Below are 72,089 nucleotides of genomic sequence, written 5' to 3'. Positions count from 1 at the left end.
AATAAATAAATAATATTTTAAGAGTATAGAAATATTAAATTGTCATTTCAATTTACTTTTTTAATCAACGATAATAAATATCTTAAATTAATAATTTTTTACAAAAATTATACACCTAAAACTATTTTATTTTTTCAAAAAATTTTTGAAAATACAATAGTTCAATGAGAGGTTGACTATTGAGAATTGAATATAATCTTTTTAAATTCGTATTTTCAATAAAAAGATGTACTTTGTTCTATCCATCGTAAATAATTCTATATTCACTATTACTTATTCATCTAAATAATTCTAACATTGATAGAATATTATTTTTAAATGCAAAAAATTTAAAATATATTTATTCTATTTCAAAAATTAATATTCATATTTAACTTAGAATTCCAACAAATATGACAAAAAATATTATATCTTTTTAGTTAAAAAATTAAAGTAAAATATCTATAAATATATTTTTATGCTTTAGCTTTAGATTTTTCAAAAAAATTTGGCAAGTTAATGGAATCAAATCATATTTCTATAACATATATAAGAATGTATATTACACATAAATAAAAAAATTAGGTATAGTAAGAACAAATACATAAATTAAAATAAAATTTACAAAAATAAGAACCAATAAAATATAGAAGAAAAGAAATATAAATAGAAGAGAAATAAAATTATTAGATGAAAGAGAAATAATTTAATAAATTATATGTGTATATAAAAGAAGAATAAAAAGAAGATATACAGTACTTTATTTAATTTAGCAAGATTTATGGGAATGAACACATAGAATAAGAGAATAAAAAATGATAATAAAAAAAAACTAAACATCTAAATTAATATCAAAAAATAAAAAATGATGATAATCTATCATAATCTTAATCTTTTAATATAATTAATTAATAATAATATAATTAGTTTACCATAATTTTAATATAATTTTTTAATATAATTAATTTTAATTAAATAATTAAATAAATTAAATATAAATATGTCTAATCTAATCGTATAAAAAATAGTAAATTTTTTACAATTAGACATATTATATATATATATATATATATATATATATATATATATATATATATATATATTGAGAATAAAATATCACTTTAAAATGAGATTATTATTATTAATGACATATAAATATTAAAATTATATTAATACATTAATAGAAATACATTATTATAATAAAAATTGCAAGAATTAAAATAAATGAAATTTATTAACCTTAATTAGTTAAATTAGCATAAAATAAGAAAGAGATGATTAATCAGATTAAATAAATTAAAAAAATATTACTGAACAAAGTAAATATCACAATTTATAATTTTTTATTTTGTGATTAATCAATATTTTTAAAATTTTTTGGTTAAGTCTTTTGTATTTTATGATTGATAAATTTTTTTTACAAAACACAAATTTATGATAAATTATTACAATCATAATTAATTAAAAAAATAAAAAAATGATAAAAAATTAAATAAAAGATAAAAAATAGAGTAAACATTTATTTTGAAACTAAAAATTTGTTAATTGTGCTAGAAATTCTAAAAATTGTATCTTATTATATAATTAATTTTGTTTACTCACTTCAATTTTATTATTCATTTATTGTATCTAAAAAAGTATATAATGTCACACTTAAAATTTACTTTTATCTTTTTTTTTCTAATATAAATTATTTTTGACAAAAAATAGAGAAAAAAATTTATTAGACTAAAAAAATATCCGATCAAAAAATTATTATAAGGAGATTTATAATTAGAGAATAAAAGAATAAAAGTATTAATAATAATTAAGAAAAAGAAACAAAGCTTGTATTAAAGAATGATAGAAAAGAAATAATAAAGTTCATATTAATAATAATAATACTGAGGAATGATGTTGCTGCTTTAGGCTTCTAACCTTCGTCTTTGGCCATTTTTTTTTCTATTCTTTGCTTTTTTTTAAAAAAAAAAATTATCAAGTCATAAAAAAATAAAGAACAATTCAAGAAAATGAAAACAGCAAGATCGAAAACAGTAAGATCAATAGTAACTATACAAATCAAAATACATAGGAGAAAAATAAACTATTATATGATAGAATTAACATGAGTATATTTTATCATTAAATAAACAAAGTTAATGCACAACAAAATTATATGTAAAGAGAAAAAAAAGAGTTAAAATATCCAAAGTGATAAAAAGATTATTTTATAGAAGACTATAAAATAATGAACTTCTAACTAAATTAAACTGTACTTATTATTTTTAGAAAGGGTAAGAGAGAGCAATAGAGAAAAGGTTTATGTGTATTCAAGTTGTGTAAAATGATACAATATATAAGGGTATTTATAGGTGCTAAGAGAATCGAAATAATAAAGACGTAATATCTTATAATAAATATTTAGATATGTTAAATAATGCTAATTGATCTAATTGATCCTAATTATACTCCAACAATTGTATTCAATTAATTGATATACATAATATTAAATTGTGTGACACTTAAATATCTCAATTAGTTAATATAATTAATCCATCATAATGAATTGTATTTAATGAGTTAAAAGAAATAAATCAAAAAATATTCTAAGAAACATGTCACGTCAACTTTATCATTAAGTGAAAAAATCTAATTTTTTTATATAATAGAATAAATAGAATAGATAGATATCTCATTATTCGTTATTTTAACTTATCTATTATATATTTTTTTATATTTACCACTCAATATATTAAAATACAATTTATATATTTAGATAAGAATTACATAGATATTTAATTAAAAGAGAATTTAATTTTTTAAAATATAATAACGTTTTAATTTCTTTGATTTTTCTTTTTACATTTTTTTGTGTGTTTTTTTTAAATAAAAGACAAATCTATAGCAAAAATAGGAAGAGATTGTAGTATTTATTGAAGAGGGAAAAAACAAATATAATTAAAATTCATACATTTAAAATGTATTTGAACTTTGAAAAATGAGATGAGACATGAGAACACACAGACATTTGGCTTCAATGAATCTGTTTACACCATTCAACTCAGTGTTCTTTAGCTTTATGTTTTCTTCTCTTCTATTTCATATGAATTTATCAGTGCCAAACATGCATCACATAGAGTATTTTTTAACTCCATACTAATCTATATATTATCTTTGCTGAATAAAATATAAAAGAAAAAAAAAAGACAGTAAATAAATTAAAGTTATTATTATTTAAAGAAACACTAAATATATTAGTATTTTTGTATTTTAAATTAATTAAGATCTAAACGAAAGATAACGTTAAATTAAAAAAGTTAAATTAAAATTAACTCAAACATTGATGTTTAAATTATAAAAAAAATTGATTTTCATATTTTATAAAATATCATACTGGCGGTAATTGTAAATATGACGCTACTTAAAATTAAATTAAGTAACACAGACAAAACAAATAAAAAAATAAAAAATAACTTAATCTTGTATAAAATTTACCTATAAAATTCTGTACCGAAAAATGAATTTAATTTTAGTATATTAATAATATAAAATATTTTATATAATCATTCAATTCAATTAGATTTATCTATTTAGGTCATTATTGAAAAATAAATTTAAAATACCAACATACAATTACTTTAAATTAAGCAATAATTATCAATACTATATAAGGGATACACTTTTCCACTAAGAATGATTGTCATAAAGAATAATTTTTTAATTTTCTATACTAATATTAGAAAGTTTATATAATACTATATAATAATATTATCATTATCAATACTTTATGATATCAAAACAAAACAAAAAAAATTACCATGCCAATATAATATTATCAATATTATATAAATTATCTTTGTATTTATTTTTTTGTGCGTATATAATATTTACTTAACACATTAAGACATATATAATATTTTGTTAATACATATATAATATAAAATGATTTACAAATTATTTTATTGAATATTATAAATTAGAGTGATTTATAAATTATTATTAATTCGTATATAATGTATAATTAAATTTAATGAATTCAATTAGAATAAACAACAAATTATTTATTTTATTTCAGACTTTATAAATGAATAAATTAATTAACTAATATAACAAATTACAATTAATGTAGTAAAATTAATTAAGTGATATATATTATAATAAATTATATTAATATTTAAATATCTAATCAAATCAATTAGCTGATATAATTAAGTTATAGTAATAAATTGTATTGAATGAGTCAAAATAATTAAATCGAGAAACACTCTCCAGAGCATGCCACGTCAGCTCTATCATTAAGTGCAGACATCCGATTTTTATATAATAGAATAGATAGATGATAAAAATTCAATTAAAAAAATAAAAATTTACAAAATTATAAAAATTATTAGAATAATTAAATTTATTTTTTATTTATTTAATTTTGTTCCTAAAATATTTTAGATAGAGTTAATATCTCACGGTAATTCTTAAGGCAAATAAATAGAATCATGATGATTTTTAAGGTATAAAATTGTTATTTCAGTAAGGGAATGAAAAAATGCTATAAAAGAAACATAAACAATAAAAAGATTAAATTTATTTGTCATAAATACGTTATACACAAACTATTAGACACCAGAATATATTTTTTAAGTACCCTATCCAATATAGTTTGTAGCAGATTGAGTTGGTAATTTTTTTTTTCAACAAGGTCCAAAAATACTTCGAACAATTATCATACTTTATTACTATTAATTGATGAGAGAGGCTAATTAAGAGACTAGTACGATTCTATTTATAAAATTGAAACCTAAAATCAAGAATTTAAGGAAAAACAAGTAACTATTGTAGCGAGGATAGAATAAGAATGAATGTCTATTTATGAGAAATTTATTTTTTTATGTTGAGAAAAACAAATTTTTAAAATAAGTAAAATAAATGAGGTTTAAAAAGTAAATTTTGTACGTTTATAAAAATATGAACTGAGGCACGAAAATATATACAGCAAAAACAATTTTTTTTATGTTGCAACTATTTTAAATATTCTTCTCTCACTCTTTATATATTAGTAAATATATTAATGATATATATTCTATGGAGATAATAATTGTGGTGAATATAACTATTAAAGTTATTTATTTATGTTTCTTTATTTTATATTTATGACCTCTTCCTTATTTATTTACTTATTTTACAACACGTTATTAACATGAGATTCGGATCAAATTTTAGGAAGACTCAGGTAATAAATTTTCATTATGTCGAAACTCTCTCATCTTGAATTTAATGCTCTTGATATATCTGGAAACAATTATTTATCATAGATATTAGATGCTGAAATCCATCTTGATTCAATAAATCTTGGAGATACCATTAAAATTGAAAATAATGCATCCCGGAAGGATAAAGCCAAAGCCATGATCTTCCTTCATCGTCATCTTGACGAGGGATTGAAAAATGAATATCTCACATTAAAAGATCTTACAGATATGTGGAAAGACTTTGATACTTCCTCAAACCCGATATGAATGGACACACTTGCATCTACAGGATTTTAAATCCATAAATGAATATAATTAAGTTTCAAATCACCTCACGAATAAAATTATGTGGAAAAAAGATAACTGATAATGATATGTTAGAGAAAACTGTCTTGACCTTCCATACCTTGAATGTACTCCTGCAGCAGCAGTATCGAGAAAAAAAAATTTAAAAATATTTTGAGTTAATTTCTTACTTTCTTGTTACTGAACGCAATAACAAGTTGCTTTTAAAAAATCATGAAGCGCGTCCAGTTGGTGCCGCCCTATTTTCTAAAGCAAATGTGGCAAATCATTACCTCAGAAGAGGTAAATGGCAAGGTTGTAGTAAAAAAAATTATAAAAAAAGAAGAATTATGTTCATAAGAAAGGATCTCACTAGAAGTGGGATAAAGAAAGAAATATTGGACAAAATAAATCAATAGAGGATAAATATTTTCGTTGTGGTGGAAAGGGCCATTGGTCGCATACCTGTCGTACCCCAAGGCACCTAGTCGATCTTTATCAAGTATTTTTAAAAAAAGACGACAAAAAAAGGAAACAAAGTTTGTTTCAAATAATACTGAAAATTACACTACTCATTATGATGTATCTAATTTCTTTGAGGATCCTATGAAAGAAATATTGGTCATTTGATCAATGATGGAATAGTTTAATATGTGTGTTTGTTAAGTATTCATATAAATAAATAATGTAAAAAACTTCTTGTTAAGTTTTATTTTCTATGCATTTGAATTTCAAATACGATGAATATAAAATATTTATGAATTTCAAAATTATTGAATGTGCCAAGGTAATAATAATAAAATTTTTAATATATACAATACTTCTTAGAAAAATATTTTCAATTAAGAAAATAATTTTACTGCACAAATATTTCTACTCATTTTATTATTATTATTTGTCTTTGAAGAAAATGACAAGGATATATAATGAAGATGTATGCCTTGCGGATATTGTAAGTTCGCATACCATTCTCAAAAGTAATATATACTTTACTCATCTTGTGCCAAAAAAGAATATGTTAATACTATTATTAGCTCAGACAATGTGATAGAAAGCTCCAGAAGAGTTATAATTTTGTTTTCCGGAGAAACAAAATTTATAATAAATAATGCACTATTGTCTAGTAAGTCTCTAAGGAACTTATTGAGTTTCAAAGATATTTGTCAAAATGGATATCATATTGAAACAATGAACGAGGGAAATCATGAGTATTTATGTATCATACAACTCATGATTCAAATAAAAAAGTTATATTAGAAAAGTTATCCTCACTCTCATCTGGGTTATATTGTACCAAGATTAGTGCAATTGAATCACATGCCATTGTAAACCAGAAGTTACTAACCCAAATAAATTTATAACTTGGCACGACTAATTGGGTCATCTGGGAACAACCATGATGTGGAGAATTATTGAAAACTCCCATGAACATTCACTAAAGAACCAAAAGATTCTTAATCTAATGAATTTCGTTGTGCTGCATGTTCTTAAGGAAAGCTAATTTTAAAGTCATCACCAGTAAAGATTGGATTTGAGTCTTCCGAATTCCTAGAAAGGATTCAAGACGATATATGTGGACCTATCCATCCACCATGTGGATCTTTTAGATATTTTATGGTCCTAATAGACGCATTTTCGAAATGGTCACATGTGTGCTTGTTGTCTTCTCATAATCTGGTGTTTGCGAGATTATTTGCTCAAATTATTCGGTTAAAAGTACAGTTTCTAGAAAATCCAATAAAAATAGTTCGTCTTGATAATGCTGGTGAATTTACTTCCCAAGCCTTTGATGCTTATTGTATGGCTAATGGAATAAGTGTTGAACATCCAGTAGCTCATGTTTACACACAAAATGGGTTAGCAAAATCACTTATTAAATACCTCCAATTAATTGCTAGACCCTTACTTATGAGAACAAATCTCGCAACCTCGGCTTGGGGGCATGCTATTTTACATGCCGCAACACTTATTCATTTGAGGCCAACAAGTTACCATCAGTTCTCTCCTATACAATTAGCTTTTGACTAGCAGGCAAATATTTTCTATTTAAGAATATTTGGGTGTGCAATATATGTTCCCATTATACCACCTTTTCACACCAAAATGGGACCCCAAAAAAATTGGAGATATATGTTGGATATGATTCTCCCTCTATAGTAAGGTATTTTGAGATACAAATTGGGTATGTGTTTAAAGCCCGATTTGCGGATTATCATTTTGATGAATTAAAAGTTTCAACATTAGGGGTAGAGAATAAACTTCCTGAACAGGAACTTAATTGGAATGCATCATCTTTGATGCATTTAGATTTTCGATCATGGTAATGTGAACTAGAAGTTCAAAAGATTATACATTTACAAAGAATAGCAAATGAATTGCCTGATGCATTTTCCAATACAAAGAGGATAATCAAATCTTATATACCAGCGAAAAATACCCCAATTCGAATTGATGTCCCCGTTGGACAAATAGTCATTGAAATAAATTCACGCTAAAAGCGTGGCAGGCCTGTCGGTTCCAAAGACGAAAATTTTCGAAAAAGAAAAGAGGTAAATACTATTCCTATTGAAAAAAATATAGTAAAGATACCTACAATTGTCCAAAATTCTGATATAGTTTTAACACCAAAAGGCGTTCAGGTACTTGAAAATTGTGAAAATGACGAGATCTCGATAAATTATGTCTTTACAGGAGAAAAATGGGACTGAAATAAGACAATTGTCGATAAAATATTTGCATATAATGTGGCATTAAATATAATGCATGAAAGTGAGGACCTTGAGTAAAAAACAGTCGAAGAATGTTGACAAAGAAATGATTGGCCAAAATGGGAAGAAGTCATGAAGGCTGAATGAGACTCACTTGCAAAACATGAAGTCTTTGGACCTGTAGTCCATACACTAGAAGATGTAAAACCTGTTGGATACAGGTGTATATTTTTGAGAAAATGAAATGAGAAAAATGAAGTTGTACGCTATAAAGTTCGACTTTTGGCACAAGGTTTTTCACAAAAGCCCAGTATAGATTATGAAGAAACATATTTCCCTATAGTGGATGCAATAACATTGTGTTATTTGGTCAGTTTATCTACATATCATAAACTACATATGCATTTAATGGATATGGTAACAGCCTATTTATACGGTCATTAGATCGTGATATCTATATGAAAGTCCTTGAAAGACTAAAGATATTTAAACCATCCAATGAATATTTGCATGGATTATATTTAATCAAATTGCAAAGATCCTTATATGGTCTAAAGCAATCTGAACGAATGTGGTATAATCGTCTTACTGAGTATCTGGCCAAAAATAGATTCAAGAATGATGATATCTATCCGTGTTTTCATAAAGAAATTTGCATATGGATTTATTATAATTGTTATGTACGTTGATGATTTAAATATCATTGGAACTCTTGAAGAGATTCTAACAATTATAAAAACTTTGAAAGAAGAGTTTGAGATGAAAAATCTTGGAAAGACTAAATTTTGTCTCAACCTGCAGATCGAGCATAGAAAAAATGGGATCTTTATTCATCAAATGACATACACAGAAAAGATCTTGAAGAGACTTTATATGGATAAATCATAAGTCACATCCATTAAGTACCTCAATGATCGTAAGGCCTTTAGATGTGGAAAAGGATCAATTTCATCCTAAAGAAGAAAATGAAGATATCATTGGTCCTGAAGTATCATATCTTAGTGTCATTGGAGCGCTAATATATCTTGCTAATAATACACGACCCGATATATCATTTGCTGTGAATTTACTAGCAAGGTATAGTTCCTCTCCAACCAGAAGACATTGGAATAGAATTAAACAAATTTTTCGATATCTTCATGAAACGGTTGATATGAGATTGTTTTATCCATATGGATCCAAGTCATAATTAGTTGGTTATACTGATACTGGATACTCGTTTGATCCACATAAAAGGAGATCTCAAACAAGATACCTATTCACATATGGTGATACAACTATATCATGGAGATCCACGAAATAGGCGATAGCGGCATCCTCCTCTAATCATGCTGAAATACTAGTGATACATGAAGCAAGTTGTGAGTGTTTTTGGCCCAGGAGTTTGATCAAATATATTTTGTCATCATGTGGACTAATTGATCATAAGATAGCTCCAACTGTCCTGTTTGAAGATAATACAGTATGCATTGCTCAACTTAAGGGTGGATACATCAAAGGTGACAGAACAAAGTATATTTTTTCTAAATTCTTCTTCACTCATGATCTCCAAAATCAAGAAAAATTGATATCCAACAGATCTGCTCAAGTGATAATCTAGTAGATTTATTTACAAAGTCACTCCCGAAATTCTCCTTTGAAAAATAGGTACATCATATTAGGATACGCCGATTTCGAGATATTAAATGATGTCGACAAAAAGAGGAGACTGTACTCTTTTTCCCTTGGTCAGGTTTTTTCCATTGGATTTTTCTTGACAAGGCTTTTAATGAGACAGTCCTCATCACAAAGGATTTTGTACTCTTTTTCCTTCACTAAAGTTTTTTTCTCATTGGGTTTTTCTTTAGTAAGGTTTTAACAAGGCATAATCCTAAATGGACATTTAAGGGGAAATGTTATGACGATGATAGGATAAGAATGGATGTCCATTTATGGGCAACTCATTTTTCTATATTGAGAGGAACAAGTCTTTAGGATGAAGCAAAATAAATGAGGTTTGAAAAGCAAACTTTGTACGCCTATAAAAACATGAACTGAGACAAAGGATAATACACACGGGAAAAATAATCTCTCTCTTTCTTTATGTTCCAACTATTCTAAATACTCTTCTCTCACTCTTTATATATTAGTAAATATATTAATCATCTCTATTATATTGAGATAGTAATTATGATGAATATTACTACTAAAATTATCTATTTATGTTTCTTTATTTTATTTTTTTGTGGCTTCTTTATTTTATATTTATTACCTCTTCTTTATTTATTTATTTACTAGTGTATGTTCCCGTACACTGTACGGAATAATTAATAAAAATTTATAAATTTTTTTATTAAAATAGATTAAACAAAAAGTATATATAATAATTATTACTATAAATATTTTATAAAATTATAATTAAAATCAAAGTTTAATTATTTTTAATGTTAAAAATATTAAAAATAATTAGTATTTGTCTTAACTGATTTGAATTGGTTGAATGGTCATCTCGCTCGTCTACTTAAGTAAGTATTAGAGTTTCGAATCCCGCCTTGTGTATGTAACAACTCATTGGCTAGCGGCACACTCTTAATAAATGGAGCTTCAATACGTGGATGATTAGTTCTCGACATGCTGAGTTGGAAAATAAAGTGAAAGAAAATAGTATTTGTCATGAAAGTAGAACAATTCTCATTGATGATAGCAATATTTATGAAGAATTGCCTTTGTTAAAATTTAACTGTGGCAGTTTTATTTATTGGTATCATATTCATTCCAGAAGTCAAACAATATAACATTAAAATTTTATATTTTATGACATGATTTTCAAACTTTTAAACTTATAAACTTATGTCATTAAAAAAGCTATTAGATTGATTAATATTTTTTGGTAATATTACCAAAATACCGTCGTTGAGTATTAGTTTTGTAAAAAGAAACTATAATAACTTTTGTTATTCAATATATAATTTATTATATTGAAAAAAAATTATTATTCCTAGATTGATAAATATATTTTTCTCTATTTTTATATCATTTTATTTGATAATAATTGCCATTAAAAAAATAAATGATTACACTATTTTATAATACGATGTACAAAATAATTTTTTATTTCAAAATTAATTCCGATTAGTGAAAAAATTTCAAAATATTTTCTTACAGAAATTTGAATTTAAATTTAAATTTATAATTAATCAACAACTCATCTTTTTTAAAATTTTAATAACAAAAACAAAATTAGTTAGATACAAAATATTCAACATTTAATAATTTCAATCATTTAAATTTCAATTACCAAAAATTGAGTTAAAAATTAATTATAACTTAATAATCGATATATATATATATATAATTTAATTTTTTTTAACAGAGCTAATATATAATTTATTGAGAATTGATTTATTGTCTAAATTTTTTTTATAAATTTTGTAGTATGTAAAAATAATGATCTTATTTTTTATTATTATTTAAAAAATTATTTATAATTTTTTATTATGTAATTAATTTAATTAATAACCTTTATTATTACTTTGCTACCAAAAAAATTATGTTTATATTATTTGTATATTTTTTTAATACTAATAAATATGTAGGTATTTGTACTATTATATTTATTGTCTTAGATAATGGCTTAAGTTACTTATTTTGTATGTTCAATAATATAAATTATATTTTGTATATTAAATTCATAAATTTATCCATATTAAGAGGAGAAAAATTATGCAATAGATCGTATGTTATAAAGATTAGTTGATTTACATCTAAATTATCTTTAAAAAAATAAAAAAAATAATTTATAGCATATAATAATCTTTGATATATGTAGTGTCATGTATATATTAGGATGACCTATTTTAATTATGTGAGTGATTATTATTATTCACTTTTTCATTAAGATAGTAAATAATATTTAAAATTAAAAAAAGATAATTAAAATTTTTTTAGTTTGATTATAAAATCTATTGTTAGAATACCTAACTTTTATATATACTAAATATAATTATATTTAATAGTATAGTATTTATTATAGCAATGACTCAAAATATTAACTCAAGTGAGTAAGATCAACCTAGGTCTATTGTTAGGATCCTAAATTCGAATTAGGTTCATTGTCTTAAAACCCAATGCAGATAGTCACAAAAAAAAATCCAATGCAGATAAAGTTCCCGTCCTTCACTCCCGTTTAAAAAAAAAAAATTTCCATCCGCTCTCCATCTTCATCGCAAGTCCCCTTATTTAATTATTCCCTTATCGAATGCAGATACCCACAATTATCTATGGATATTCTTTGAAAAGTTTTTAAAAAATTAACAAAATAATTATAATATAATAATAATAAAATAATCAGTTCAATATATATAATTCAACACAACTCATAATATATTCGTTATAAAAAATAACATTTCAAAAACAAATATAAAAACATCTTTCAACATAATAACATAATATAATATTTTAGGGCGAGATTGAACGATATAATAACGAACTTAAAAGACAGAGAAAATGAGTTAGAGGAAAAGTAGATACAAAATCAAGGTTAAGAATGAGTTTAAAAAGAAAAAAAGAGTTTAAATTGGAGATAAGAATTAAAATTACTAAATTTAAAAAAAAAAAAAATATATATATATATATATATATATAAGGATAAATCAGTAATTTTATATTTGCGTGGATTTAACGGGTCCCTTGAAGAGGGTATCTATGTCCCCATTCCAGTCTATTTCACGTGGACAGGTCTCTACCAGTAAAAATTTTACAAATCTCCATTTAGTCCCAAATTACAAATAATCCGGCGAATATTCATTTGGATGGTCTTTTTTATCATTCTAATTGCTAGCATTTGTTGGTTCATGACCTGAAACTATTCTAGCCACTTAGTAAATTTCTAGATAACTAAAGTTCAAGTTATATCATTCTCATAAAGTTACATGTATCCTTGTTATAACAATATTAATCGAAAATAAGTGGTTAAACATTAAATAAGTCACATTTTTCATATATATAATAATGGATAATATCACATTAAATTCAAAGATATCACATTGTTATAATATCGATCACATTAATATCACATTTTTATATATATAATAATATTAATCAAAAATAAGTGGTTAAACACTAAATGAATCACTTAAATTCAAAAAGAGCATACATGTGATGAATTATAATAAATTTATCTATGAGGAGTAAAAATAAAATAAAAAATTAAAAATAAAATAAAGAGAATAATTAAAAGAAGTAAAAGAAGGTAAAATAAATAATGTGTAGAATAAATAAAAAATATATTGTAATGGAAGATTGATATAATCGATGAATATAAAAGATAAAAGAAAAAAAATTAAAATAAGATGTCAATAAACAAATTTCAAGAAATTTTTTTTTGAAGAAAAACCTATTAATCAACTTTTATAAAAATACTATAAAAAATTTAAAATGTCTTTAAATAAAATAATTCTATTAATCAAAATACATAAAAAAATAATTGATATAAAACAAAATTATAAAAAATTTTAGCAAAATTAAGATAGAAAAAACAAAAATAAAAAATTACAAACATTACATCCGAAGTACAAAATAGAAAAGAAAAAGGGATAGAAAACACATTCTAATTATATATAATTAAAATGTATTGTTGAATTATTAAATTAAAGAAATCGAATTGATAACTATAAACAACAAATTCTGATGACTAAAAATAATAAGTTAAAATAAAAAATTTTAAAAATATTATCTGAGAATATAGGAATCTTAAAATATATAATATAGGAGTATTATACATTAATATCAAAATAAAATTGTAGCGTATAGAATTGGAATCCTTCGATATTTTTAGATGAATTTAATGAATTTATTTAAAAATAATAAATATTCATTCACTACAATTATTAATACACGTTTTATTTTCTAAACCATACTAATAAGAGAATAATTAAAAAATATATGTGACCAACTTAAATAATTTATTTAAGTATCAATTAATTAATATGTAGTATAAACTCGTTACTTTCTCAATAATTAATACTCATTTTATTTAAGTATCAATTATTTAATACTCGTTTTATTTTAGGTTTAATTACTCTATTGATCTTAATAGTTTCGCAAAATTTTCAATTAGGTCCCTATACCTTTTTTTCTTTTAATTTGGTCCCTGCACAAAATTTTTTTTCAATTAGGTTTCTTTTGGTAATAATTGGTTTAATTGTATAGGGACCCAATTAAAAAAAATTGGTGCAGGGACCAAAATAAAAGAAGAAAAAAAGTATAGAAACCGAATTATAAAAAATTTGGTACAAGGACTCAATTAAAAGGAAAAAGAATATAGGAAACTAATTAAAAGTTTTGTGAAATTATAGGGACAATAGAATAATTAAACCTTTATTTTATATATATAAAATAATAAGATGATAAATTGAATTAAATGAATGTTTAATTATTCAGTTGGTCCCTATAGTTTCGCAAAATTTTTAATTAGGTCCCTATATTTTTTCCTTTTAATTGGGTCCTTGCACCAATTTTTTTTTTCAATTAGGTCCCTCTTGGTAGTAATTAGCTTAATTTTATAAGGACCTAACTAAAAAAAATTAGTGCAAGGACCCAAATAAAAAGAAAAAAAATGTAGAAACCCAATTAAAAAAATTTTGGCTCAAGAACTCAATTAAAAAGAAAAAGAGTACAATGACCTAACTAAAAATTTTGCAAAACTATAGAGACAACAGAGTAATTAAACCTTAAATGAATTCATTTATTTCATTGCTTTATATATTATTTATTAAATCACTTAATATTTATGTGGTTTAATGAATCAAACAAAATTTTAAATAATTTAATATATATTCTAATTAAATTAAATATTTAATTAGTTATCATTGATGTAATTTAATGAATCAAATAAAATATTAAATGATGGAATATTATTTATTCTAATAAAATTAAATTAAATATAATTAATTAGTTATAATTAATACAGTTGAATGAATCAAACACATTAAATTAAAAAATAATTTAGCTAACTTATCTCTTATGGACACATTTTAAAATATTTATTTTTTAATAATTTTTATAAAATATTTTTTTTATAATATTTCTAGCTTATATTCTAAGGACACCGTTAGCAGAACTCATTAAAAAATACTTAATTAGTTAATACAAATAATTAGTAAATTTGATTTGGTTCAATAAATTAAAAGAAATAAATGTAAAAAAAAAAATGAATGAATAAAAATGTGTAGCTATCAAAAGACAATAAAAAAAAGTCTTTTTAGTTTTTTTATTTATTAATTTTTAACTTATTATAATTAATTTCACACCATTTATTATGTGTTATTTATCTTACAAATTAACACAATCAATTAGTTTAATCATAGATAATTAATTATAATTGATATAACTCATTTCACTATATTTTTTTAAAAAATAATTAAAAAGACACGTTTTAATTTTTTGTTAAAGTAAAATAAAATAAAATACATAAATTGAATAGATATAAATCTAAAAATTATAAAATTTTATTAACAATTCAAATAAATTAGTACCATAAAACTAAATTTAATGTCTATTTAAAACAATTACTTGACCTTCTATTCTTCTAATTATTAATAATTTAAATAAAATAATACCCTATAACTTATTTTTTTTATTTAGTTTAAGTAATTACTAACATTTTATTTTTCTAATTATTTTCTTGTCTTATTTATCATTCATGCTTTCGATCAAATATATTAATAAACAAATAAACTAAATTAACTACCTTAATTATACTTGGACTATTCAACAATTTAACATAATTTTTTCAATTTAGAATTAACTACTAACTATAGAAAAAAGAAAATTTAGAGTAATTTAGTATTATGAACATTAATTATGTTTTGTGAAATAACCTAAAACCATAATGTAATTTATTTTTAAAGAAATAATCAAGCATTATTGTTAATTGTGAAATAACCTATAATGCATTTTATTTTAAAACACCGTAAAAAAGACATATCTCTTTTGTTAATCAAAAGTTAGAAAGAAAAAAATATGCGCCTAATAATGAGCAACTAAAATAGATAAAAATATTTAAAAAATATATAAAAAAATGAAATGTATAAGTAAAGATAAAAGAAATAAATTAAATAAATTACAAAAATTGTATCCTAAACACAAGAGAGATAGAAAGAGAAAAAAGAGAACAAATGAGTAAAAAATACATTATAATTTCGTATAAATAAATGACATTAAAAAAATAAACTAATTAAATTAATTAATGTATTCCATTATCATATTTATTATTTACTAAAATAATATGATATTTATTCCAATAAAATCAAATCAAATAATTAATATAATTAATCAGTTTATATAAATGATAATAAATTGTGAAATTTGAATGTATAATTAAATTAATTAATTGATATCATTAATTAGTTATAATTGATTTGTTTTACTAAATTAAAAAAAATAAATCAAAAAATATTCTCAAAAGTATGTCACATCAACTCCATCATTAAATGTAAAAATCCAATTTTTATAGAATAGAATAGATTTTAGAACAATAACATATCGAAAATTTATAGCATGCGACAATAGCAACTAAAATTGATTAATAGCAAGTGTTGAGGTTTATATTTCGTTTTGCGTATGTAATAATTTATTGATTAATAATAAATTTTTAAATAAAATTTAAATTTATAATAAATTAATTCTTAATTTATTAAATTAAAAATTATTATAAAAAACAAAAAAAAATTATAAAAATAATCAAATAAATAAATCCGTGATAATTGACTAATAAATTGAAGGAGGACGTGGCTAGCATAAAGGCTTAAAATACGAAAAGTCTGCATTTTGGACAGCCTGGTAGAGTGATACATATTTATGTAAGGTATATATAGTTGTCCAATTTATTAAAAAGAGATATAAATTAATATTTAAATTAAAAAATATAAAAATAAATAATTTTTTAATATTTAAAATTTATCATAAAAAATAAATTTAAAAATTTTAATTTATAGATATTAAAAAATTTGTCTTTCTATAAACTACCAAAAGAGTAAGAAGATGTGTCTATTATCTATTATCGTATATTTTAAAATTATTTAATCATTAATTTTATAATTTTAGATATGTTAAAAAATAATTTATATTAAACAAAAGTATAACAACAAATTAGAACAAAATTTGGATGTTTATTAAAAGTATTTTCTGTGTAATTATACTATTTTTAATGTGTTAAAAATTATTCATGTTACGTACAAAAAACACAAATTTAAACAAATTTTTTGTGTGCCAAAAATATTTTATGTACTGTTTTATTATTTTCGATATGTTATGAATATATGTAAAATAATAAAAAAAATCTTGTCTCCTTTAAAATTGGAAATATGCTTAATGCAAATATAATAATAATAATAATAAAACGTTTGATTTTAACAGTAAGTAAAAAATGATATTTAAAGCATAAATAGCAATTTTGTTAACCAATATACTATATCTCGCCAATTATATAACCCTAACAAGTTAACATGATTTTTTTTAACAAAATACTCTAAAACTTCAATCTTAAACTCTAAATTTAAAATCTTAAACCTTAACCGCTAAACCCTAACTGTAAATCCTAAATCCCAAATCTTACAGTATAAACCCTAAGTTTTTTACTCCAAGCCTTAAGCACTAAGCCCTACAACTTAAATTCTGAACCCTAAAACCTAAACCATGAATCCTAAATACTAAATTGTTGTTCCTAACCAGTACCTCTCTGTCCTTCTTGTTAACAATGAAGCATGATATAGGAATTTATTGTCCAGAATGTTTATGTTTATGCTTGACTTGCCAAACTTGATTCTCTGTCTATACCCATGTCTCAAACTCACGTCCTCCTATACATGGCCGACCTAAGTAACACAAGTTTACTGCCTTGATTTACTACACTTACAGCCGCAACCCCAAATTATAATCCCAAACTATAATACAGGGCAGAATACCTTTACAAAACCACACACAAACCAACGCAACACTAAACAGACCATGATAAAAAAAAAAAAAAAAAATAATAATAATAATAATAATAATAATTTATTATTATTATTATTATTATTATTATTATTATTATTATTATTATTATTATTATTATTATCTGCAAAAAATAATTTTTTTATTAGCATCACCAATAACAATAATATCAAATTAACATCTTAATATATTTATTAATAACACCAACTATGAATATTTTAATTTAAAAAGTACAAAAAAATTCGATTACCTTCAACAATAACAAGAGAATATTCTTACAAACAATTTAAAGATTATATTCTTAAAAGATTTAGATCTTCTAAATTTGAATTTTACTTTAGAGAGTAAATTGTAATCTCTCACTAAGTCACTATTTATTTCATAAATAAAATCAAAAGAAAATATAAAAGAGAAAATATTCAAGAGTGAGAGATCATACTTTACCCTTTAAAATAAAAATCTAAAATTTAGAAGATCCAAATTCATTTTTAAAAAATATATAACTTGTAATAACTTCCAGTAATATACAATTTAAGTAACACTTACAAAATGTTACAAAAATTAATAAGACCACACTATTTTATATTTTAACAATATTTTTTATGTTTATTTTTCAAAATTAAAAGCATTCTCAAATACTAAAACAGATAGATTTTAAATTCAACAAAAAAATTTAAGCATTGCCAGAGTTTCATGATATATATAATGAGTTTCTGAATGTATCAAGCTTGATGATTAATCCATCATCGTGATTTCCTTCTCTAAATCCTAAATTGCTATTTCTAAACACTCAACACAAATCTCACAAACCCTTGATCATTCACCCTAAACCCTAAACCCAAATTCCAATCATATATCCCAACCTCTAATTCTTATACCGTAAACCCTAAGTAATGAATTTAACCCAAAACCTTAAACCACTAAACAACTCAAGCCTATACCCTAAACCTTACACCACTAAATTCATCCACCCTAATTTAATTTTATTACTCTAAACACGACGTAATAATTTTAAACCGAAAACCGTAATTTGAATCGTAATTCATCATTGATTTTATCAATTGCCTAATTTCCATCTTTTTTTCTTTTTGGAGACAAAGCATATTTTTTTTTTTCAGAAGCAACAGAATTTTCTTTGCTTTATTTTTTGCTATTCACAATCCTCTTTTTTGGATTACAAAAAACATTCCGTAACACTTCTATTTTTGGATTTAAAAGGAAAAAATGAAACCCATAATCACATTGAACAAAAAACTTAAGCCCACCAAAAATGGCCCACGAATCACAATTATAAACATTAGCATTAACTTCTGCTAATTATATCACCCGAAACGACAAGCTGATCGTCTTGGATTCAGTAATTATCCCCAATTCTCCCAGCATATATGCCCCGCATCTACAAGCAGTTTCAGCCACGTACTTTCATCAAGCATAGAAAAAAATGCCTTCAACACAGTAGTACACACCTAGCTAGTATTGATCTTTTCAAAGAGACATTTTTTGGGCGGTTTGTAAGAACTATTATTTCATATTTGTTCCGAGTTTTATTAATTAAAAATGAAGTCCCAATACATGTTTGTTACCCTCAAGCAGCATTTTACATAAACTAAACATACACTTCTAATTAATAATTAACAAAAGCCCAGTACACAACTTGTATCTTTTGAACAAGATGAATTTTTACCTACTACCCTTGAGAAAATATCTAGATGTTTAAACTCTCTTCCCATGAAGGACTAATTTAAAAGCTGAACTTAATTAAACACGTTTATGTGAATCTACGAGAAGCCCATGATTATAAAGACGAGTATTAATTAGGGAAATGTACCACATGAGCCAATAGGAACCCAAATCACAAGTATTTTAATTCTTTAATACAAGGTCAACAATCAAGAGTTTGAGTATTAGGATTAGAGAGAGTTCTCCCTGAAATATCCCTTTCTCCCTTAATTAGATTTCAGTAATCTGATTACTAATTATACACCAATGACCTATGTACCTGTTTCTTTATTCTTTTCCTTCTGTATCTCTGAAACTAAAATCCAGTTCAGCAGAGAGCACGTCATGTGAAGAAAACAACGAGACACAACCACCATAAAACTATCACATTTGAGTATTAATTGAAAGAAAAAAAGAAGAAAAAGGCTAATTATAATTTAGAATATATTCAGCTTTGCCAATTGCTGCCTCTTTCTTTCCCCTTTTTTTGTCATCAGTACAACTTGGGGGTAATTTTATTTTATCTTTTTTCAACAGCTGATGATAAATATCCAGCTCACAAATCCTTCAAACTATGTCTCACACAAGCTCGTCAACAAATTCTCAATTTAGAAGCCTGAAACAGATGCCACTCAATTGATTCAAGAACAACATCTACATTATAAAGATGTTTCATACTTACAAGGCAACATTGTGGCAAGATTCCAAAAGAGCGTAAATTGAAGGATCCTGGAAATCAAGATTCTTTGTCCTTGGGTATGTTATGGGGCAATCTATTGAAAACACTCTCATCTACAATTCTGTAATGTTTTGAAAACTGGTGATTTATCATTCCACAACATTTATCTACATAATTTCCGTACTTGCTATACAACACCGGGACAGTAAACATCAAGAGGGTTCCTGTCACAATAAAAGAGGAAGAAATGTAAATAAAGTTAGATACAAAGGGTGTTCATATTTAAATGTCAAAATGACTCTATACAGCACCAAACAAAAAGCATCAAGTCAAATAGGATCAATGACATGACATGCAACCTAGTTTGAAAATACATAAACGTGTGTGCATTAATGGAAACCATGAAAATGCAATGGAAGTTTGAGAATAATTAGGTTGCAAATGAATGGACACGAATCCACCTTGACCTCACACCAGAAACAAGACAAGAGAATGCAGTGAAAGGAATGGCAAAAGAAGTTCAAGTGAAACACCTAAATATTATTTAGTACAAAATTTATAATACATTGAAGAAAATGGAGCATCTCAAACTGAGAAGTCACAGAATGAAATTAATAAAAAGACTTAATATGCAACCATACCAACATATGCCAGTGTGAAGAAAGAGAATATGCTTCCAATGACAGACAAAAGCCACAAAGAACCCACCACCTGTCAAGTAAACAATAAACACTGAATCACCTCTGCTCATTATCCATCAAGTTATGTACACAAATTGATATCTATCTAGATGCAAAAAGTTGTATTACTAAAGCAAAGTAGAAAAGTGTAAGACACAAGTAGGCCATGAACAAGGTTGAAGTAGAAAGGTAGCTGATATCAATTGCTAACTGCTCATATCACGGCTCCCCAGCCACAATCCCTAAATTGCTACACCTAAAACAAAGCTAACCTTAAAAAAAATTCTGAAATCCTTTCCAATAGTGATATCATGTGCTATAAGGAGCAAATTGTTGATCTTGACCCGGAATGAAGCTGCTACATTATTGACCATCTCCTCCGACACTACTAGCTCTGGTAACGTTGGTGGTTGTCTGCAGTTAAAAATTAAAATAAAATAAGACAGGCAATGATCATGCTCACTTTAAAATGATGAAAAGCATGTATTGCAGAACAAGGATTACTGGTCATACTTATTTCTAAGGGCCGCATAGTTAGCACGCAGAAACAAGAGTACAATCAAAATCAGCAAGACATCTGAACAAATGGTTAAAAAGGGTAAACTGGTCCAATCAACCAGGAACCAGGCAATTGTTGCAACAACAATGACACCCACAGAAAGTTGCCATCGCTTCCACAATAGAATATCAGCAACTACAATAGAAACAAAGGAGAGAATTAGAAAGAGTTAATACTTCAGAATTAGTATATCCATGTCCAAAAGGGGGAAAATGAAAGTATGGATGCTCAAGAAGAATCACCCCCCCAACCCCCCGCCCCCCCCCCCAAAAAAAAAAAACAAAAGAAAGAATGTTTGTGAAAGTATTGATGCTCAAGAAGAATCCCCCCCCCCCCCCCCCACCTCCCCCAAAAAAAAAAAACAAAAGAAAGAATGTTTGTGAAGAAAAAGAGTTCCATTCATCTAAAAAACAAATAACCAGTATAAATCTTATCTTCATATCAAATTTTTCAACTCCAACAAATATCAATGTAATGCCCGACCCGTTAGATTTATAACAAAACAAATGGAAGATAGCGTATGCAGACCCAAAAGAGAAAGTTAAAATAGAACTTCAATCTCTTACCAACGGTAGTAGGAAGCTGTGCGTCGTATTCAGACATGAAACCAACTCTTCAAAATGTAAGTCGTAGCCCTACCAAATAGACTGCCCTGATCTGGACAAATAACTAACGCGTTAGTTGAATTAATACCATTACTGGCAACAAGCTTCACAGTGACAGCATCAAAACAAGTGTTCTATATTCAATCATCACTGCCCAAATCATAATAATCTTCCAAATCTCCAATGCAACTAATACATCAACACCAATAAACTCAAGAAACTGGAAGCACGAAGCCACGAACAAACATACAATTACATTTAATAAATAAACTTACTCAAAGCTTCACAAAGATGATACAAACAAAACTTCCCCACAATTCGAACTAATGCTTTAGGTTAAATTACCAAAATCACAGGCATAACCATCAAAGCCAAGAAATTTTCTTTGTTACACAATCTACACAAAATACAGTGATTAAACATGGCATGATCCCACTCATAATTAGCATGGATATATAATAAACACAACCAATCAAACAATTATTTTAACAGGAAAAGATATTGAAATTTGAAAGACAAATTACATGGTTTCTTCAACGTAACGATGATTCAAATAAATCTTATAAAAGCACGGTTAGTAAAGTGTAGGGTTAGGGGAGAGAAACATGAATCAGATCATCAAATTCTATGTGTGATAAACCCTAGAATTTGATAAAAGCAAGATTAGAAGAGAATGCTGAAAGGGAAAAAGAAAGAAAACTAGGTGGAACGTTACTTGGTTGAAAATTAGGGTTTATGAAGGGTGAATCAAATGGAATCAAATGTTGGTGACTCCTCTCAAATTCTGGAAGGAAGGAAGAAATGAAGAATACTCAAAAGGTCGTTAGTATTTACCAGCTGACTTAACCCTTGCTAGCTGGTAAGTTAAGGCACAACTGTGTTCCTTTTCCTTCTCATACTTATCAAAATCGAATGGATAATCAACTCACTCAAAGTGCTGGGATCAGGGAATGTAGATTAGTAGTTTAACCCATAGTTATCAAAATCGAACCAGTAATCTACCCGGTCATACAACCGGGTCACCGGGTCAGTGGGTTACATGTTCAATCAATGGGTCACTGATTCATTCAGTTGACCCGGTCATAATTAAATAAAAATATAAAATTATAAAAATAAAATTAACATTAAAAGTTGAAACTTAAAATGATGTCTTCACAAACATATTAATAACAATCAAGTATCAATTCTTAGACATAACTAATTATGCAAAAAGAGATAATAAACTAATCACTAGTACAAAATACTTTCTAAATTTAAATGAACAAGAGAGGGCAAAAGATCACACAATCAGTAAATCAAATCCAAAAAATAATCTGAAAATCGACATCTATATCTTCATAGGACAAATTTGAAGCTTGACCGACATTTCCTTCATTTTAATTTGTATCTATATCTTCATTTGTGTATTTTTCACAAATCAATACCAAGAATAATTCATAATAATACAAACAGAAAGCATGGAAACAACAATTTAACTGAATAATTTTATTCTGAGTTGCAGAGAACATGAACCCCACTTTCAACAACAAATTCAACTATAATAATTTTCAGCAACAAAAGATTTAGCTCAAAAGATGATTTACAGACATCACATAAAATTTGGCCAGGTGATTATTTCACCAAGACAACAATAGCTTCAATCGTAATGATAATCAATAACAATTTTAACTCAGTGATGATTTTCAGTAACAAACGAATTCAACTGAGTGTTTATTACAGCAACAAACTCAACGTTCAATCAGAAACAAATTCATTCAGCAATGAATAAATTGAAGTGATTATTTCAGTAAGACAACAAATTCAAAGTTCAGCGATAATCAGGAATAAATTGCAGCATCACATTCAACTTTCAGCAACAAATTTAACTTTCAGTAACAAAATCAAACTGCAATTAAGAATTACAGCAACGAAATCGAAACAGAAAGAAAGGGGGAATTTGTTGGAACTCACCAAATCGGGTTGCGCCAAGGAAGCTGACGGGACCAGCCCACCGGGACCTGCTGCCTCTGCTTCTGGTGACGACGAGCGTAGGCTAAGGCGCGCGACTGGGTTCCGTGTGGTTCCGTCTGGTTCTCCCGCCCGCAAAGCGAGCCCAGGAAGGCGGTGACTCAGCTTGAGACGGTGAGGACAGAGCGCGACGAGCTTGATTCCAAAACAGTGAGTGCCAGACCGAGAGAGAAGTGACACACCGGAGACGAGAGTGGCTTGAGAGAGGTGAGAGAGCTTGAGAGAGAGAATGGCAAGAAAGAGACCCCAAAGGAGAGACCTTGAGGCTAGGGGTGGGTCACTGCGGATCAGATTAGGGCATTTGGGGGTGGGGGTGGGGGTGGGGTTGGGGGTTGGCAAACATAGTTATCAGAACGAACCCCTACTCGGCTCGATCAGGCTACTGAATCAATAGATTATTAATTCAAGTGATGGGTTATAAGTCGAATTGATAGACCGGTCATAACTAAATAATTATATAAAATTTAGTTTTTTTATAATAATTTTTTATATTAAATTAATTTATTTTTTAATTTATTAATTAAATAGTATCTATTACATTATTTAAATATATATTAAAAATATAAATATTAATAGATGTTATATAATTATTAATAACCAAAAATATTATGATTAATAAAAGTTTTTTGTTTATCATCTTTAATTTATAGATATTTAACAAAGTTTAATGTTTATTTTAATAATTATATATAATTAAAAGAATAAAGTATACTTTTTGTTCCTAAAGTTTGACTAAAATTTTAAACATACCTCTAAATTGTATTTTGTTTCAATTTTGTCTCAAAAGTTTTTTATTTGCATTAAATATACCCTGACGGCTAATTTTTCAAAAAAGTTTAAGACCAATTCAACAACAATTTTATAAGAACAACCCTCAATACAAACAAATCAAGCATAATTTAGTCGTTGAGGATATATTTGATGCAAATTGAAAACTTTTGGGACAAAATTAAAACAAAATAAAATTTAGGAGTATTTTTGAAACTTTTACCAAACTTCAGAGACAAAAAATATACTTTACCGTAATTAAAAAATAATTAATTTAAGAAAGAATAAATATAAAATAAAAATTTAAATTAATATGAACACTATTCATTAGAATAAAAAGACAAAAAAATAAAAAATATCTTAAATTAACATGACTAAAAGAATTAATACATAAAGTTATTAATTAGAATATGTCTAATAGTTTGTAATATATTTATAAAAAGGCATAATATAATACAAAGACTAAACTTGATAACTATGTGGCCAAACGACGCCATTTTTTTAAATTAAATATGACTCGGACCGAGTCATATAAACCGGTTGAATCACCGATTTTATTGAAACCCGTCTAGTTCAAATTGGTTTTTGTCGGATCTGATACAAGAACGATTTAATTAGTGACTCAACTCGACCAAATGACTAGGTGACTAGGTCTATGATCGAACTGGCCGGATCGAGCCAAATTTGATAATTATGGTTTAACACATGAATCACTAATTAAATTATTTCTTAAATTTAATTCAATAAATATAAAATATAATATATATATATATATATATATATAATATTATTAATATCTAGTAACAATATGTTGTTTCGCTTTTCACATTTTACAATAAAATATTTGAATAAATTATCAAATATGTTTTAATATTTTTTCGTATTCAATGGTATTAACACAGATGGAAATGATAATTATCTTATTTTTGAGTGCTAAAATAGTAAAATATAATTATTAAAATATCAATAAGACGATATTATTATAAGTTCATTTTAATACAATTTGTTATATTTTGTGATTAAATTACAAGTATTCTGTTAAGTGGCATTTGTTTTATTTTTTGGTTTATAAGTAATTCACAGAAACTCAATCTGTCAAAGCAGGGACAATCTGTTACACAATGCTTGCAATAAAGAAAACATCATCACATATAAAGAACATGCTATAATATGTGAGTTTATTTCAATACACAAAATATTTTGTTTTACTATAATGTTGTTATCTATGATTTCTAATTTTTAAGACAAAATTTAATATGCTTTAACAAAGATTAACAAAGGTTTCAACTCAATTTTAACAAGCACAGTACAATGATTATCAACAGAAGAAAAAGCATTGAATGAGGCAATGAACACAAAATTTATCATAAAATTTTTTTAACAAAATTTAACAATGAAAAAAAAAGTAAGAACAAGTCAGTAACAATTTATTAGTATCGATTTATCACCAATCACTAAGCCAGTAACAAAGTTAATCAACGCAGAACAAGCAACAACAAAGCTAGTAAATCAGTAATCAAGTTAAAATTTATCATCAAGCAGTGAGTAAAGCCAATCAATCAAGAAAAAACACCAAGCATTAATTGAGCATTACCTTAGGCGAGGACAGTGGCCAGAGATTTGAGAGCAAAGCCAATCAATGCATCATATACAGATAAAGACATAATGCTGACATAAGCACCTAGATCACATATGCAATCCACAAACTGTATACCACATATAGTGCAAGTAACCACACAAAGATCGGGATCACCACATTTTTTCGGTATAGCACCCATCAAAGCAGAAATTGAGCTACCCAAAGAAATAGTTTCTAAATCATAAATCTTCTCCTTATTCATGGACAAATCCTTTAGAAACTTAGCATACTTAGGAACCTAACAAATAGCATCAAAAAGGGGAATAGTTACCTCAACCTTTTTTTAATATATCCACCATCTTGGGATCTAGGTCCACTTTCTTTTTAGTCCTCCTAGCTAGGTATGAAAAAGGGATTGGAATTGCCTCTTTCAAAACATTTTCTTCCTTAGAAACTCCATCCTTCTGTTGGGCAACTTCTTTTTCTTCAATCACCTCTTGTACCTCATCCTCGTCTTCCACATCTTCTACCTCAACAACATCTTCATCTTGAGTTTCTTTTCTTGAGCTTGGTTCCTCGGGACTCTTCTCTTGCAATGTAGTGCCGGATTTCAAAGTGATGGCATTGATTCTACCCTTGGGATTGGATAAAGATTGAGAGGACAGTGCATTAGAGTTTGAAGGTTAAGTATTGGAGGTAGAGGGTGGTTCCATATGGGATATAAGAGTTTGGAGAGTAGAGGTGAGACTGGTGAGGCTAGAGGTAAGTGAAGTTTGAAACTCTTTTTGTCCTTGAAGAATAGAACAGAGTGTTTCATCTTGGTTGGGGGAAGAAGGAGGGTAGGTAATTTGTAGAACTTGTGGTTGGTTGAGTTGAAGTGCTGGAGCTTGCCTTTGGTGAGGTGGTTGGTATCTTTGGCCTTGGTTTTATTGTTGGTAAGGAGTGTTTTGTTGATACCGGTTTTGTTGGTAATTGTTGTTTCACCTTTGATTTCCACCATTGTCTCTGCCTCTTTGGTTGTAGTTGTCTCTCCATCCTTGGTTGGGATTATCTTGCCAACCTTGATTGTAATTACCACCTTGATTATAGTTACCGCCTTGTTGATAGTACCCTTGATTCGGACGGTTGTAATAAGCATTGGTAGCCGCCAAGGTATTGTCCTCTTGGAGCTGTGGATATTCATCAGTTTGGTGAGAATAGCAAGTGCAAATCCCACATACTCTTTGAGGGACTAACTGTTGACATGGTTGTTGTGGAAGGGGTAGAGGTTGTTGTTGATTGAGTTGGAGTTGCTTGAGTATATTGGTCATTTCTCCCAAAGTTTTGGTGAGGGCGGACTCAGTACTTGAGGACACTTCCGCAATAGCCTTGAGATGATTATTCCTGTGCCTTGCATGTTGAGTAGACTCGACTAAATCAGTGATAAGTTGCCATGCTTCTACCGCCATCTTGTATTTTGTCAAAGAACCCTTATTCGAAACATCCAAAAGGATCTTATCTTGAGGCTTCATGCCTTGGAAAAAGTAATTAATATGCACCAACTCGTCAATCATGTGATGAGGGCACAAATCCAGGAGCTTCCTAAAACGTTCCCAATACTCGTAGAGAGTCTCTAATTCACCTTGAATGACGCAAGAGATTTTCTTCCTCAATCTATCAGTGACCTCCGGTGGAAAGAACTTGTCCAAAAATTTTCTTCTAAGAAAATCCCAGTTAGTGACAACATTCTCGGGTTGAGTGTAGAATCACTCATTTGCCCTTCCCTTAAGAGAGAATAGGAAGACATATAACCAGATAGCAACCTCATCCGCACCATATCGTTTAGCAGTTGAACAAGCAGTTTGAAAGTCTCTAAGATGTTTGATTGGATCTTGAGCAGGTAGACCATAGAACTTAGTAAGGAGATTAATCAATGAGGTCTTTACCTCGAAATCTGCATTCAAGTTCGGATGACGCGCTTGAAATGGTTGAAGAGTAAAATCTGGAGCTCCTGCTTCCTTGAGAGTGATCCTTCTAGGAGCGGCCATAGTATCGGTATCTAGATCAATAGAAGAGACGTCAATAGATTTAGTAGGAGAGGAGTTAGTTTCTTCCTCAAATGACGCTTCGGATTCAACCTCGGATAAAATTGATGAATGGGGAAAAACCCCTTTACCACCCTCGGAAGCTAATCAACGCCGAGCTCACCTAATATGTGAGATGATTTTTTCGATTTCAGGATCAAATGGGGCTAAACTCGGATCCGATAATGAATGCGTCATTCAATAAAAGAAACATAGAACTCATCGCAACAAAATATATTAAGCAAAATAACTAATAAATACTACTAGTAACCAAAAACACACAAATAAAAGATGCAATTATGTAAATATAAATATATTTACACCAACCAATAACTTAGCACACATATGTAACTCCCTGGCAACGGCGCCAAAAATTGATAAACGGATAAATGCCGGTAAAAAATTACCAAAATTATTTTTCCAAATTAACGTTGCAAGCACAGTCTTAACCGATGAGATTTTCGCTATCGAATTTAAAATGTGTCATACAAATGAAATAAATAACCGGGAGTAAAATCGCAGGTCGTTTTTCTTAGGAGTTGACACAAGTTGCAATTTATTGGTTAGGATTTTCCTGGAGATTTTTCGAGCTTGAGAACAAAATAAATAAATAACTAGAAATTAAAGCAATGAATAATTAGCAAAAGTTGTAAAATAATCAATATAAAAAGCCTTGGTTAGGGGTGAGAATTGGAAATTCTATTCTTATTATCTTTTCAAAGTGTGATGGTAAAAGCTCATTGCTCTCACTTAGTTATCCTCTAACAAGTGAAGGAAAGTCAAGTGAAACAATTAACCTTAGCTCACAAGTCCTAATCACTTCGTAGAGAAGAACTAGAGTTGGTGAGTTTCAAGTTAATTAGCAATTTCAAATTACAGATTAACACTTGAGTATAACAATTCAAATGGCTCACATTACTCAACCCTCAACCAAGCAAGAAAATCTACTCCATGATATTGGATGACATTTTCTCAAACACTTGGTGAGCAAAGATAAAAGACATGATAATAAATAGGAAAATAGTTTAATTCAAATTACCACTGAAAATAATTAACAAGAACAAAATAAGCAATAATAATAGACATAGAAATAACTCAATACATTAACAAAATTCAATCATAACAAGATCCAAACATGAATTCAAAATAATCAAATGAAAAAGAGTAATAGAGGAATTAGAGAATAAAACTATAAGAAAAATGACTCCAATTAAAGGTAGCAACAGCTCTCTCAAGATCCAATTCGAAACAAAAGTGAGAATGCCAAAATCCTAGAGAGAGGTAGGAGTTTCTCTCACAGGAATTCAAAACTAATAATAAACTAAAGTGAAAAGTGAAGTCTCCTCAGTCTCAACTCCATCCCAGCCTCTAGTCTGCATTTTCGGACTTGAAACTGGATCCAAATCAGCCCAGAAATCGCCCCCAACGATTTCTGTTAATTGCAGCACGTGACGCTCGTCACGCGTACGCGTCGATGGTCTCTGCACAAGGTCACGCATACGCATCAGTCACGCGTACACGTTAGTGGAAAATGGCTTGATCACGCGTATGCGTCAGCCATACGTGCACATCACCTCCAGCTTCTCAAATCTTCAAATTCTTATGTTCCTTCCATTTTAGCATGCTTCCTCTTCATCCTCTATGCCATTCTTGCTCTATAAATTCTGTAAACACTTAACGCACATATCACGACATCGGATGGTAATAACAAAGGATTAAAATTAGCGATTTAAAGGCCTAAGAAGCATGTTTTCAATTATAGCACAAAATTAGAAGGAAACTTAAAAACATGCAATTTACATGAATAAGTAGGAGAATAGTTGACAAAACCCACTCAATTCAGTCCAAAATATATCATAAATAGTGTTTTATCACACAACAGAGCGCGACGGCGGCACGAGCAAACGTAGCAACGACGGCATAGGCAAACGGAGTGATGGTGGCGCAAACGTGACGCCGACAGCGGAGAATGAGAGTTGGTGAATTTGGGGTAAAACGAGGGTTGGTGAGAAAATTAACAATAATTTCTTATACGCTCAAATGCAGAAAAGAAAAGGATAAAATGAGGGTTGGTGATGAATTTTGGGTAAAATTGTGTTTCTGAACTTGGAGGCGGGAAGTGGGCGTGAACAACACCTTTAGCGTCTATTTTATATATTAAATCCCAAAAATTTATTTGATTTTAGAAAGCAATTTAGAACGTTTAAATTTATCGATGGAAACATTGATGTTTTACATTTAAAAATAGATCCCATGTTCGTCGACTTTAAAATAAAAGTATTCGACCCTCGATTCGTCGATAATATGACGATAGTTAAAAAAAGTTTAATGCATCATAAAAAAATTGACGATCAGGCTGTTGATTTCATTATTTTATTTTTAATTAGCTTTTTTTTCCAAAATATCAACAGCAAGCCGTCAAAAAATATTGACGGAAGATAGTCGTCAATTTTTTGCGTCGAAAAATACATGTTTTTTTTGTAGTGATATTTATGGTTAGTTGTAGAGTTCTTTTTTCTCGTCATTTGTTATTTTGGATTCTTATTTCTTTACATAGGGACAAGTGTTGTATTTGAATTTATTTGATTAATTATAATACATTATTATTAGTAATTATGTGAATATATATTTGTTTAATTATATTTGTCTGATAATTGGGACGAATTAAAATAAAAACAAAATTTCTTGATTTTTCTTAAGTTTGGAAATATGTTAACGTCGTAAAGGTTCAATATTAAATAGATAATAAAAGAAAACATGTTAATAACACTTTAGTTTTAATATGATCATGACGTGCTAAAAGTTAAGTAGTTACAAAATTGAAAAAGCTTTTGCAACGTCTAAAAAATATGTGGTGAAGCTCTGCAAAGACTAGCTGGAATCTTTGCTGTAGCACGCCCCCGTATGTTGCCTGGAGCTTCCACGTTTCCAACGAGCCTCTGATAAATACTAACGACGCTGTGCCAACACATCCTCACGTATTGAGTTTATCCAAAAATGTGTAAAATATCCAAATTGTCAATATTAAACAAATATACCAATTTACTATCCATATAAAAAATAAATTCCCAAAAGAGAGAGTAAAAAAAGTTTCAATAAAGACAAATAAAAAAATTAATTATTAAAATTATTCGCTGTCAATTATATTTTTATTGTATTTATTTATAATAAAATCAACTAAACTATCTTAATTACGTCTTGGGTCACTTTTACGGAGTTTTTATTTTAATAAATAAATTAATTAGAATAATTACTAAAATAAATTATTTAAGAAGTATTTACTAAAATAAATACTCCTTTTTTATTTCATTTATACTATAAACAAAATAATTTTACACGTATTTTATTTACAGTATAAATAAAATATGTGTAGTTTTTCAATTTTCATATATCTCGTTTTGTAAACGATATATATGTATATAAAAATATATTTTCTGAAAATAATAAAAAATATTAATAATATCAATAATCCAAACTTTTAGCATGCAATTAGTATTTAAAAAAATTGGTAAAAGAAATTAAAATAGATATATTTGATTAATTAGTATTAAAAAAGAGTATATAAAAAATTTTAGATTAAATTATAGATGGAACTGGATTGATATAAATTTGAAAAATAAAACTCGTATGATGTTCAAGTTCCATTACGAGAATACCTACTCCTAACCACTCCTAAAAATTGAAAGATGGGAAGTTTGAAATTGATGGATAAATAAAATAGAAAAAGAATGGATAAATAACAGTTTTAATTGTGTGTTAGGGAGATAAATAAAACAGTGAAAAAGTGGGAGATAACTATTTGCCGATTTGCCAATTGTTAGTAGATGTTGACGGGAATAAATAAAATAGAGAGAGAGAGTAGGAGATAATGGTTTGCCAATGATAAGGAGAGATTTGCCAATTATTATGAGAGGTTGATGAGAATAAATAAAACAGAGGAAGAGTGGGAGATAACCGTTTCAATTCTCTTCTCATTTCTTCTCATTTTTTTTTTTTTATTTATCGTGTATCAACTTCATGCTTCCTATCTTTTAAATATAGAATAAATGAAAATTTGTATCCATAAAAGATGAAAACACCGATATATGTACCCACCCTAGATTGAAACTAAACTTGTATGACGCAAGATGCCTCCATATGAGTACAAGTTTATTTTCGATCTAGTATGGATACATATATCAACATTTTCATCTTTTATAGTACAAATAGTCATTTATTCTTTAAATATATTCCACATAGTTGACGTGCTTATTTTCAATGTACATTCTATCTCCCCTATCATTAAAGATAGACAGTCTTCTCTATTATTTGAAATCGTCCATCTTTTTTATTATTTGAAACGTTTTTGTTCAATTTAAAATCATTAATATTTTTTATTATTTTTAAAAATTATATTTAATTATTTATAAATGCATATATCTCGTTTATAGTAAAAACGAGATGTACGAAAATTAAAAAATTACACATATCTTATTTATACTATGAACAAGATACATACAAAATTATCTGTGTAAACAAAATAAAAAAATATTTATTTTGATAAATATTTTTAAATTATTTATTTAAGTAATTATTATAATTTATTTATTTATTAAAATAAAAAATCCCACTTTTACTCTTTAAAGTTCTGCGAATAAGTTGATGAAGATTTTTTTTTTTAATTTGCTGTAAAAGTATATGTTAATTTTATTTTAAAATGATGAGTTGCTGTGACAGGTTGGTGGCACTTTGGAAAGTGGAATATAAGCAGTGATTCTGTGAAAGTGAAACACAGTAACACAGAGTTTGCTTTCACGTGGGTTGGTGCAATGGTGCCATGATAACTCCCACCACCAACGCCTAGCATCATTCCCATTCCTATAAATCACAAACAAACACACGATACATGCCACACTGTACAAAACAATAATAATTCACCCCAATATGATGCTGCTCCAAATTTTTAATTTAATAAAAATCTTTACATAGTATTAAACTATTAGTTCAACGAATAATATTTTTTTTTGTGAATGGAGCGGCGCGTGCATGCACTCCGATTGGAACCCAGGACGACTGGGTGGTGCGCAGTAGTAGTGACTCTGCCACCCCTAATTTGCCATCTCCTTAGCATTCTTCAGAGCAACAATTAAACCGCCAATATAGTTTAATTTCTCCACATACCTACTACTACTAATAATAAATACATCACTAGCTATCACTAATTGCAGAACCGCCAACTATAGTCTGTTAGTAAGTTAGTTAGTTGTTAGTGAGTAACGGCATGGAGTCGGGCAAAAAGTCCAGGTTGGTACGGATGCTGCCAGCGTGGCAGTATCTCTGGAGGTCATCGAGGTTAACGAAGCGGGAAGACGATGAGTCAGATCGGGAAACGAAGCGGAGGATCTCTTTGAAGAGGGCTTCGTCGCATGGAATAGCGAGGGGACCGTGGTTCGAGAAACCGTACTCTTCCTCCGCGTGGAAGAGAAGGTTCTTGAACACCGGGTGGTTCAAGTGGGTAGCGCGCACCACGAATCTCGTGTAGTTGCTGCCCACGCACACCGCCACGTGTCCTGCGGGGACATCAGAGGGCGTACGCTGGCTCTTCGACCACGACGACTTATTGTGGGCCTTGTTGCGCCACCGCCGCAGCATCTGCCGGAGCCACACTATGTGGCGGATCTTGCTGCATTTTCCGATCCCGGATGATAATGACATTTTCGAACAGAAGGGTGAAAGTGAGAAGGCAGTGGGGGAGTTGTTATGGTTGGAGGAGTTGTGGTTTTATAATGGGCAAGACTGGAAGTGCCCTTGGTGTTGCATCATAATTGCCAATTTACCATCACCATTATTCAAAGCCACTAAGAATATGCTGATTATAACTAGATCCATCTGTGACGTGTCTCTCTTTTACTTTCATTTTCATAGTGCTCCTTTTTGTGTATTATTACTAGCGGCTCGTGCTTAAGAGCGCTTTTCTATTGAGTTTAAAAAATTAATTTTATAATCAAGTTGGGTTGGTCTAGTGGTTAGTTCACTAGTCCGTTTAAGTAAGTGTGGGGGTTCGAATCCCGCCTTGTGCATGCGGCAAACTCTTAAATGGAGTTCATGGCCTGCCAGACTGGGGGATACCGTGGGAAACCAAAAAAAAATTAATTTTATATTTTTATTTTAAAATGATATATTTAATAATAATTAAAAATAAATTATAAAAAAATAAAATATTTTAAATTATTTAATATATAAATATTAAAAAATAAATTTAAATTAAAAATAAAATTAAAAATATTAATTTACTATTATGTGTAATAAAGTTAATATAAAAATTTATTGATATTATTTAAAGATTAGTTATTTATAAATATTATTAAATTTATTTATTTTTTTAATTCTATTTAATTAAAAATAAATTTAAAATTTTATATTTAAAATATTTTTTATTCTTATTTATAATTTTAATAAATAAAAAAATATATTTTTTCAATTTAATTTTGAATCTCTTTAATTATTTTTAATTTTATTATTCCTTAAGATTATTAATTTTTATTTTGATTATATTATCTCATCATATTATACACTATCATTTTTCTTATCATTGTTATTATGTTGCCTTATTTTATTTTATTTTTTCTTCTTCTATTTATCCCAGTTGCAATTAATTATCACTATACCATTATTCTAACTCTCATTTTTGTTTATCACTCTAATCTATAACTACCATAGTGTTAACTTTTTAGTTATTACAAATTTGCTAAAGAAATTTTTTTTCTTCTTTGATTTAGATATCTAGATGTATACTTATTATATAGATCCTTATTATTTTTCAGATTTACTTGTTAAGTCTTATTTTATTACTCTCAGACAAAATTTAAGATATCAACGATTCAGATTTTTTGTTAATCAAATTATAAAATTTGTCAACAATTATAAAAAAAATAATATCAAATATTTTATATCTTCTTAAAAGAGTAATATTATATAGGCACTACTATTTTATCTACTATTAACATATACATTTGAATATAAAAATATTACATTATTATTGAATATCTCCCTTATTCTTAATACTTATTTGTAATAATTCTTAATCTTTCTCTAAATCTAATATATTAACTTCTATGTCTCTAACTAATAAAATTTTTAAGATTTTCTTAAAATTTCATTTGATTTCAAAACAAAATTGTAATTTTTATATTGTTATTATTTTTCTAATAATTTTAGAAAATTAATTTTTATGCTTTTTAAATTATAAATTTGAGATAAAAAATAAAAATTTTAATAAATAATAAATTGTTAATAAATAAAAATAAAAAAGAAAATTTTATAAGTTATTTATTTTTTAATGTATAGAATAATAAAATTTAAATTAATTTAAGTATGATACAAAAATTATTGTTATTTTTATATGTAACAATTAAGATAAAATTTTATGAATATTTATAAATTTATTTATTTTTTTAATCTTATTTAATTTAAAGCAGATATGAAAATTTAAATTTAAAGAACTCTTTTTCTCGCATAATTTTAATTGTTTTTTTATTTTATATTCAATATGTTAAATAATCTTTTGTTTCGTTATTTTTTTAAAAAAAATTATTTTTATTTTTATTATTTTTTACTATTCTCCATACACATATTTATCATTATTTTTTGAGAAAATTACACTTCCCTCTCCTGTGAGATGCTAAAATGACACTCCCCTCCCCTCTATTTATAAAATATACATTCCCCTTCCTTATAACTTTTAAAAAACCTCCTTTTTAATCCATTTTAAATTTTTTGTGTTAACTAATGTTAACTTTATCTATTTTTCAAAAAAAATTATATTTTTTACAAAAATATTCTTTAACAAAAAATTTATTTTTTTATCATTAAACTTTACTTACCAAAATACCATTTAATAAATTATTTTTTATTGATTAAATTTTATTTTTATCAAAATAATTTTAATGATTAAATTATTCTTTTTAAAATATTCTTCAATATTTTTTAATTATTAAATTATGATTTTACCAAAATTTTTGTTAATAATTTTTTTTATATTTTACTATTAATTTTTCGATATTAATATATATTATTTTAACATTAAATAAAAAAATATTACCATTATTAATATGTATAACAATTAATATATATTGATATTGAAAAATAATTTTATTAAGAGTTTTTTTAATATTAAAATAATATATATTGATATCAAAAAATTAATAATAAAATATAAAAAAATTGTTAACAAAAATTTTGATAAAATCATAATTTAATAATTAAAAAATTATTGAAGAAAATCTTTAAAAAATAATTTAATTATTAATTTTTTTTAAAAATATTTTGATAAAAGTACAATTTAATCAATAAAAAAATAATTTATTAAACTGTATTTTGGTAAGCAAAATTTAATGACAAAAAATAAAATTTTAGTAAAAGATATTTTTATAAAAAATAATTTATTTTTTTTAAAAAATGGATAAAATTAACATTAGTTAACACAAAAAATTTAAAATGGATTAAGGAGGAGGTTTTTTAAAAATTATAAGGGAGAAAAATGTACATTTATAAAATAGAGGGGAGGGGAGTGTCATTTTAGCATCTCGCAGGGGAGGGGAGTGGAATTTTCTCTTATTTTTTTTAATTAAGTGAAATAAAGATAAGGAGAGAGTACTACATGTACTCTATAGAAAAAAAAAAAACAACGTGGATAGAAGTTACGTGTAGAATAAAACAGTAACCGTACAAAGAACAAAGGAAAATTAATTAATAATTACATTTTTGACAAAATTTTAAGACGACAATTATATTAAACACTTTTTATCAATAACATTAATATAGAAAAGTGAAAATTGGACACTAAACTCTTCTATTCTCTTTATATATTGTTATAGATATTTAATTTAAAGTACATTAAGATATTATAATAATATCTATAACAATATTATTTAGGACAATTATGGAAGGTTTATCGAATCAAAACTTAAGAAAAAATAAAATATTATTAATTAAATAAATATACAAGATTCTTACCTATATTTGGATCATTTGGTCTATTACTTGGACAAACTTCACTGTGTTATTATTAATATCTGAATATTTAGAAAATTTGTTATTAGCATGAAAATATATTGTAAGAGATAATTCATATTAAATGATATACTAACTACATAAATTTATTAATGAGATGTATAACTTAACTAGCACGCCTTCTGGCGAGGTATTGCTGCCTCTGTTCTTCACTCATGATTTATCTTTGTCGCCTGGCATAGTCTTGTCAAGTCGGTTGACCACTTCCATTGATTTTTCTAGTAACAGCAAAGAATAGGGGAAGAAAGAGATAATTATTATAGAAGTTACGTGGATTTATAAAAAATGTGGACACCAAAACAGGTTTTGTCATTATATATTGTTATAGATTAGATAAAAATTTAGGTGTAGTCAACTTTATGTGAAGTTGGTAGCTAAGAGTAGTTAAATGAATTAATTAAATTTTTATCTAATAGTTTCAATTATCAATTTCATATGAAACTGACTACACCTGACTTTCCATCTCATTGTTATCATTTTAACATATGAAAAATGTTATAGGACAACCAAAACTTTTTATTTTTAACTTTTAGTTAATTATTAATGTTTAAAAATATGAGATAAAATATGTTATTGGATTACTAAACTAAAGCAATTAAAGTAAAGAAATTTAGTTAATCAACTGTATCATAGGTTGTTTGTCCTCTCGTATGGGCTTAAGTTTTTGTGAATGAAAAATATATATTTTGTGCATGCAGGCAGCAGGGGCATGTTGGTACTTGTTGGGGGTGCAGAGGGCAGCAAAGTGCCTAAAATAGCAGTGTAGAAAGACAGTTGGTTGTGGAGTGAGAAGCTTATCTTGCAAGCAGCATATAAATTATGGAAGCAATGGGATGGTGAAGGAGAAGCCAAGGTTGGCTTGGGCAGCAAATAGGGAAGCAAGGTCAACATGCCTTGATGGCCTTGACAACTATGACTATGGTGCTTATCAATGGACCGTCCAGCTTGTCACCAATGATAGCCGCTTGGAAAATATCCTCTTTCCTATCTTATGGGGCCTCATGACTCTCAGGTACCCTCCTATCCAATTAAGTTATATTAAAATTAATGTGTGTCTTCTTCTCTAACTAAGACATTCGAATCTAATCCCATGGATAAGGTTTTGTTCATTATGTTGTACCAACGCTCATGTATTCCGTATATCTGATTTTTGAAATATAATGCCACAGGTTCGATCAATGTTCAATCTCCCTACTATCATTAAAAGGAGTCAAGGACGCGGGATATGAGAAGATGACTATTGTACAGGCGGCAACTCTTCCTGTAATACTCAAGTTTATTTTTTTATCTTGGTCAGAGCAGCGAATCAATTTTAAGAAAAAGCAATATTGACAATAATGTCATTTTGTGCTGGTTGTGTTTTTGCCATTTGTAAGAGATTTTATTTTATTGCAATATGCCCTTTTAACTCTTTCCTTTTTGGCTTATTCATTTTGGGATCCTTCATGTGTAAACTGTTAAGGATATAGTTTGCTGGGTGCTAGCATTTAAATATGTAAGATCTTTAGCATTTATAATAGGCTATCCTTAAGAGATAATATTTAGCATGAAAGCAACTTATACATGCTATGGTTGACATCATTCTTGTATTTCTTCGGTTTTATTTATGACGTTGTCTTACTGTATTTCTAGGTAAGGATGTCCTTGCCAAGGCTAGAACAGGCACTGGGAAAACAGTTGCCTTTTTGGTAAGCCTCTTAAAATTTGTATTTGCCTAATTGAATTGTTTTTGTTTATGGTCTTGGGGCTTTCTTATTTTTTTAGCTTGTTGATGGAGGCACATCTTTGAGCTAGAACTTGGTGCTTGTTTTATTGTACTTGTAGTAAGTGATGAATGGTAATTTTGACTAAACTTATTTTTTCATTTTTTTATTTCAGCTTCCATCAATTGAAGTTGTTGCAAATTCACCACCAACTGAACGTGATCATAGGCGGCCACCAATTTATGTGCTTGTCATATGTCCAACTCAAGAGCTTGCAAGTCAAGCGGCTACAGAAGCTGCTGAATTGCTTAAGTATCATCCTACCATTGGTGTTCAGGTTGTAATTGGAGGGACGAGACTTGCCTTAGAACAGAAACGTATGCAAGCAAATCCTTACTAGGTAAATCCTTCTATTATTGTGGCTGAAGTGTTATTTCTAGTGGAATAGAACCATGCACACTTTCCAAAGGACATGTATATAAGCAAACAAAAAGATCAGTAGTTTTTCAACATTACTAAATAACCTTTTCATATAGATACTGAATATTATGATCTATTAGGAAATAATCACTAATGTTTTATACATGCTATACAGATCCTTGTTGCTACACTTGGAAGGCTTAGAGATCATGTGGAGAATACTGCTGGCTTTGCAACTCAGCTGATGGGTGTGAAAGTGTTGGTGCTCGATGAAGCTGATCATTTACTGGACATGGGATTTCAGAAAGATATTTTGAATACAGAGTTTATATTTTGAATTTAGTTCATGTATCAATACACTTTGTTGATGTATGGTTATTACTTATTATTATAGTTGATGTATCAATACACTTTGTTTATGTTTTGAATTATATTGACTTGCTTGTTTATAGTACTTTTCTTTTAGTTTGATAATACAATGAATTTGTTTATTTTTTGAAATATTATAAATATTTGAATACAAATTAGTTAAAAATTTGTATTAAATTTATATTTATTTTGTATGAAAACAAGTTTATTTTATAATTGGAAAGATAAAAAAAATTCTATTTTACCTTACTGATAGATTTACAAACGGATTTTTCAAGGTTCAAATTACAGACGAAAAATCTGTCGAAAAATTTGTCTGTAATTACAGACGAAAAATCCGTCTGTGAAAATCCGTCGAAAAGTTCATCGTCTTCGGAAAATGGATGAAAAATTTACAGAGAAAAAATTCATCGGTAACTGGTAAAAATTCGCCGGTAACCAAAAATTCGTCTGTAATAAGACTAAATCTGTCTATAAATCTGTCTGTATTAATCCATTTTCTAGTTGTGTGTAAAGAAAATTACATTGGATCGAGTAAATACTTATGCTCAACAATGATTTACTAGATCCGCTTAGATCCTCAGTTATCTTTGTTTTTGGTTGGCTTAGATCCTCAGTTAATTTTGTTTTTTTGGTTGACTTAGATCCTCAGGTTTAGCTCTCTTTAAATATAACCATAGATTACTAACAAACAACAAAAATAAATCTTAAATACGAATAGGGGTGGCAACAGGGCGGGTAGGAGCGGGTTTTTGCTCTACCCGACCCCACTCCGTCGTACAATAACTCGCATAGAACCCGCCCCTCTTCTACCCGCGGGTAGTAAAATGCTGAACCCTAACCCGCCTCTGCGAGTACCCTACCGCCCCTATAATTATTAAAATCTAATAAATAAAATTAAATTTTAAAATTTATATAATCATCATCACATATAGGGGTGGCAAACGGGACTAAATCCGCCGGGCCGGCCCGCGTAACCCGCCAAAAAAGGCGGGTTGGGCTGGAAAATTAGGACCACCAAATAGTAAAAGCCCGCCTAACCCGCACCACTTAAACCGCGGGCTTTGGCGGGCTTTGGCGTGCCGGGGCGGGCTTCCCCACCGGGCTAAGATTTTTTTAGTGAGGGGGTATTTTTGCAATTTTTTTTGGCAAAACCTAACTTCCCCCAACCTAACTTACAAGAGTATGAAGATAAAAATTGAGTGTTTTGAATTATGTTTATGTTATTTTGGAGACAATATTTATAATTATGTTTTGGATTATGTTTATTTTGCTTTGAAGAGAATATTTATACTTATATTTTGAATGAAAATTTGGTTTATAATTATATTTATTAGATATTTATAATTACAAAGACTTTAATGTTTGTGAATATAAAAAATATAATTTTTTATGCCATTAGAAATTATAAATTTATTAATATGGTTGTTAAATTATATATATTACTTAGTAGTTAATAATAAAAAAAAAGAGCTTTGGCGGGCTTAGCCCACCAGCCCGCCAGCCCGCAGTTAGGCGGGGCGGGCTAGGATTTTAGGACCGCCTCATTAGGCGGGGCGGGGCAGGGCGGGCTTCCCCGCTTGCCACCCCTAATCACATACATAACATAAATTAAAATAAAAATTTAAATATGATACAATATTATTAATCATTTACTAATTATTTTACATATATTATACATATTATATATTATATATATATAGCGGGACAGATATTACCTAAATCCGACCCCGCCCGTCCCTCTAAAAAATCCGCTCCCTAAAAATCCGCTCTAGTACGAGACAGTTAATTACCCGCTCCGAACAGATTAGAGCGGGATGAATACCCGCAAATTCAAGTGGTATTCTCATCCCTAAATACAAAAAAGAACCGCTTTATTTGCACTCACCAAATCCGACCACAGCCCATGTGCGGGGATGTCCCATCCCTACCTTTTTTTTTTTTTGACTTTTGTTATTCTCAAATAGAAACTGCCAAAAGCACCTTCCTATTCTCTCTCGTCTCTCTATAGTCTATACCGCACAAATGTATTTGAGCAATGAGCATCATACTATACCCATTTTATTTTGACATTATAATTTTACTTTATTTTAAAAAAATAACTATTATTAAAAAAAACATAATCATCAAACACTTTAGGACGCCAATAAGTTATAATTCAAATAACATAATCTTTCCATACTTACTTAAAATATTGCAAGTTTAAATTTCCATGTTTTTGGTAAAAAAAAAAAAACTATACTTTAGGGCACTTTATAAATGACCAATAAGCATGATTAATCATGCATGTTCTATATTCTTCTAAGATCACTATACAAGATTTCTATACGAAAAATATTGACCATATATGGTTCTTTCAGGTGGAAATGCTGTGTATGTATGTGCTTGTAAAATTAGGGAAATTAATAATGTGCTGATAATGGAGGGATTATGATTTATGGGTCCACTTTTCCTTGTTTTGGTTAGCAGGATGCATCCCCCCTAATTATCCCTATTTGCATAAATAGGATATAGAACCCCACCTTTTAGGACTTAAAAATCATGCCCTTTATTTGACTATTCGTTCAATTCAATAATGTTTTATATAAAGAAAACTTTAAAGGGCAACAAATAATTTTTCATATAGTGTTAGTAGCAATAATACAATGTTATTCCATCATATATTTACTTTAAGGGGTTCTTAAAATTTGACTTCATCGCGGCGATTAACGCATTTTGCAGCAATGATGAAACAAAACATTCACATAACTCAGAAGTAAATTTTTCTTGATTCAATTATTCAATAAGAAGAATGTTAGAGGACAATAATTTTTATAATTTGTAGTCATTAATTAATCATCACTAATATTTTTAATAGTGTAAAATTATATCGAATAATATAAAATTATTTATTTATTTTTAATTAAATACTAATCAAATTTTAATAAAACCAAGACTTCTATTCAATAAATCCACGCACTTAATTACTACTCACCCATCAAGTAACAACCTAATATAACTAAGGAATGGCTCATATAATATAATATAGGAAGGGGTTCTAGTATGGCACTATATGGAGCGGAACGTGATGTTTCAGTTCGTTCTGACCATAAAGATATAAATTAAAATATATAAATAGTGCAGATTGATATGATGTTAGTTTGAGTGGACACCAAAAGAAAAAATTTAGGAAAGACCTGCAACCGGTTGAGATGTTGCCATATATAATAGGTTAGTAGATGTCTTTTGTGTCCAGCTTAGCCTAAAAGTGGGTCTCCGTAGACGTAAAATTTAGTTTAGCTGAGCCAAGCTGATCTATTATTGTTAGACTTTTTTCTGTTTTCCCTTTTTGGTTATTATTTCTTGACTTAGTTTGATTGTTCTATGAAGAAGGAATCCAAATTAGGCTGACAAAAATTGATTAAGTGGCGTAATTTTTTTTGAATGAGTTTAAGTAATAATTATTGTAAAAAAGAAATAGTGATAATTTGTTATCTGAAATTATTATATATTTTGTTATTATGTGAAATTATTATATATTTTATGATAAATTAACAGTAATGAATCTAAAAATTTTAAATCATGAGAGTAAATATGCAACACATATAAAAATAATAAAAAATTATATAAATATATCAAAATATATAAAAATAAATAATATAAAAATATTAAATATTAAATATTTATTTATTTATTTATTATCAATATTAATATATTATTAAGTAATAACGTAGTTATTAAGTTAACTTTTTACAAATTAAATATATAATAATAATAATAATAATAATAATAATAATAATAAAATTGAGTAAAAAATACTCAAGTATATAAACTTTAAATAAATAAATTCATTAATTTATAATGCTACAGTAATGTTTTATTTTTTATGTATTAATAAATTGATTTAATATTTATTTTTATCTTATGCTTTTAGATATAAATTAGAATTTAATTTTGATATATTGCGATAAAATATTTTACACAGTTATTTAATTGTCAATTTATTTAGATAATCATTCATATGATTAATATAAAAAATAATTATTTTTTATGATATGATATTACGTAATTAGATGCACGTGTAATTTTATTTATATCAAAATTTAATTTAATATATATATATATATATATATATATATATATATATATAAAGTTAGCTAATTAATACTTTAAGAAAATATGTTAAGAGAATAATAATAATAAAATATTTTTTAATAATTTTTGTCAAACTTTCCTTTTGTTGGTACTTTTAAAAGTACCCTTACAGGCGGTTTCCAAAATTTTTAATATATTTTAATAAAAAATTTAATAGATAATTTTTAATAATAATACTTTACATCTATATAAAAAATATATAGGGTATTCTATTATATAAATTAAAGTAGTATAAAAAGAGAAAATAATTTTTTTTATAATTATTTTTTATTATTTTATTACTATTCAAAGTGTGGATCCTATCTTTTTCAATATCTCTTTCATCCCATAAAAAGATGATCTATAAACTTACATATTTACCATATAATTCACCAAAATGCATCCAAGTTATCCAAGTAATATTAGTCAGACGTAGAACTGTTCATGGATTGGATCGTATCCGCATATCCGCGGTAAATATCCGCATCCGATCCAAAAATTGCAGATCTGATCCGATCCGCACCTTTTGCGGATCGGATATTTGCTCTACATCCGCATATCCGATCCGCACAATAATAATTAAAAGATAAATAAATATATATGTGTTTGGTATTATATTTACTTGTTTGTATGTTTTAGTTAGTAATTATTATTCATATATTGTATTATTTTATTTTTGTTATTTAGAAAGAGTTTGATTAAAAATATTTTAAGAATAAATAAGTTTAAAAGTGTGAAAGAAATATTTTTATTGAATTTTTTACATAGAAATATGATTAAAAAGAGAAGGTTTAATTATGTGGATATATCCGATATCCCGATCCGCACGGATCGGATCCGACACTAAAAAGCGCGGATATCATATCCGATCCGATCCGATAAAAATTGTGCGGATCGGATTGGATCGAATTTTCGGCCATATCCGATTCGATCCGATCCGCGAACACCCCTAGTTAGACACGCTCCTCTCCTCTCCTCACTCGTTTGTTATACGCGCACTACATATAATGTGCTGCAACCTAAAGCTTTGCTCAACGTAACCTTCTTCTCTACTCGCGTCATCTTCTCCTTCTTTTTCTCTGCTCACGTTCTTCTTTATTGATCTGCATTGCCTTCGTTGTTCTCCTTTGGTCGCGTTCATCTTCTCGTTTTCTTCTTTCGATCTGGTTACGTTGCATTTATCTTCTTCCTATTCTTCTTCATTTTCTTCTTCGATCTGCACTTCTGAATCGAAACAATGAAGGACTCAACTTCAAATCAGTTGAATGAGAGCGATTTGGTTTATTCTTCTGAAACGAATCAAACTAACGAAGTTTTGATTATTCAATTTTGAATCGAATTGAATTGACGGAGGTGTACTGAATTGAATTGAAATGATAATCTGTATTGTAGGCAAAGCTGTTTGAATTTGATTTTATATAATGGATTATGTTTCGTTAACTCAGTATTATACAATTGTTTTACCATGAGTACGTGCTCGGTTTATTATGCAGAAAGATGTTCGAATTTGAATTTATATAATGGATAATGTTCTATTCATTTAGTACTATACAATCATTTCACCGTAATAATATGTTCGGTTCATTTCTGTTATGCACAATTCAAAATTCTTCCTCCTCACCTTCTACTGCTTCTTCACCCGAGAGAAGGAGAAAAAAACAAAAAATACAGCAACAACAACAACAAAAGAACGACGATAAAGAGAAAACATGTGAAGAAGAAAGAACGCGAAAAAGAAGGAGAAGAATGAGGAGGAGGAGGAACGCGAAGAAGAAGGTGAAGAAGAAGAAAACGCTTCGTGCATAAACGAGAGTGAGAAAAAGCATAGGGGAGAAGAGAAGAAGAAGAGAAGAAGTGTTGGCAAAGAACGGTTTTGTGTGTATTGGACACGTGTCTTTCACGTTTCATTTAATGGTATTGAATTTTTTTAGTGTTGGACCAACTTGAATAAACTTGAATACAAAATTACATAAATGTATAGCATGATTGATTTTTTAATAATATAGAAATAAATACAATATATATATATATATATATATATATATATATATTTACATATATTTTTATATATTTTTTTAAAATAGTAATAGGAGCACTTATCCCCACAATCTTTAAAGTAAATCCATCATGTGAATTAAGTTAATAATATTAGTTAAAAATATGTAAAATAAGCCTTTTTAGAATGAAAAATGTTATGTGTCATATTACTTTAGCTTATGGGAGCATAAAACTTAAGAAATAAGAATCCACAAAATAACAAAGCTTGAAAAAATTAAATAAAGGATGAATATTGTAATATATATATAATAGAATTTATATTAACATAGTTTATTTCAATTTCGAAATATACAATACTATAATATTGATTATAAAGAAAAAGAAAAACTTGGAGGTCCTCACCACACTATTAAATATTATAAGAATTTAAGACAAACGAATTTGTTTAACATTGATTTGTTTAATGTTTATAGTGAAAATTGATTATTATTTTATTATCGAATATGAAAATATGAGTAGCTAGAAACCGAAAAAAAAAAACAGCAAAAAGAAAACAAAGTGAAATATTTGTTTTTCGAAGTGTAACAATAATATTTGAACTTAAAAATTAAAATGCTTCAATATATGTGAAGCTATACATGAGACTACAGTGTATCCAGAGATAAAGGATTTTGATATACACGACTGCAAGCGCACTTTTAACTAAACCCTTTCTAAGCCACGACCCAGTAAATTTGTTTCTAAGCGAATCAGTTGCGACATATTACATTCGTAATCAAGATTAATTTAGTCATTTTCTCAGTCACTAGCGGACAAATTAATATCAGGTTACGTGTTCGTACACAGAATACCATATTCTGCTGTTTCAGAACGGAATACCTGATAATTTTCCTATAATATATATATATATATATATATATATATATATATATATATATATATGTATATATGGTATATATGAAAAATTAACTATGGTAAAATATTATGTACATACACGATGTTGTAGAAAATAACTAAAAATTTTTAGGTGAAAATAAGGAAGTTTTTTTTTCCGTGACTAACCTAAAATTTTTTGTGTCACTTCTCAGTTTCTTCTCTTCTCCTCACAACACTATTCATTCTCTTCTTAGTGTTGTTCATCTCCTTTTCTCATCACGGTTTTCTCTTCTCTTTTCAGTACGCTTCACTCTTCTTTTTTCTTTTTTTAGTGTACTTCACTCTTTTCTTTTTTTTTTCTTAGCGCGTTCTATTCTTTTCTTCTAATCGACAATAAATTTTTCATATCAATAGATTATTAATGTATGTTGATTTATTTTAGTTCTTCTCATCTTAAAATTTTGATTCTATTTTTATTGTCAGAATTAAAAATTTTACTGTTTATTGAAGTAACATTTAAAATTTAAATTCAGAATTTAATGAAAATTTACAAACTCAAATGATAAAATTTGTGCTTTATATATATATATATATATATATATATATATATATATATATATATATATATATATATATATATATATATATATATATATATATATATATATGAGTGTCCATATATTCAATGCATCCCGAACTAATTTGTGGATATGATGTTGCTTAATTTAATCAATTTTTGCTCCTAAACTACTTGTTGTGCATGCATGTCACTTTTGCAACTTTGAAGATCACCATGCACGATATCATAAAAATCACTTAACTCTATTAAAATAAGTGTTTGTTTGGATTGATTTATTTGAGTAAAAGAAATATCTTTTTATAAAAAATAAAGTATTTTTATTAAATTTTAAATAGATTTAGTTATATCTTTTAAAAAATATATTTTTATTAGAAAAGCGAATTATTTGTTTTTTTTAAATCCAATAATATCTTGTTTTTAAAAATAAAAACAAAAGATATTTTTAATATTTATCATTTTTTAATTTATTTAAATATAAAACAATTTTTGTTTATTAAAAAAATTTTAAAAATACGAAAAAATAAATATTTTTTTTAAAAAACCAATTTACACTGATCCTAGCTATGATTTAAGAGTGACCATAAGCACTTCCTTCCTTAAGAGCTATAAGAAATTGTCGTAATTTATCAACCGATAATACATTTGACATTGGAGAGAGGAGGAATGCATGCATTATTAGGTTGAAATCCTCACATTTGACATTCGTTATTGTGAACTTCTTTAACTAGGTTTTGTTAAGGTATGAACATGGTTCTTGGATTGATAATGTTCGTTAATTAATCATTATTGCTAGCAGTCCAAGTCAGTCCAATTTTCTAATTGTATTTTCTTTCTCTCTTCAATGATAAAATCAAGTACTATTATTAAGTATACATTGCACATTAATTGTCATCGTTGACGGAGATTGGGTTCATTTTGGAGGAACATTTGTTCAGCAGCACGGTTAGGAGAGATATTCATGGCGCCACCATTAACATTAATTGATAATTGAATATAGCAGGAAAGGGCACTAGATGGAATAGGAGAACTGGAGAAGGAAAAGATTGAGGAGAGAGCATAGGGCAGAGCGCGGACTGTATCAAAATATAAAACAAGAACTCACATGCTCATCATGGATGCATAATTAACATTATTGAAAAATGTTCTTACAAATCTACAACCTTCGTCTTCTCTCTAACTTTACACATTGTCAAATACACATGATATGATATGAAATGATATGATAGGATAGGATAGAGTAAAATATCCTTTTTATTCCTAATGTTTGAAATAAGTTCTATTTGTTTTCATCCTATTTGTATCCTAATGTTTATAAAAGTGATTCAACGTTATTCTGTTGGTAATTACACTAACACATTAGATTGTATTTTTCAATTATTCTCACTTAGATGTATTCATTCTCAATTAGGTCTCATTTGAATATATTCGATTTCAATATTGTACCAACTATTTGTGTTTATTTCAATTATGTCCCTAAAAAAGTGAATTATGTAAATGTTGCAAGAATTAATTTCAACTTTTGATAACCTATTATTCGGATTGGATCATCAGTTCTATCTCAAATATTTATATTCTAACTTCAAGAATAGATTTTTAAGACTCCAACTAAAGTTCATGATGTGTAATTGACATTAAGATAACATTAAATCACTTTTATAAATACAAGGATGTATCTACTGTTATTGATAGATGTCTCGGCCCGAAGGCTAATCAAGAGTCAACTCTGGATTCTGTACCCACTTGTGGGCTTATCCAGGCCACGAATCACAAAAACGAAAAACAAGAAAGAGAAATAGACAACAGAATCAAAGAATAATAAATTTGTATATCTACCTCCCTTATTATTGAGCAAACATCCTTTAATGTAATTTGTTGGTTTAAATTGGAACATAATAATTTCTGGGCAGAAGATGTAATGTTTTTGTCCATGAGGTCAGAGGTTTAGAGTGTACTAGCTTACGTGCTGTTCTACTCCAACTCCGTAGCCTATTTATTATTTAATTAAGGCACCATGCACAAAAGTGCTTGTGGGGGGAACAAGAAGAACAAGAAGAGGGTGGTTTCATCAAAAAGGAATTGAAGATTTAATTTCTTTTCATCAAAGATGAAACACATTTAAGTGTATAGCAGACACATATCAAACCAATAAGCTAAGGTTTCTTGCTTGAGCCTCATCCCATTACCATTCTCAGACTCAGGTTTTGTTTTGTCTCCTGCCTCTCAGCTTCTTTGTTATCAATCTGTGCAAACAAAATTAATAACATGGATACATGAGTAGGGTAGCTACCTGCCAATGCCATATATAAATAAACTGATGAATGATGATGATGGTAATGGAAGGAGAGTCAAAGTGTATAGATAGCTGGTGGTGAGACGGAAAGAAATGAAGGAACAATCAGGCACGCCCCTTGCATCGTTGCCTCGGCCTCAACCTCAGGTGAACCAATTACTGTGTCTATGATATAGGCTGCTTTCCATGCATTTATCATATAGGCTTAACTCACTCGGCACACTGCAGGTGGAGTGGAATGAGCTTGGATATAGTTCATGGGACACTCAGACTTCTCAAAATCCTAAGAGGCCATTAGAAGCTACATTGTTGGGTTAGTTTTCTCTCCCTGCTTTGCCTCTGGCTGCAGATATGTTATGCTTTCTTATTCAATGACTATTTGTTATGTTGATACCTGTAGAGAACACTTTCCTAACAAGTCCCTGCATGCCACATTATGATAATGGAACTGTTGAAATGAATATTCATTTGAAACCTCAACTTGGAAACAACACTAGATCCCGTTTATGGATTCCTCAGCAAGAAGAATCTGTTGCTAAGAGAGCTCTCTTACAACAGATGAACGCAACGCTGCCTAAGGTTAACCGAAAAGGTCATCTTGCAGGTTCAGGTTCAGGTTCAGTTAGCATAATACCACAGAATGATCAATATTTTCTAACTGAACTAAATCAACATTCTTTTGAAATTGATAATCCTTTGTCTCCTGACATTTCTAAATTAGAATCTGAGGTGTTAAGTGATCCTGTTAACCCTCAAAGTCAAAATTGGAGTTCATCAGTGGTTGGTATTCCCCAATCTGATTCTGCCACTGTGAATGGCCTAATTCCTCAGCAAGATACAGATGAATGGATGGTGCATTCTTCTTGCCAACAAGGATTGCAAGAACATCGTATATTAAGATCTGAAGCAGTTTTGAGGAATCTCTCAGCTAAGAGCAGCAATCCTGGTGAAATTTGGGGTAACACCAGTGTTGATGTTAGCAGTGCAAGTGCCACCATGGTTGAGCCTTCGAATTCAAGTGCCATTTTGGATGAATTTTGCACACTTCAGGACAAGGATTTTCAGAAACTATCAGATTGCATCGTGAGCAACTTCAGTATGAGCCAGGATGTCCAGTCACAGATAACATCAGCAAGTCTAGCCGAGTCCCATGTGTTTTCTGTGCAAGACCTCGCCGTCGACGCAGGTGGTGCATCTTCAAGCCATGCTGATTTTAATGAATGCAGCTTTCTGCAAAATAATTCAAGGCCGCGAGTAGCTTCAAAAGCTCCACCCAGGCGTACCTATACTAAGGTACACAGCAGAAAAAAACTGTCCAGATTTTCATTAATATCTTAAGATTCACATAAAGCTATGTTCATTAGGATCTTTTTGTTGCAACACTGGTATGAAAATTATTATTTCCAAAGTAGAGTTCAACTAGCATTTTTCCTTTCATTGGTTTAACTACTTTAAATACCATGGTTTGGGTTTTCTGGACTGACAGGTACAAAGGGCTGGTTCTGTAGGAAGATCAATTGATGTCACTGCTTTCAAGAACTATGAGGAACTGATACATGCAATTGAATCCATGTTCGGACTCGAGGGTCTGCTTAATGACGACACCAGAGGCAGAGATTCAGAATGGAAGTTAGTATATGTTGATTACGAGAATGATGTTCTACTTGTTGGGGATGATCCTTGGGGGTAAGTTTCTCACTTCTGTTCCAGTAATGTGTTAAAACTCCATGATTAATTTATTATCTTATGATGCACTGACATATTCTTCATAAAAATGCTGTCTGCAGGGAATTTGTGAACTGCGTCCGCTGCATCAGAATTTTGTCACCTACAGAGCTTAAGAAGATGAGCAAAGAGGGAATGCAGCTTCTAAATAGTGGTGCATTGCAACGGATCAATGGTCACATGCACTAAGATTATAAAGACATTTTTGATGATGTACTTGTAACTGTAGTCTTTTAACTATGATCTTTTTCTCACACTCGTAGAATAGCACATATCTACCTTCAGGCATTACCTTATTAATTTGTTTCATTGTGCTTGCTTTTTGTTTTTCCTTGTCTTGTTTGGGCACTGTGTGACTAGTTTGAAGGGACTAAATTCAGAAAATGCAATAACATGCTGCCTTTCATGGGTCATGCTTCAGATTCAAGGTTGTGTACATTATAAAGCGTTTAAGGATATGATATGAATTTCATCATAGACCTACGAGAAAAGAACATATATATCAGATGCAATATTTCTAAAATATTTGAAAAAATGCTCACCAAATGCAAGTCTTAGCATTTCATATGTTCATCACTTTTACATAATTCCAATTTATCTTCCACACGAAGACAAGTGATATACTAGATATTTGACTTCAAAGAAACTTGATTTACTTCTGTAGGAATAAGATCAAGCAGAAGATGATATGGAAGTGTGAATAAATTATCACTTTTTTAGTACATTAGATAATCGTTACTGCTTGTCTAAAGCTAACAGCAGGAATGCATGTGTTCCAGAAAATATGGTAGCACGTTGCCATACAATATGCGGAAAACAATTACACGAATGCTATTTTTGACATTCATATTACAGTATGTAGACTACACTACATGATAGTTAATTCTGCTAAGAGGAATGTTTATTCTGTTAATGAAAGAGTTCATGGCAATCAAGAATGGAAGATTATAACTACAATATCTAAAGACATAAGTTAACCTTGTTCCAAAAATACAATTCATTTATCAGTTTCTAAAAATTTACCAACTAGTCAACTACAAAATAGCTAATACCAGAATACATATAAAAGATAACCTAAAAGAGCCATTCATGCACTCCACTTCAGATAGAGGATTTGATGATGTTAGAAGCACCTCTTTCCTTCTGGTGTTGCATTAGTCCCTACGCTTTACACCCTTACTGGCTTCTGAAGAACAGCAGATAAGACAACTTCAGACTTGCCTGATCCAAGACTATCAATTTTCTCTCCCACAACCCATTTCAACTTTTTATATCCAAACTTTTCGATCAACCGAGTCAGTTCTCTCTTCTTCTCATCGCTTGTGCAATAGAAGTTGTCCAGCCAAAACAAGCCATCTGGGCGCAAAATGCGATCAATGTCGAACATCAAAAACTCTAACTTCTCTGGTTTCCCACCAACATCCAAGGAGCTTGCAGCATGGACCAAGTCAAACACATTATCATAGAACGGGAACCTATGATTTAAGCTCAAGTAAAGAGGGAATAATCCCCTTGCCGCAATGAATTCGCTGAAAGGGGCATCAACATTCAGAGTACTAGTAATCACAGTTACATTCCTTTCGGCCATTCTAGCAGCAAAGGAGCCAGAGCCACCTCCAAGATCAAGCCCAACTCTGATTCCACCACTTCCCAGTTCCAACACATCATCAATGAGAAAGTCATTCTTACCCCTAGCCTTAACAAACCTCTGACTCTCATAACCATTAAGCAAATCAAAACAGCCAATACACTCTCTATTCAACTTCTTCCCATTCAAACACTGGAAATTCTTACAACTAAGACCACTCCAGTTAACAGTTTTATTAGCAACAGGTTTCCAAAGTGAATCAGGAAAAGGATAAAGGCCGACCTTGGAAACGACCTTAGCAAAACACCTTCTTCGAGGCAAAGGCTCACAGGCACGCAAGATAAGCTTCTGCGCCAAAATCCAATCATCTTGGCAGCTTCCATAAACCTTGTAAATCATGTACTGAGACAACAAGTCGGAGGATTTCTCGCAGGAATGGCCAACAGATGGCACCATCTCAGTGATTCCAGTCTTGGAATCTTTGCCGAGAGGGAGCTGGTGTTGCTGGAGAAAGAGTTTGAGCTCGGGTGCAATGTTGGGCCTTGAAAGATCGATGGTATCGTAACCGAGAAGCTGTTTCTCCATCTGGGCAAGCCTCTTCTGAGAGGAATCGATCTCGTTGAGTATGAGCTGGACCTGCTCGGAGATGAGGGAGAAGTTCTTGTGAGCATGCTGGAGGAGAAGGTGCTGGCTTTGGTGGTGTTTGTTGGAAGCGGTGAAAGCGTAGAGGGCGAAGAGGTTGGTGGTGATAACGGAGAATATCATGAGGATGTTGACAGCTGAAGAACACACAGTGGCACTCTGGAATCTCGCAGTTCCATCGCCTATCTTCAGAGAAACAGAACCCATCTCAGTGAGAGTTTTGAGTGTTCCAAACTCAGTGATGGATAGATTTGGATATCTCGTGAATGAAGGAACTCTTCTCACACTCTCACTGCAACACTCTTGTCGGTTGCGCTTGTTAACTTACTTATCAACATGTGAGCTTTTCATTATTCGCTTCAAGTTCAAACAAATGGTCAGTGCTTCTCTCTCTCTGCACTTACTACACCGCAGCGGAATATGTGTCTTACTGTCTATTTTCGTTTTCCATTACATATTATTTTGATATGATAGTTGGGGATAAAACCGCCTATTCGTATTAAAAACCGACAAATTTCGTAATCTTCTTCCGTTTAGCGATTGCCACAACCCTCCTTGGATTTTGGTAGCTAATCTCCGCTTTTTCCAGCACATACCGGCGGATTATAACTTCCGCAAAGACATTTCAAACTCCACTTCTCTGCCACACTAGCACCACCATCTACATTAAAAAATCGCCGAATTTTCTATTTAATATTTCGTATAAAGATTTATTTTAGAGCCGTATTCTCAGATATCAACTTCACCTGATTTCAACTTGAGTTTTCACTTTTATTTATTTATTTGTTGAAAGTGATTAATTACATTAATCTTCAAATCCAAGTGTTGGACGGAGGGCACAAGTGCCCAATAATACAACAGTAATTTGCAATCTTGCATGACTATCTTAAAAAGAACTGCATATAGTTTTGTTACTGAGATTACTCTTCTATCTATTAGGCGTTACAAGTGCTAGAGACTTTAAAAAACATTCTTTCACTCCACAGATCCACTACAATAAAAATTTTAAAAATTTTATTAGCCAGACCAGGAAGAAACCACACCAAGGGATGCAAGCCATGCTATAATTACTGGAATCCCCCTCTGAATTACAATAGTTACTCTAATCCCAATTTCAAAGGTCAACAAAGACCATCTCTTGCATAGTTTGCATTTGGATAATAATCTAGTATCATTTGACAGCTTTTTGTCCTAAAATATAACTAAGCTTAAGAGCTTACAGTGAGCAAAACAAATTCTAGGGTGAAATTACGGCAGTTTCAAAATTTTGCATTCAGAAACAATAATTATTACACGAGTCACATGCATATTTGTTTAATCAATATCAATAATTCAACTCTAAAATACAGCAAAGCACAGAACAGCAGTGATCTCATGTCATGTACTCTCCCCGCCAAAAAGAAATGAGAGAATGTGTGAGAAAATTGGAACATTTTCTGGCTGTTGGTAGGTTCAACAATACATGACTATTGTTTCTTCTCCTCTGCTTTCCTGGGCTGAAAAGAAGGGCACATGAAAGAAAAAGAAAATTAATAGAATAGGTATAGATCATATACTCAAATGGACGGAATGATATTGAGAAACATAAATTGTAAGACCATGCAGAGAAATTAGTTGCATTTTGCAAAAGCATATGTATTACTAGTGCATCAATGAGTAACCACATAAAGATAGCATACAGACAACTAATATGGATTATTTATATAGCATTATTTATATATCAGGGGAAGAAATTATGTCCATCTTATAGCAAAATTCTGGAACATACAGTTAATCAATACGGATGGTTTCTTCTTTGCTGTTTCTAGCAACATATGACATGTACCTTGGTAGTAAAATCAATGAATCCATAGTGCATACTTAGGAACTTCAATTTATCTCAGAATTGTAATGTATCTTCCTTATTCTATATAACAATACAAGCAAAAAATACCTTTCAAACACCGTAATAAAAATGTGCAATTTTGCATTAAAATTTATTACAGGCAAGATCAAATTAAAGTAGGATATCAGGCATGAAGAACAGGAAAACCACCAAACTCATCATTGCTCCTATGAGAAAAGCTATACTCATGCGACAAAGAGATTAAACGCGACATCCATTACTCATATTTGAGATTGAAAAATGCAATCCAGGGATGTTTAAGTTTGAAAATCAAAATTACTGTCCCTGATAAATGTAAGAGCAGTTTTCCGTTTCCATACAATTCTAAATTCCTAAAGTAAAGACGATAATGCAGCACCAATTACCATCCAGAAAGTAACAGAAAAAGATCCGCAATGAAATAATAAGCAGAGAATTAACATTGAAAGGAACCGCACCAAACATAATCGCAAGTAAACAAAATCGATAAAGCGAGAAAAAACAAACCTTGACGCCAGGTGCGGGATGAGATAGCTCTTCTTTGGGAATGATGACGGGCCATGACTCGCCAGCTTCTCGGAACATCTGCTCGGTCTCTAGGGTTTGGCCTTTTTCAAGAATCATGGTCCTTATGCTCTGTGCAGGGGTTGAGGTCGCATCGAAGGCTTGCTCGACGCCGTTGACGAAGGTCACCGTGATCTGCGGCGGGTGTTCGTCGGTTCGGCTTCACCTCCACCTGGCACGCAGGGTTTGATTCCCTCGCCTTGCGTGAGTTGCACTGTGCCATAAACTCCATACACGATGCTATTCGCGGGTCCAGCGCATTGTACTCGATCTTCACTTTTGATAGGAACTTCAACATTTTTTCACTCGGAGGTGATGGAGAGCAAAACGCTACAACCGCACCGGAGAGATTTTCCGATGTGATGGAAACACTACAAATTGCAAGACGAAGTTTTTTGCAGACAATGGTTTAGGGTTCCATTTTTACACATGAGCTCGTTACTGGGAAAATAAAAATCCGACTTAGCCCGAGTTCTCTCTAGGCTTTTTTTTTTTTTTTTTTTTTTTTTTTTTTTTTTTTTTATTAAAAACATTTCGTATAAGTAAACTAGCATTTGCATCAAATGCACCGGATTAAATAATTTATTTTTACTATAAAAATTTTGTTTTTTATAATATTTTTAACTTTTTGTTATATTAAAATTCCGTGAACACATGCATATGATTTTAAAATCTAAGTTTGTTCTATGTTAATAATATATGTTCTATTGTACTAAAGACGATCAACATTGGTCTAAATATATATATTAAGTACAAAATAAAAAATAGTTAAATGTGTTATAAAATAACATTTTTTCTTCATAAAAAAACGAACTAAATTTCACTTAAAATTTAAATTACTTTTTTATTTCAGCCATAGTTAAAACCATTTCAATAAATTGTTCTTCTATAAAAAAAATCTTAAAAATAAAAATTTCTTCTTTCTTCTACACATTTTGTAAAAAATTTTCAATAAAAACCAAATTTATATTTATATCTATTTTTGTTTTTCAAAATATTAAAATTGAATTTATTCACCTTATTTGATGATGATATTACGATATTTTAATTAAGACTATTAAAATAGACTAAATTTGTTGGCCTGACTCGTTTAAAGATTTTAAATGAGTGAACTTTTGACTTTATAAAAAAACTTTAAAAATGAATTAGTTTACATGATTGATCCAATTAATCTATAAAATAAATGAGTTGACCTATATATCTCGCTTAAATTTTCTCTTATTCTTGTTTCATATTTTTGTTAATGTGTTTTTAATAATTTTTGTTGACAATCCAATTCAAATCACATAATACCACTCTTAATATCAAAGATCCTTAGGAGATAATGTAATCGAAAATTTTTTTTGTAGATTAGATTCACCAACAAGAAGGATTTTATACAGTTCTTTCAGTTGCTCACTTCTCTAAACTCAAATTTTGTCATTCTTGATTTTCACTCTTGTTTGCATTATCTTCTTTGTCTTTATTGTGGTAGCCTTCCTTTCATTCTAACACTCTATACGTGTTCAATCATCACATTATTCACATTAACGTAAGTTTTAAGTATCAAAGTAACTTAACAAGTTGGCCTAATTTTTTAGGCGAAATGACAAAGGATAAACCTTAGTGGAAGTTTATGTAATAGAAACGAAGCAAATTTCTTTTGATATTTAAAATTATATATGCAATCATTTGATTACATTATTTTCTTTCTTGTAACTCAAGATCAAAATTTCTTTCTTTTCTCCTAAAATCTAGTCACCAAACTTTGTTGTTTTACTTTACTATCTATTTATGAAAAGAAAAAAATTAAAGTAGGAGTTAAAATAAAATAAAATTCATTTAACATGTTAAATAAATCATAATGAAAGCATTATATATGTATCAAAAAATTCTCACAAGACAATCTCTTCATGAAACTAAAGAAACACCACGATCATCATATACACGCCATGATCTAGCAAACATTTAAGCCTTGTGCGTATGCACGATTTTCCCTTCGAAGGCGTGTCAAAATGACACTCTCCTTCACCTTGGCGTGTTAAATGCCCAAATCCTCTTCCCTAGGAGCTATTTTTCTAGTGTGTTGCACGCCAGCCTCTGGATGCCCCTGAGCTTGTTTCTCTTGGCGTGTGACATGCCCAATCTTAGCATGTTGCACGCCCTCTTTGCTGCCTTGAATTACCTTGAATTTGAGTCTCTGAAAAGTTGGTCCAGCGTACCACGCACTTGCCTTGGCATGTGGCACGCCAACTTTTTGAATTGTCTTGAATCCCCTTCTTTACTGTGCGTGCGACACACTTCTTCCTTGGCGTGTTGCATACCAAGTTTTTAAGGTTACTGGGCATGCACACCCTGGGCGTGTGGCATGCCCCATATATGGCGTGTTTGCACACCCTCCTTGAACTGGAAATTCTCCACTAGATTCCTAGCCCAATGTATCATGCCCCTATGTTGGCATGTTGCATGCCAGGTCCTCTGCTTTAGCTTGAGTGGGCATGTTGCATGCCCTCCTTTCTGGCGTGTTGTACACCAATTCTCTACCTCCTGAAGGATGCTTTTCTGGTTGCTTTCCTTTACTTGTGCCTTGCTTCTCTTTTGCTATCATTCTCTGACAATTAAAAAGAAATCAAAGCACTCAAAGTACTAATAGAAAAACCTTAAAAATCACATAATAACCAAGCACAAAGTCATCAATTTTCTCGAAGAATTACAAAGAAAAGTACTTAAAATGCTCATACACCACATACCAAACTTAAGCTCTTGCTTGTCCTAAAGCAAGCAAAGAATCATACCTTAATCATCAAAGTTTTCAGGCTTAAAATGCAAGGGTAAATGATAGCAGTTCACATGGTTTTGGTTAGCCGTTTCACTAATGCACAATTTAACATAAATTGTTGTAATCTTTTAAAGCCTCTATCCTAATTAGATTATGGAATCCTTCTTTGATTCATCACCTTAAAGCAAGCTTATTTACTTTCTTTTCATAGCTTATTTTTGTTGGGTGCTTTACACCTTGACCCTAACCGTGACTCTAAATATTTTTTCTCAAACTTTACTCAACACAAAAATACCACAAGCACTTGATTGGTGAGCTCTTTAAACTTACAATGTCCTTTTAACATTTTTCATCAGTGGTGCTCAGAGCCTTTGGCTTCCCTTTTTTTAAGGGGTACTTTGCACCTTAAGTTTAGTTGTGACTATAAATACTTTGTTTTCAAGCTTTGCTTGATACATAAGCACCACAAGCACTTGACTTAGGAGGCTCTTTAAACTCATTTTTCTTTTAATTTTCTTTGTCAATGGTATTCAGAGCCTTTGGCTTCTCTTTCAACCTCTTTTTTTTAATATTATTCATTATATTCTTGCTTCTCCAAGGCTTTGTCAAGTGTAAGGATCCCATAATAGTCATCTAGATTAAGGCCTTGAGCAATTTGGCTCTTGTTTGTATTGAACATTCTTAGTTAGATTGGCCTTCTAAACTCACATTGTCATGCTCTTTATGTTCAATCCCCTTTTTTTCTTTTGTTTCCTTCTTAGTACATGTTCTTTGCTTGCTTTATGTATCAAGCACAATTATAATTGTGGGTTGTGATGCACGAGTCATGATAAGCACTTGAGAGACAGAAATCATAAATGCATTATATAAGATAGAATAGGATAACATACATGCACATAATTAAAAAGAAAGGAGGCAAATAGAATTCAACAACTTTAGCTATCATTGCCATCATCTTCATCATTTTTATCCCGTCCTCTTCATCACCTTTTAGGCTATGTAGAGCATAACCTCCAATACCAAACTTAGAATGGTTGCTTGTCCTCAAGCAACAAAGAAAAACAGTGGTGATGAAAATAGGAATAATAATAAATATCTAGTAGAAGCAATTAAGCAATGCAAAATCTTATTCAAATAAAACAAATAAAATTAAAAATAAAACGAAAGTAAAGACAAAACAAGGTAACAAATAAGTGGCTAATGCGTTTGCATGGGGGATGTACCTTGCATGAGTGAAGTGTGACAACACCAAATTTGGTGTGAGAACACCAAATTTATTCCATGAAACACATATACAACATGAAGTAAAGCAAAAAAAAAAAAGATGAAAAGAGATTACTTAATATTGGGTTGCCTCCCAACAAGCACTTCTTGAACGTCACTAGTTTGACAGTTAGTTCTTGCTAAGGTGAAGGTTGATCATAGTGCTCCAATGCCTCCCTTCTCATTTTGAATGTCCTCCCATTGTCTTTATCTATGAGTTCAATGTGTTCCAAAGAGAGGATCTTGTTTACTATGTAAGGTCCATACCATTTGTTCAACTTGTCTGGCTATATCTATGGTGGGAAAGGGAATTAGATTACTTGCTGTTCAGGAGAGAAGTCACTTGTAGGGTTCTTCTTATTTCTCCATCTCTTGGACTTCCTCAGACTCTTTTGTTCTCCCTTAGGTGATGGTGCATACTCAACACCAAATTTAGGTTTGATGTCAAGGTGAGTCTTGTTGGTTTCCACAAAAAGGGGCTTAGGTTGCAAATTCTTGTTAGCTTCTTTTGTGCCTCTAACTTACTGCACCACTTCTATTTCTTCTTTGACTTTCAAGCACGGTGGTTGAGCTTCTAGAGGTGCTTCATCAGGGAGTTCTTTGAGACTTGAATTACTTGATTCAACCTTCATGCAATCCTCCTCGTCACTCGAGTGATGCATGGTTTTAAAAACATGAAACACTAAGAGCTCATCATGCACCCTCAATATCAATTCACTTTTTTCAACATCAATTATGACTCTACCAGTAGCTAGAAAAGGTCTTCCTAGAGTGATAGAGGAATTTTCATCCTTTTTCATGTCAAGAATAACAAAATCTGTTGGGAGAAAATTTTTTTTCACTTTGATCAATGTATTCTCAACCGCTCCATGTTCTTGCTTTATTGATTTATCTACCAATTGAAGGGCTATTCTCGTGGGTTTTACCTCTTAGATTTGTAACTTCTTCATCACAAAGAAGAACATCAAATTGATACTTACTCGTAAATCACACAATGTTCTTTCAAAGGTTGTGTTTCTAATGGTGCAGGGGATTTAAAAAGTTCTAGGATCTTTCTTCTTACTTGATAAATTTCTTTGATTGATTGTACTACACAATCTAGTCATTCTCACTATTTGGCCTCCCTTTAAGGATCTTTTTTTGGGCAATAATCCCTTCATGAATTTAACATACAGGTACATTTATTCAAGTACTTCTATAAATAGAATGTTGATGTGCAGTGACTTGAATATCTCAAAAGATTTGGAGTATTGCTTTTTCTTGTTCTCTGCCTTAAACCTCTAGGATATAGGATTTTTGGCTTGTATTCTAGCACCTCTGCCTTTCCTGTTGATTTCTCTTAAGAAACTTGAGGTTAGGGTGCAAGGACATGTGCCTCTTGAGGAATGACTTCCTCCTTAGTTTCGTCCTCTTGTTGGTCAGTTCTTATGGCTTTGTTGCTGACTATCTTTTTATTTTTTAAAGTTATGGCCTTGCATTTTTTCACCGGGTTTGGGATTGTGTCACTGAAAAAAGTATTTGTGAGTTTTGCTAATTGTTGAGTAATTTGTTCTACTTGTATTTTTATGTTTCTAATGGAGGATTTAGTTTCGTGCATGAAATTTTGAGTGTTTTAGACAAAAATAGAGGTTTTTTGAGAGAGTGTTTCTAAGGCAACTTCCATAATGGAAAGCTTCTGAGGAATTTGGAATTCTTGCGATGGTTATGGGGGTTATGAGGATTGGTGGTTGTGATGAGAGTTGCTGGGTTAATGATGGGGTTGAAGTTATTTTGGTGATGATTGTTGTTAAAATTATTTTGGTAAGGGTTATTGTTGAAGTTATTTTGCCTCTGACCTTGATTTTTTCACCCAAAGTTGGGGTGATTTCTTCATCAAGGGTTGTAGGTCTTAGAGAAAGGGTCATTATTTTTGGGTGGTCTAGAAGAATTTTTCATATAATTCACTTGTTCCAGAAAAGATTGGCCAAACTCATATCATTCACATTGAGAACTTCCTCCACTCATGTCATAAGAAGCATCTTGTGTATTCACTGCGAAGACTTGCATGTTCCCAAGTTGTTGAGTAATGGTATTAATTTATTGGAACATGACTTTATTTTGGGTTAGAAGAGTATCCAGTGCATCCAACTCCATCACTCCTTTTCTCGTTGTTCTTTCGGAGGAGTATAAGTATTGATTATTAGCCACCATTTTAATCAACTACAATGATTTATTAGTGGTCTTTTTCATATGCAAAGAACCTCCATCTGAATTATCCAATGAGATCCTTGAAGTGGTGGTAATTCTATCATAGAAAATCTGGAGTTGCACTCAGTCAGAGAACATGTTCGGAGGGCACTTTCGCAGCATCTCCTTGTACCTCTCTATCAAGTGTTTGAGTTCTTATCAGTGGCCCAAGTGAAATGACATATGAAGTAGCATCAATATGTAAATCTTGCTCCATAAAAAACCTGCTTTGAATATATTAGCTTCACCTGGTGATTGGTGTGCTTGAGTTACTCTTTTTTATATTTGTATTCGCTGTCCTAATCTCATATCTCCACTTGTATAATACAATGAAAAAAACAAGAGCAACAAGTTTTCAACCTTTTAGGTTTATAAATGTAAATAATCATATATTCGTCGGTCTAAAATCAAATTCCCTAATTTCATGGAATTCACTTTTCAATTCATAGGAGCCAAACCATCAATTCTGCATTTTAACTATGTATTTGTAAAAATTATACTATTTTTTTTTTGTTAGGGTACAAATTATACATAACCAAGACATGTACCACAAGGATGAACTTATGATACTAGAAGGGTGAACTGACTGGTTTCATTCATTTGCGACATTTTGGTGGATTTCCTTTGACAAACATACTCAAATTGAGGATATTATTAAATTCAAAAAGAAAATCCTAAAATGGATTAATTTATTCTTGATATCATAACCTAAAAATTATTCATTACTTGTTCTACGTTTTTCTTTTTTAACAATAAACAGTTTTATATGTTGTCGATGTATAAAATTTTAGCATAGTGCAGGACTGATCTGAATTAACTCATATCATTTGAACAAATTCAGAATAAGCATAAGTTAGAAACCAGATTCAAGAAGAACATTATTTTGCCACGATCTAAGGTTATGCTACCATTAGCCTTCTTCACTTCAAACAAGTAGATGATTAATGAAATTATATTACTAAGCAGAAGCCATTATTTCACACAATTTAAAGCATGTTTGAATAGGAGATATTTAGATTTTAGACCGAAAAAATGAGTGAACATGTCATGAAGTGCTATGGCCCTCTCCAAAAATTTTACATCTAAACAAAATATTTAAGCAAATTTAACCAAGTTGTTATAACTGCTTTCCAAAAATTTTACATCTTCTTCTTCTCTTCTGTTTCCTTTTCCTTCTCCTTCTCCATTTTCTTTTCTTTCTCCTCCTCCTCTTCTTTCTCTTCTTCTTCTTACTAATATCTCTGTTGCTATTTTATCTTCTCCGTATTTTTTCTCTTTTTTTCTTTCATTATCGTCGTCACCACCACCATCACTACCTTCTCCTCCTCCTCTTCCCTTTTTTCATTTGATTTCTTCTTTTCATTTATTTTCCTCCTCCTCCTTCTCCATCATCATCATTGTTATCATTATATCGTTATCGTTATCATCATCTTCTTTATCGTTATCATCATTATTATTATCGTTATGTCTGATCCAAAATTAATTTAAATATTTTTTTGTTCATGATTCAGTATTGTTTATGTGCTTGTTTTTTAACTAAGTTTATATATCACAATCATTAAGTAATTTCAGTATAAAAACTAAGAAATTTATGTATATTTATTAACAAATTTTGGTGTATTATTATTTTGATAAGTTCTGTATAATTCAAAACTCAGCACAACGATGATAGGTCTAACCCTTCCTTCTTCAAGGTAAGGGAGAATATTATCTATAACCTGACTAAAAAGTACACAATTTATCCAATTATTCCTGCACATTTTTGTGCTTTTGTATCAAAGTTTCGGTGTAAAAACTAAAAAATTTATGTGTATTTGTTAAGAAATTTCGGTGTATTTTTGTTCTGATAAATTCTGAATAATTCAAAATTCATTCTCTTCTTCTTTCTTATCTTCTACTACTTCTTCTTCTTCTTCTTTTTCATCATCATCTTCTTTTTTTTTTATTTATCATTTCCTTCTTATTTTACATTCTCAAATTTCTTCTTATTTTATTCTCATAATAAGAATAAAAACAAAAAAAATATAAACAAAAAAAAACAATAATACTGTAAAATTACTAAAAAGAGGATAAACCAACATTCATTGAACTAAAAGTAAAAAAAAAATTAAAAAAATATAGCATTAAAGGAGATATTTTTTGCTTTTGTAGTAATATTTTGGTGTAAAAAATTAAGAAATTTATGTGTATTCATTAATTAATTTCGATGTATTTTTATTATGATAAGTTCTGTATCATTCAAAACTCTTCCCCTTAAATAAGAAAACCTACATAGTAGACCAAGGACCCGTAGCCCATTTGCCTTGTGATATTGCTACTTTAAGATCATCATATGAGTTCACATCTACAATATTGCTGCAAAAGAAAATGCCGTGCTTTTTCAATATGCTAGTGTTATAGCATAAGCCAAAAACCAGCTTCAAGGAGAACATTGTTTTGCCACAATCTAAGGTTATGCTATCAATAGCCTTCTTCACTTTAAACAAGTAAATGATTAATGAAATTATATTACTAAACAGAAGTCATTATTTCAAACAATTCAAAGCATTTTAGAAAAGGAGATATTTAGATTTTAAACAGAAAATGAGTGAACCTGTCACGAAATGCTATGGCTCTCTCCAAAAGAGAGGACTGTATTTCATACAACTTGTCTTTCACAAAATCCACCAAAACGGAAGGCTACATAGAGATTCCAAACACTTTTCCCTGCTTCCCATCCCAGGAACATCTCTCCTGGATATCATGACACTCTCACTTGACACATCATGAGGACCAATTTCAATTCTAAGAGGATCACCCTGAAATGAGAAGGTGCATATTAGGTAAGCACAAATAGAAATTTAATTTGGCAAGAGTTTGCATTAAGCCAGAAGCAACTACTACATCAGATTATTTATATCAAGCATCCAAGTTTAAGAGAAAACCTTCATTTCCCAGAAATTGAATTTCCATCCAGGAGTTCTTTGCTCTGAGTCATCTAGTTTAACTTTAATACCTGCCGTACGAAGAACTTCTTTTACAGAAAATGCTGCATTTAGAACAACCACTTTTTCTTCATCCTTCTCCCAAATAGGTACAATTAGCACCTAAATGAAGCAATGCATATCATCAAAAAGTATAACCATCAAATGAATTAAATTATCAGCAAAGGTGAAAAATGTTCCAAAGGATCATCCCAAACCAGTGACTTAACGTGACTTAGATGTGCAGCACCCTAAAGTACCTGTATCGGAGCAAGCCTTGGTGGAAGCATTAGGCCGGCATCATCTCCATGGGTCATGATAATGCCTCCAACAAAACGTGTACTAATTACCGATGATGTTCGCCAAACATGCTGCATTTGTCCAGTCTCATCTAAAAACTGCATAAGGATAAATCTTGAGCATCTGCATCTGATATAAATACTTGAAATAAAAAAAAGGTATGCAAATATAACAAAGTCAATCAAAATTTGAGGGTAACTGCCCAGGTATCATGGAAAGCAAAAATAGCAAATGAATAAAAATAACTAGTGCATTTAAGATGGGAGAAGGAGCATAATTTCTTGAAAAAAATTAAGTAAATTGATAAAAACAAGTGAACTTCACACCAAGAAAACATTTTGCAGATCTGCAACTACTAAAATGTCGTTTAAATACCTGTGTTCCAAAGGCACGAGAAAAGCTCTGGACAAGATTGTGGCTGGTTCCGGCTTGCAATGCTTTCTTGTAACCCATCATGACCTCAATTGTATAGGTCTTATTAGCTCCAACGAATGTTTCTACTTTAGATTTTCGACCTGCAATAACAGGTATTGCAGCTTGCTCATAAGCAAATTTGGTATAGAATGTCAATCATCTGTATAGCCTGCAGTTGAATAGAAATACTTACTAAGATCACAGTGATGTAACTAGTGAAGACACTAAGGCTTAACATAGCGAAGATCATGACCTCATTTTCTGCCTCTTCAGGAGTTGCATGAGCAGGATGGCCCTCTTGCCAAAGAAACTCAAGGGTCCTAATAAATGGTTTTGTGCGCATCTCCCATCTTGTGACATTTGCCCACTGCATCATATTCATGTGTCAAAAGAAAGTCACAAACTATCCAATCACATAAGCAGACAAGTGTCTAATCACAAGCACAACAGCGGAAACATTTACCTGATTAATCAAGAGAGGGAGATCACGGTAACTTTAGAAACAATTTTGATATGACAGCGTATTTGATTGGAAAGTTATATGAAATTTTAGTACTCCTTAATTAAAAGAAAGAGAAAAAGTTTGTATATAGAATTTTACTGTAATTAAGAAGAAAAAAAAAAAGAATATTAAAATTCTGTTTGGGCTAAAATCTTTTCATTTTATTATTTTAACTTGAGTTTATTTAATATTTAGATTAACATTAAATTATTATAGAATTATGATAAAAATAAAAAATAAAAATGTAAAAAAAATAAATTATTTACAAAAATATTTTTATTAAGATTAGTCTATTTAATCACTTAAATGAACAGGTTTTATCTTTAGAAATAGATCTTAGAAAAATAAAACTTTTAACACACTCACTTCTATTAATACAATATATATTTAAATTTATCATTTGAATTGTTAATGAAATAAGACTATATTTTAGAGTACATTTTAAATTTATTCAAATTGTAAGAGTGATATAATTTTAAACGATTTGGATAATATTAATTTGATTTTTACTTTTTAATTGAATTCAATTTTATACAAATAATTGATTTGTACCGTGCCAATTTGAATTTATTTTTTAAACTATTTTGATTTAATCTAATATAATTTGAATTAAATAGAATTATATTCTATTTAAATTTAAATTTTTTAATTTAAGTAACTCATTCAAATGTTTAATACATATATTTAAATAATATTTTAAATTTTTAATACGCGTATTTATATATATTTACTTAAATAATACTCAAATTTTTATTAATAATAACATATTTTATTCTAAAATATTTAAAATTTAAATTTTTTAAATTTTAAACCTTATTATTTGGATGATATATAATTCTATATATTTGCTAATAATTTTTGTTGGTGACTTAAGAAGGATAAATTTAAGATAAAAGAAAAAAACAAGCCTCGAGAGAAGTTGCAAGTCTACAACATCACTACGAGAAAATATTTCGAATGGTCATGTCAACAACCATTTAGTGTTAATCTTTTGGGTAAACAATTTAATTAAGTTCTTTTTAAAAAAATAATTTAAATAATAAATAATTATATTAAAAGTAGCTTATAAATAAATTATTTTATATTTGAATTTTTAGTTTTAAAAATATTTATTTTATAAAAATATGGTAAAAAATAGTAGTATTAGAAGAAAAGTCATTTTTTTTTATTTTTCTATAAACTCTTAAATAGCTTCTTAAAAAATCACAATTTAATTTTAAAAATTACACCAAATATTAATACTACTTTTCATAAACCAAAAATTAAAAAAAAATTACTACTCAATTTTTCTTTCAACTAAGTTCAAATGTACTCCCTATTTTAGACTATCATTTTAAAATTTTTTTAATCTTTTAAGCGCAAAACAAATAAAATATTTATCATAAACTAGGTTTCCAATTTTGGTGACCATAACAATTTAAAACCTGCATGGTACCAATTAATAATGATTAAATTTAACAAATATTTATTATAAATTATTCAAATAATAAATTATATTATAAAATAACAAAAGAAATATTTATCATAATATTGTATGTTTTACGCAACAAAAAGTTGTTTTTTTTTGTTTTTTTTAATGTTTAAAATTGTTTCATTGTTTTCGCTAAAAACTAATTAGACGTTATAAGTTTTACTATATTAAAATTAAATTTTAATAAAATAATACATACCTTTATTTTTTAATTATATACATCAAAATCAACTATTAATTAATTAAAATAAATTCATTATTAAAATTAATTACTAATATAAACTATATATTAAAATATAAATATATATATTAAAATTAAATTAAATTACACATTTATTTATATATAAATAAATTAATAATTAATTTAATAATTAATTTTAATATATAAATATAAAATACATATTAAAATATAAATATATATTAAAAATAAATTAAATTATATATATTTATATATAAAAAAATTAATAACTAATTTAATAATTAATTTAATAAATAAATTAATTAATTTAATAATTAATTTTAATATATAAATATAAAATATATATTAAAATATAAATATAACTAATTTAATAATTAATTTAATAAATAAATTAATTAATTTAATAATTAATTTTAATATATAAATATAAAATATATATTAAAATATAAATATATATTAAAAATAAATATAAATTTTAATATATAAATATAAAATATATATTAAAATATAAATATATATTAAAAATAAATTAAATTATATATATTTATATATAAATATATTAATAATTAATTTAATAACTGATTTAATATACAAATAATATTTTTATTAAATAATATTTTTATTAATTTTAGATACAGATTTTGTTTTGTACTAAAATCTTTGTTGAGAATGGTTAAGTGGTCCTCAAATCTTAGAGGCCTGATACAATTTTGGATTTGTTTCCAATTTTCAAAGGCATACGATTCAAGTCCAATTTCCTGGTTTCCCTTCTAACTTATCTCCAAGTTCTCTATCAATGTCTATCTCTCATTTGAGCAAAACCTATTACAACAGCAGCATAGATGTCAAGTATATAATTCATAAAATAATGCTCATAATAAGTTGCATTAAAATTTTATTTCAAGTATATAACCCATAAAATTACACTCGTATAAAATTGCATTAAGATTTAAAATGCATAATTTGATACATATATAATGAACAATCCCAACTCAACTTCTATTTAGTAGAGAAAATTATACAACACGTTCATTATTCATTCTGAAAAATAACGAAAGCGAATTAACAACACATTCATTATTAACCTATGACTATTACATGGCCGCTAGAGATACGCATAACAAAACCAAAATACACCATAATAAAATAAAAACCCACATATATCTACGTTTGTGATGGAAATAATAATAGTACTAATCAGGCACGGCGGCAGGATGCACAAGAGCAACCTGGGCCACACTTGCAACCAGCTCCAGCAGCAAATGTCTTGGGGCATGTGCATGGGTTGCACTCACAGTGCTCTCCGCACGGACATGTCAAGTGTTGAGTTTCACCTCCACCTTCACTCCCACTTGCACACCTGCCAAAGTTGGTTCTTGTTAGATTAATTAAAATTAATTAATGGGATGCTAAGACTAATTATTATGAATACCTGCAGGTGGAATCACCAGGGCAAGGAATTGAGCAGCCACACCTATCATTACATCTTGCACCTCCTTTCATTGCTTTATCTGCCATATTTGAATCTCTCTCAAATATTTTTTGACGCTTTGAGAATACTCTGTGTTGCCTTTTTATACATATCTTAAGAGATATCATATGTCATGTTAGCTTTCTAGGTGGCACGCAATAATCTTGACATGCAATTCTTCGACTGCAAACACGTTGAGTCATACTGTATCTAACATATTCAAATCTCTCTTTCAAATGTTTCTCCACGCTTCGAGAGTGCTCAGAGATGCCATATGTCATGTTAGCTTTTTAGGTGGCAATAACTTTGACATGCAATTCTTCGGCTTAACACGTAGAATACAACATACGAGAAATATTAGATAGAATTAGGATAAATTCTTGCTGAATCAGCACATTTATTCGCACAAAATAACATCAATATTATAAGATTAATAAATATTATTATTTTTAATGAGTACTTAATTAATAATAATTTATATTTATATTTATATATAAGGTAAAATATATTTTTTGTTCCTGAAATTTGAAAAAAGTTTTGAAAATATTCATAAATTTTATTTTATTTTAGTTTTGTTCCAAAAATTTTTTATTTGCATCAAATATACTTTTGATGGCTAAATTTTTAAAAAATTTAAGACCAATTTAATAATAATGCATAAAAATTATGCTTGATTTGTTTGTGTTGAAAGTTGTTCTTATGAAATTATTGTTGAATTGGTCTTAGATTTTTAAAAAAATTAACCGTTAGGGGTATATTTGATCCAAATCGAAAATTTTTGGGACAAAATTAAAACAAAATAAAATTTAAGAGTATTTTTTAAATTTTTATCAAACTTCAAAGACAAAAAATATACTTTACCCTTATATATATTTTATACACAAAAAATATTATAATTTATATTTATATTTACTAAATTTTTATACATAAATTAATACAGTTTTTACCTATAAATCAATATAATTTATATTCATATTTTTTAATTAAAATTTAAACACCTAAATTAATTTAATATTTATACTAACCAAATAATAGTTAAAAATACTAAAAGTTGTTAGTCTCTATGAATTTTTTAAATAACAATTTTTTTAATAAAATGATAAATAAATTAGTTCATAAAAAAATATTAATAAAATATTTTAAAATAATAAATATAGACATATTATTTTTAATTAGTCTCTATAATTAGAATAAAAAATTTTAATTGAAACTAATTTATTTATATTTATTATTTTTAAAAATTTAGTAGTATTTCTTTAAAATTAATTTATTTAAAATATAAATTTTCTGTTTATTTACAATTTTTTTATTATATTCATATATCATTTATATTTTTTTTAGAGTTGATCTAATCTTTAAATACATATATGACGTGTTTTCGTAGAAGGAAGGGTATGCTGTTGGACCTATATTTTTTCTCACGCTATTCTCTTCCTGGTAGGCTCTCATATATAAGCGCCCAAGGCCACTATAATGCAGCCAGGTGTCACTTATGTTGGCCAATTTTACCATAGCAACAATATTTTTTGTTTAGTAACATTGTCTGAAGTATATATTTTTTTTTTGTATTGATCTGAAACGGTATGTTATAATGCCTATGATGTTTAGATTTTCTCTCTATACCAAAAAAAAAAAGAGAAGATTTTCTCTAAAGGCCTCCATTGTTGAGCGAACTGTTCTGGGATGATTTCTAGAGGACAATAGTACAATACTGATAAAACGACTAAATGGGACACAAGCGTCGCATTCTAGCGTGCAATTGCATTGTGGGATAGTCGTCGGCTTCGATAAATAATATAGTAAAAATGTGGGCTCAGATCTAATTAACATAATTTTATTAATTAATTGATTTACTATAAATAATAATATAATAAAAATGTAATGAGAACATTGAGTTAGTAATTGATATATTTC

The 72,089-nt window shown here is 28.8% G+C and overlaps 5 protein-coding genes, 1 long non-coding RNA gene and 2 pseudogenes across 7 annotated transcripts; 2 read left to right on the top strand and 6 right to left on the bottom strand.

The window, feature by feature from the left end:
- Nucleotides 1-20,006: 20,006 nt before the first annotated feature.
- On the bottom strand, nucleotides 20,007-24,839 carry LOC112705632 (reticulon-like protein B16). Its single transcript, XM_025756504.3, has 6 exons — nucleotides 24,359-24,839; nucleotides 22,370-22,460; nucleotides 21,758-21,938; nucleotides 21,517-21,658; nucleotides 21,206-21,275; nucleotides 20,007-20,788 (listed from the first exon to the last, which is right to left on the bottom strand). The coding sequence occupies exons 2-6, from the start codon at nucleotides 22,404-22,406 to the stop codon at nucleotides 20,622-20,624; spliced, it is 597 nt and encodes a 198-aa protein (XP_025612289.1). The 5' UTR covers nucleotides 22,407-22,460; nucleotides 24,359-24,839; the 3' UTR covers nucleotides 20,007-20,621.
- Nucleotides 24,840-33,737: 8,898 nt separating this feature from the next.
- Nucleotides 33,738-34,570, bottom strand: LOC112705631 (protein SMALL AUXIN UP-REGULATED RNA 12). The gene has a single exon (XM_025756503.3). It carries the CDS (start codon nucleotides 34,517-34,519, stop codon nucleotides 34,064-34,066), a length of 456 nt encoding a protein of 151 aa, XP_025612288.1. The 5' UTR covers nucleotides 34,520-34,570; the 3' UTR covers nucleotides 33,738-34,063.
- A 4,788-nt stretch (nucleotides 34,571-39,358) lies between these two features.
- Nucleotides 39,359-40,534, top strand: LOC114924390 (uncharacterized). The gene is made up of 3 exons (XR_011864298.1): nucleotides 39,359-39,564; nucleotides 39,755-39,979; nucleotides 40,175-40,534. It is a non-coding gene; the product is annotated as an uncharacterized lncRNA (long non-coding RNA).
- A 9,247-nt stretch (nucleotides 40,535-49,781) lies between these two features.
- LOC112705628 (uncharacterized) lies at nucleotides 49,782-52,374 on the top strand. The gene is made up of 5 exons (XM_025756501.3): nucleotides 49,782-50,372; nucleotides 50,454-50,538; nucleotides 50,626-51,518; nucleotides 51,712-51,911; nucleotides 52,013-52,374. The coding sequence occupies exons 1-5, from the start codon at nucleotides 50,319-50,321 to the stop codon at nucleotides 52,137-52,139; spliced, it is 1,359 nt and encodes a 452-aa protein (XP_025612286.1). The 5' UTR covers nucleotides 49,782-50,318; the 3' UTR covers nucleotides 52,140-52,374.
- On the bottom strand, nucleotides 50,876-54,811 carry LOC112705629 (probable methyltransferase At1g29790). Of its 2 annotated transcripts, XM_072201641.1 has the most exons (3): nucleotides 53,025-54,811; nucleotides 52,243-52,430; nucleotides 51,526-52,053 (listed from the first exon to the last, which is right to left on the bottom strand). In XM_072201641.1, the coding sequence occupies exon 1, from the start codon at nucleotides 54,385-54,387 to the stop codon at nucleotides 53,119-53,121; it is 1,269 nt and encodes a 422-aa protein (XP_072057742.1). In that variant the 5' UTR covers nucleotides 54,388-54,811; the 3' UTR covers nucleotides 51,526-52,053; nucleotides 52,243-52,430; nucleotides 53,025-53,118. The 2 variants fall into 2 exon arrangements, with proteins under 2 accessions (XP_072057741.1, XP_072057742.1); XM_072201640.1 differs by having other exon boundaries at nucleotides 50,876-52,430.
- A 604-nt stretch (nucleotides 54,812-55,415) lies between these two features.
- Nucleotides 55,416-57,046, bottom strand: LOC112705627 (uncharacterized; annotated as a pseudogene).
- Nucleotides 57,047-64,891: 7,845 nt separating this feature from the next.
- On the bottom strand, nucleotides 64,892-66,914 carry LOC112708288 (proline--tRNA ligase, chloroplastic/mitochondrial-like; annotated as a pseudogene).
- Nucleotides 66,915-69,679: 2,765 nt separating this feature from the next.
- Nucleotides 69,680-70,296, bottom strand: LOC112705626 (metallothionein-like protein 4B). Its single transcript, XM_025756500.2, has 2 exons — nucleotides 70,137-70,296; nucleotides 69,680-70,064 (listed from the first exon to the last, which is right to left on the bottom strand). The coding sequence occupies exons 1-2, from the start codon at nucleotides 70,220-70,222 to the stop codon at nucleotides 69,902-69,904; spliced, it is 249 nt and encodes an 82-aa protein (XP_025612285.2). The 5' UTR covers nucleotides 70,223-70,296; the 3' UTR covers nucleotides 69,680-69,901.
- Between the last annotated feature and the right edge of the window lie 1,793 nt (nucleotides 70,297-72,089).

Source organism: Arachis hypogaea, chromosome 8 (assembly GCF_003086295.3).
Source record: "Arachis hypogaea cultivar Tifrunner chromosome 8, arahy.Tifrunner.gnm2.J5K5, whole genome shotgun sequence".
Taxonomy (NCBI): Eukaryota; Viridiplantae; Streptophyta; class Magnoliopsida; order Fabales; family Fabaceae; genus Arachis; species Arachis hypogaea.
Note: the sequence above shows the minus strand (reverse complement) of the source record. Positions and strands in the feature narration are given on the sequence as shown.

Excerpts from the sequence above, each read along its gene's own strand:
- LOC112705632 (XM_025756504.3), bottom strand. The coding sequence starts at position 22,406 with ATGTCTGAATACGACGCACAGCTTCCTACTACCGTTG. Across the intron at positions 21,659-21,757 it reads TATGCGGCCCTTAGAAATAA|ACAACCACCAACGTTACCAG; the intron begins GTATGACCAGTA and ends TTTTAACTGCAG. Across the intron at positions 20,789-21,205 it reads CTTCACACTGGCATATGTTG|GAACCCTCTTGATGTTTACT; the intron begins GTATGGTTGCAT and ends TTATTGTGACAG.
- LOC112705631 (XM_025756503.3), bottom strand. The coding sequence starts at position 34,519 with ATGTCATTATCATCCGGGATCGGAAAATGCAGCAAGATCCGCCACATA.
- LOC112705628 (XM_025756501.3), top strand. The coding sequence starts at position 50,319 with ATGAAGGAACAATCAGGCACGCCCCTTGCATCGTTGCCTCGGCCTCAA. Across the intron at positions 51,519-51,711 it reads CCAGGCGTACCTATACTAAG|GTACAAAGGGCTGGTTCTGT; the intron begins GTACACAGCAGA and ends CTGGACTGACAG. Across the intron at positions 51,912-52,012 it reads GTTGGGGATGATCCTTGGGG|GGAATTTGTGAACTGCGTCC; the intron begins GTAAGTTTCTCA and ends TGCTGTCTGCAG.
- LOC112705629 (XM_072201640.1), bottom strand. The coding sequence starts at position 54,387 with ATGGGTTCTGTTTCTCTGAAGATAGGCGATGGAACTGCGAGATTCCAG.
- LOC112705626 (XM_025756500.2), bottom strand. The coding sequence starts at position 70,222 with ATGGCAGATAAAGCAATGAAAGGAGGTGCAAGATGTAATGATAGGTGT. Across the intron at positions 70,065-70,136 it reads CCTGGTGATTCCACCTGCAG|GTGTGCAAGTGGGAGTGAAG; the intron begins GTATTCATAATA and ends CAACTTTGGCAG.